Raw genomic sequence first — 70,759 nt, forward strand, 5'->3', positions numbered from 1 at the left:
GTTTCTTGGAAAAATGATTTCTTGGTAGCCAAAAGGCTAAGAAATTCTTAATTAGTTGTTGCGGAAGTATTATACTCCGAAACTAATTTATTCTCCTTTATTTTTGAATGTTGAATGTAAACCTGCAAAAACTTGACTTCACTAAACCAAATTTGAATGACATTGGTTTTCACCGATGGGTGAATAATGTTGAGAATCACCTCACTTCTAATGAGATTCTGTGGAGTAGAGCTCATAGAACATGAATTAATTGAGAAAACCATTTCAACCTTCCATGTCCCAACATTAATGATTACAAAGCAATATAGGCTTGAGTGTAATGCTAGACAGATCACAAGGTTTCATCAGGTTACCACTGGTATGTCAGTTGCGGAGAAACATGACAATATACTTGTGAAAAACTATAATTCAAGGCCCATTGGAACTAAGAGCATTCACGAGGCGAATTATAATGGCGCATCTAAAGAAGGGCGCAATGAGTGGAACCCTAAAGCTAAGGGACAACAAAATGGACGTGTGGGTCCATACAACCTCCCTACAAAGGAAGGAAACCGCTAAAATGAAGCATGGATACGTGGCAACGTTGGCCAGCGTGGGAGAGGCAAAGCCAGTGCCGCCAACCATGGTGGTCCTCCACCAACGTCCCTAGGGGATGTCTCTATGCACAAGGTGCATCTCAATTAAAGGGTGAGGTATGCTATAGATGTGGATCTTTAGAGCAACGGTTTAAGCATTGTAATGCAAGTGAAAAACTAGCTTCACAACACAAGGCGCCGCCACCATGGATGGTGGCATGGTGACGCCACAAGGTGGCATAATGGCGTCTCAGGTCGTGGGTTATGCTAGAAAGCATAGGAAACCAATAGGTTCGATGGATTCTCCCCTTAGGAAAAGAGCGAGTTTGGCACAACCTAATCCATTGATCATTGATACTCAAAATCCGTCTCATGAGAATATTCTGAATTGTGGTTATGTCAAAGAAACATCGTTGTGGGACGCCTCAATGTTCTAACCAATTCCTGATAATATAAAATCTCTACAAACTACATTAGTATACATCAGGACGTGGGATTATTGAGACCAATGACATCGAACCTTGATCTATTGAAGAATGCCAATGTAGAGAAAATTGGCCTAAATGAAAAAATGCGATCCAGGTTGAATTGAATTCACTAACGAAGAGGAAGGATTTCGAGCCTGAGATGCCGAGACCTCCTAACATAAAACCTGTTGACATAAATAGGTCTTCGTTAGAAAGCATGATGCGAAAAAAAGAGATTATAGACTCGCTTTATGGCGCAAATAAAGCTTCTCACAATGCCCTGGAATCGACTAAGATGAGACATATCCTTTTGTAACAGATGTCATTGCACTCCACTACCTTTTCAGTTTGGTAGTTTCCAAATAACTGAACATGCAGCTTACAAATGTGGTCATTACGTATCTTTATGTGGATCTAGATACGAAAATATATTTGAAGGTCCCTGATGGACTTCATTTACCTAAATTAAGTGGCTCTAGATCGCGGAGTGCGTTTGTAATGAGGATGCAACTTTCACTAAGTGACTACTTGATTAGAAAGAGATATGATGAACTATGTCAGTGCATTTCCATGACAAGTTTCGGATTTGCAATTGTCGCAGTTTATGTTGATAACATAATTGGAACCCTTGATGAGTTAAGAGAAACCGCTGAACATCTGAAATTCGAGTTTGAGATGAAGGACTTTGGGAGAACACGGTTTTGTCTACATTTAGAACTTGTATATCGTGTCAATGAAGACTTAGACATTTTTGATAAAGTCAAGCTTGTAAACACTCCCATAGTCATCCGTATTCTTGACCCTAAGAGGGATCCCTTTCGTCCCAGGGATGATGATGAAGACATGTTTGTAGCAAAAGTGCTTACCTAAGTGCAATATGCGCATTATTGTACTTAGCACAATGTAAGACTGGACACTTCATTCAACTTGTTGGCTAGATGTAGCCCTGCGCTAACGTGATACCATTGGACTGGAATAAAGACAAATTTTTGATACTTAAAAGGTATGATAGATATGAGCTTGTTCTATCCCTACACAGAGAAAATAATGGACGTCAAGATGGAATTAGAATCCGTAGACCCAAGAGCCATTGTCACCGTCGTTGTACATGGCAACGCCATCTGTGCTGCAGAGGCCACCAAGGGTGGCCAGCGTCCTCCCTCCCTTCGTCACATTGACGTTTTGATGGGATTTGCTGATGTAGGATATCTCTCTAATCCTCACAAAGGTTGTTCCCAAACTGATTATGTCTTTACCATGGGAAGCACCGCAATATCTTGGAGTTCTACAAAGCAGACCCTTGTTGCTACTTATTCGAATCATGCAGATATTATTGCTCTACATAAAGCAATGCGTGAGTGCATATGGTTAAGGTTCATAGTTGCACACATTCGAAGAAGTTGTGGTTCGAAGTCTACCACAGATGAACATACGTGCATTTATGAGGATAATGCAGCTTGCATTGAACAAATGAAGCAAGGTTTCATCAAGGGAAACAACACCAAGCATATATCGCCTAAGTTATTTTATAATCAGCAACAACAAACACTTCTAAAGATTAAAGTAAATCAAATTTGATTAGAGGATGACATAGCAGACTTATTTACTAAGTTCTTACCTAAATCCACTTTCGAGAAACATGTGAAGAGTATCAGAATGAGGAAATTATCCGAACTCTCATGATTATAGCAATCAGGGGGGAGATCTTGACACCAGAGGGAGGTATGATATCTACATGTTTATCTCGGAGTGTGAAAGATGTGTTGTACTCTTTTTCTCCTCCTCGAGGTTGTTTTTGTCCCACATGATTTTTATTACTCGAGCAAGGTTTTTAACGAGGCAACATTTGAAGCGCCATGGTGTCATGATGATATTATGTTTGGAGAGTGTTAAAGGATATCAGGAAACTAGGATTATTTTCTATAATTGTAATAAGAGAGAATATTCTAGATTCCTAGTAATTAAATGATTTATTGTACTCCAATTGTACTGCCTATATATATATAGACTCCTATTATTAATGAAAGACACATCTATTCTCCTAATTCTCTGTACAATAATTAGAACTATAAGAAAAGAAAATACGGGCAGTCTATCCTCCCCCACACCAGCTTCTTCAACCCCTTGCGCTTCTTTGGTGAAGTTTTAGCCTTTACCAGACTCGATGAACTACCAGCAGCAGCATTCTTTGTAGAAGTCTTATTCGTACTTTCTAGGATAGTCTCTCTTTTTCTCCGACTTCAGCACATGCACCAAAGCAAGTGATTAACTTTGACTGGTAATTAAGATTGTGTGGCTTAGGTTTTCCACACACTAACTGAATCAATTAATTTTGTCCTTCTCAGATCATACCTTGCTGTCCGGTTCCCAAACTGGTCAGTTTTGAATTTTGATGGGTCGTGTGTGATGTGTGCTTCTCTCAAATGGAACATGATCGATAATTTGTCACCGGCATGGACCTTATATTTCATTAGGACGCCTTATGGCTTCTTTTAGTATTAACTATTTAGTTGTATGTGTTGACTCAACACGTTTTCCTTAGCTATGTATATGTTGACATGAGTTTACTCGGTAGCACGCTGTTGGTCGTATAGGTTTATTGATTCATGCACTCACCGACCTCAACTGAGGAGCCATTATGATTGTATGGCCTATAGGGGGTTTTCACACACACACCGACTCATACTTATTCAAACTGTCCTTATAGAAATACATTGTCCTGGTCCCGAACTGGTCAATTAATTTGATGGGTCATGTGTGCTTCTGTCATACTTGCGTTGCGTTTCAAACGGGAGGTGGTGATCGATGATTAGCTTGTTTATGTGGATTACGGACCTTTGTATTTCTTTGCTATATTAATTATCTGCCTTATTTTGGGGTTCCACTGTTCAACCAAGGCAACGCAACACGGTTTTCTTTTCTTTTCAATTTTCATCCAGCGAAGCCTATCTTAATTAGCTTAAACTGGGTCAACTATCACTAAGACGTAATTGGTGAGCATATGGTAGATCAGTGGCTGTTGGTTACTTGGTAGTCCGTTCGTAGTTACAATATCAAAATAATTAACAAAAAGCTTTGTATCATACATCGAACACTTTGATACTTATTGTGTCCCATAATACTTTGATCATGAGACAACTGGGATTTCAAATATGTTAGAATCATATTTTTTGTGTTTTTTTTTGTTTTTTAAGGGGATGGCGATAGTACATATGACATTAATGATAAAAATTAAATACAATGGTCAATTTATAGAAAAAACAGAAAAAGAAAAAAGACTCTCTTCTGAGAGAGAGTGTGTTGGGATTGGGATCGCAAACACGGACGACGACATTTTTAAGGTTTAGGCTGCTTTGGTTCTCCCTCGGATATTTGTTGGTCTTGTAATGCTTTAGTTTGTAGCTCCCTCCCTCTTGTTCTTGATGATATCTGATTATCTGATGCGGTCTTCGTATGATCGAATCCAAGTTAAGGGCTTCTTGCCCAGTTGCCCCTTTAACGTCACATTCTTGACCTATTTGTGCAAAATTCATGATGAACAGGAAGCTAAGATCAAGCAATTACGATATACATTAAATCTGAATCTGGACATAGTTAACTTGGAGAGGATTAATTAATTAAGTGGTTTAACAGGTAATTATTAAGTAAACATTTAATCTTCTCAATGACTGTACTTATGTACACAAGCCCCCCCCCCCCCTAATGAAGGAATTTTTTTTTTTTTCATTTTAAAGGATCGCTTATTAGACCCATTTTTCGATTACACATCCACATCTCAACCATTCTATTTTTAGGTTTATATGAGTAGATCACATCTGTAATTTTTCAGCCAAATTAATTATCATTAAAGCATTCATAACTACTATTTACAATTACAACATGAAAGGTTCAGGTTGGACATATTCAGTTCGTCTATTGATTTAATCTAGTTCGATATATTAACGATCATCAATTTAGCTGAAAATTTGCGCAAGTGTTAAAACTTAAAAACTAAACAATCGAGATGCCGAAGTGCCATCGAAAAGTGGGTCCAATAAAAAATCCCTTAAAATGACCAATTTATGCAAAGGTGATTGCTACATAAACATTTAATATTCTAAAAGACTGTACTTATGTGTGTGTGTCTTGTACATTGTATATATATATGAAATTTGTGAAACTTTAGAAGAACTATGATATCGACTGTCATAGCCAGAAGAATATAACATGTTGCCTAATGAGTCATGCACCATACTTGTAAAAGGAAACTCAAAAAGTGAGAGACAATGATCGATCCCTTCAATCATTATTTGCTTAAAACACAGCAATTCTAATTTCGGAAATCAACATAAAGCTAGCAAACATGTACGCTCTTTTTTGTTTTTTGGTCTGAAGTAGGTACGTCCTTGATCTCAATCTTCAAACACAGGAGAAAAAAAAATTAAGAAAAGAAAACAAAAGCCAGCAATCCGTACTTAATCAGCTAGGCTTGCAACTAAAAATATACTTTTACGTACCAAATATATACATGAGATCCCATCTCTGATCAGCCTCACTGATTGGGTAACCTCCTGTTTGTCACTACTTTGTCTAATATCTACATGTAAAGTTGTGAACACCGTTCATCGCCAATCATTTGTAGGTTCCGTCGACGATATCTGATCATGACATGCTGTACTGGAAAAGTGTGACGGGAACCAAAGGTTCCGATTTGGACCCCTAATGAAAGGAGATGTGATATTGGAGCTCCTGTTCCCTATGCTCATCATCTTTGGATGGATGGTCCTCATTGCCAATGGATCCATTCAGTTAACCCTTTGATAAGAACAAGAGAATGCAACATGACAAGAAGGTACTACCATTTCTAAATTTGGTATCCATTTTTTTACCATTTCTTAATTTTTGTACCCTCTTAGGCTCTGATCGATTTTAAAAGGTACTACTATGTAAAGTTTCTTAAACCTTTAAATATTTGATGACAAAATCTATTAATAGAAACGACATAAATAAATGCGTTTTTCTAGAAATTGAGCTCTATAGAATATTTATCTTTAATTCATTATCATAAATTCAGAACGGAAGAAGTGACCTATAAAAAAGTTTTTCAAATTTACCAAATATTATTATTGTTTTATTAAATTGAAAATTGACCTTTTCTCGTTCACTGGTCCAGTGGATGAGTGCATGTCCCCAACAATGCCAAGAAATTCAGAAGGTGTCATAGGAGGCTTCAAGGATTCAACTCACTCAAGCAGAAGTTATCAATCAACTGATATATAAATATACATTTTTTTTTATTACATTGGAGGGAAAACAAACTCCTAATCTAGCGTAATCCTAATTCCTAACCCAATTCCCAACCCCCTCCTCACCACTTGGGCTAATCCCAAGGGCTTAAACTGATTTATAATTTATCCAAGAGATGACAAAGCTAGGAACTTAAAGATGAAAAGCCAGAACCAACTTGTACAAGAAACTTTGATGTGAATGTTTAAACCTTTCCATTATGTTCAGTTTCAATGTTTCTAACAGGTCCTTTGAACCACTTCCTTGCATCCAACACCCACCAAAGCATTATCAGACCTAAACCCACACTCAAAGCAACAGGTGCATAATTGAATGTACTCCAGCTAATTGGGTAGTAAGTAGGGAGGAGGAAGACAGAACAAGTGTAACAAATCCAAAGGAAGGCGACCAAGCAAATCGGTCTGCTTAAATTGCCCAAATAAAATGGCCCGGGGTTGAACTTCTTCTCAGGCATTACCATTCTTGCAAAGATCGGAACTGCATAACCTCCTACCCATCCGATTGTACATATGGAAGTTATGGCCGTGAATACTACATTGACTTTCAAGATTGGAAGTCCCAGGAGAATGCAGATGGCTGCACAGAGCCACACTGCGTTGGAAGGAACTTTGTGTTTCGGGTGAATTTTTCGCCATACAGACGAGAATGGAATCCCTTGGTCTCTTGATAGAGCATACACCTGATAAAAAGCCAGTGTAATCAATGCCAGTATGACAACAAAAGTTTAAGTTAAGAGATTACTAGTATATTTGAGTAACAATAATGGAATATATACAAAAACATATATAACAGTCATTCAAAATCTATCTAGGAAACTTACTGTTGGCATTATGAAAGAAAAGTAAAACAGTTTTAAGCAATGCGACCAATCATGGAATCAAACTGGAAATACGTATGAAAGGAAACTTACTGTTGGAAACCGATAAGGTGAAAGTTGCCACAAAATATTTTATAAATTATACAAGGAAAATGGTACATATATGTGACCAATCATGGCATTAAAACTGGCATGCTCTCCAAAAGCTGAAGTAGCATTGTTTACAGGTCTCCTCTGATATGATTCATGAATTAGTAGCATACACTCACAGAAATTACAGTATACTAATAGCTAGTTATACATTGAATTAGACATTGTTGAGTATTGTGAAATAATGACTGATAACGATAACTAATGAGGTCGTCCTTTCATTTATATTGATATGAAGATTTAATCACGACATAATTTTTTTTTTTTGTGGTATTGATATGCAATTAAAATTGGAGACTGTTTAGTTTAAGAAATGTAAAAGCTAGATGTTGATTATTACTACAAGGAGTCAAATGGTACAAGAAACTACACTCATCGCAATCAATTAACCTTTGGATGGATGTTTAGAAGCACAAGTTCAATTTTCGTAGCTAACACTCGAGCGGTTGGATATTTTGAAAAGTCAATGTCTTTTTCATACTGATTAGACCAGAATCAAAAGTTTTATTCAATACCTCAATAATTCCAACTCAATCTGAAGAGACCACACAGAACTTTTGCAAGCAAATGATCAGCTGACCTAGTAAAATTTGTAATGCAATGTATTCCGATGCATGTCTAATATCAGATAAAACATATAATAATAAAAGGATAGCCCAAGACCCCAAGTAGTGATCATAGGCAGCAGATAACGTAATTATTTTTCAGCAACACAATAGTTTTGAAAATCTCACATCAAGTTATTGACATGACGGGCTTAGCATGCCAAACAATTAATTCTGTTTTCGGAGGAAAAAGGAAAAAGCACTTACTACTCTGGCAGCACTGGTGGTAATTGAAAGTCCACCAAAGAAGAATGAACCCCAAATGATAAATAGTAAAATGATTGCTCCAGTGGAACTATGATACCTCCCATGAAATGCATCATAGAGAATTTGAGCAGGCACAAATGCTCCTCTAGTCTCATTGGTGGGATCATATAGGTAGCTAAAATCCTGAGAGGAAATACAAGTTATGAAAGTGTCAGGTTAATAATCTCCAACACATAATTGAGAAAGGATAGTTTCGTGGATGGAAGAATGTTTTAACACACGATTATTATGGAATCCATCATTTAACAGTGATTTCCCAAAAGAATTACTTTCATAAGAGTACCAAAAAGGGTACTTTGGCGGCAATCACTATATATTTCAAATTTTTGCTTCAAATGTTATGTAATATCAATCAGTATACTTTGGCATGCCTTTGCATCCATACCTGAATGCTGAAAGTCAGGGCCAAGATGTATGCCCATCCAAATACTGAAATGATACCGATGCTTGTTAGAATAGCAATAGGACCATTCTTGTCTGCTCCTCTGGTTTCTTCTGTTAGATGTGCTGCAGCATCATATCCATATAATGAATACTGACTAACAAGAAAGGATAGAATCACTGCATAAGGCTTGCTTGATATTCCCGTCACCTCAGGGGCCACATCGAAGTTTGTGAACACGTATGATGCAGACTGTGTAGTAAGTGCTACAAGGGGAAGCATTATAACAATAACCGTCCCTCCAACGACCTGACAACGAAACATTGCATATTTGAAATCAATATTTTATATCAGATAATACTATAATTCAGTTGCACTATTCTATTTTCCTTTTGTTTTCCCTTTATGTATATTGGTAATTTGAAAGCACTGCATTTTGCTTGGAAGACAGAATCTAATCATGTATCCTTTGGCTAAATTTTTCTACTTGTCTAAAACCACTCCAAGTCTGAACTTTCTTGCCAAATTTAAAACATCACATAATAGGGATAAGCTATTAAACCACCTCCTTTGTAGTCTTTAGTTCCTAACTTGCCAAAATTTAGCAATAGAGGCTCGTCAAGGTAGAGTTAGCACTTTGGATATCAGTATATATAGTATAAATCACAGTATTACTAATCACTCATCACAGTATACAGAACTATCAAAACCACTTCCCTACAAAAATTGAAACAAAAAAATTGCAAGACACCAGAATATTTGATTGTACCTGCCACCATATGGATATTATATCAATAAAGGCAATCACTTCTAACGCAAATGTGTTGAGAAACGCCCATATAAGAGTGAGGCCGATGTACATGCATAAGAACAACCACTTTGGTGCAAAATACCCTCCACCTTTATTTGTCCCAGTGCATAGTAAAATGATACTTTGCAGTGTTTGAGATCCTGCATATGCCTTCAAAATCAAGTAACAAGTGTTCGGCTCAATCACATTATATATTTCATACTTTTTCTGAAAAGAATAAACACTAAAGCAATTCATACCTGAGTACCTATGCCAGCAATGAGCCCTATGGTCTCAAGCCAAGCACAACACCATGATGCAAGGGGACCCCATTTGGGGCCAGCTAAGTGAGCAGCCCAAAAGTAAAGAGAACCTGTGGTCTGTTTGACAAACGGAATGTAATATAATTTAGTAATGAAAGGCATCACCGATTATGTTTCTAGCAGAGCAGACTTGAACACCTAAATCACTGCCTTTAAATTACAAGCAGATATTTGTTGCAGTTCAACTCTATGCTATTCATCTTGTGGCATGGTATATATCCCACTTTTCCTGCAACTGATCATACCATGCACAATCCTACTTCCACACAACAGATACTTTCAAGTGAGAAGAAAAAGTCTCTCTCTTTTCAAGTCCCAACTAAAGTTATTTCAGTTTTCTAACTTATGTGAACCGCTTGTCAAGTTGAATTAACATGTGAAACTTTCACTCTCCTTTTCCCCATTTCAGTTTTCTTAATCAACGTGTGAATAAAGAAAGATATGATCAACATGCCAGAATTAGAGAAAAGGAAAACAAAATTGATTTTGACACTGAAATTGTAGACAGGTGAAGATGTGCGAAGTGTGAAATAACCTTATATATACTTACAGTAAAGCTGAGGTTTTCAGTTTCTTCAAAGCCAGCTAACACATGTTCTTAATTATACTGATTAGTCATTTTCCAGTAATAAGCTTTATTGGATAAAAAATTCAGCAAACATTAGAACCTCAATAACATAATTAGATGAAAGACGACGACTCCATGGCAGTAGTAAGAGTAAAAACAAGGTATGCAACCAACAATATATTGAAAAATAAACATGAAAGGAATTAAAAGTGAGAAGAGAAGGGATTAACCGGGAAAGAAGAGCAGATCTCTGCCATGGCAAGTCCAACAAACCAGGTGAAAAATGATACTACCACCCAACCCCACACAAGGCTTGCAGGACCTGCATATACAAGGCTAGAACCATACAAAGGAGTGATTCCGGTGAAGAGTGTCATCGTCGAAAATGATATTGCAAGAGTTTTGAACAAAGTCTGAAACAAATCAAACATCCAATTGATGAAGCTCAATTGCAAGCCAGTAATATACATAACAATCTCATAAATCTCTTAGTGATAAGCAAGAAGTAGTAGTAGAGAAGATACAGTTCATACTTCACAGCATGAAAAACATGTAGTACGTGTGAATCAAATTAGGTGCCAATTACCATCTCTCTTCTGAGTTCTTGCTTGTAACCAAGCTCATTAAGTCGCTTTTCCCCTGAATCCATCTCTCGGATTTGTGATGCATCTACTTGGTTCTGTCCCATTGAATTAATCAAGCTTTCAACTTGCTGGAGTTAGCTCAAGATGAAAGTAGCAGCTTATATGCAACTGGCCGGGTTTTTTCTGCTACTGGGGTTGAGAGAGAGACAGAGAGAGAGAGACTCAAGCAAGCTGCATACTCATCCTTGTATTAAAGATGTAAAGGTTTACAAGACTTGGGGAGATGTTGCATGTAAAACTGAAATAGCTGGCTAGTTGCCATGTTTGAATTCTAATTTATACATCTCTGCAGGTCAACGCGTACAAAGACAACAACCGCCAATTTTATATGTTTCTCATCTTACTTTAACTTTCCCATTTCTATGCTCTCTCATCAGCCTTTGAATTTAGGATCTCTATCCACACTGTACTACTAATCTTTATGGACCATTTTTCTCTGTCTTTTCGTCAAACAAGTGAACAAGTCAATCATTGATTTTTCTCGTTTTTGCCTTTTGGGTTGTTTTGTCTCAGACCATGCTGATAACGGGATCTGCTACTTTCAAAAACTTCTTGACTACAAGATCCCAGCACCCGCCTACTTTCATATCCTTGACCTTTTCCTTTCCCATTAAAAAAAAAAGAAAAAAAAGAAAGAAAGACGTAAATGTTACCGAACCAAGTAGACAGGTTCAACGAGGAATCTGAGATACTTTCCATGGAAGATTCGGATCACATGAGATGCAGAGTCAAATGGGGATCCAGGTAGTAGTTTACAATATCTTCTTTGGAATTTTCTATAGAGACAGTTCCACATGCAAAGACTAGGATTGCGGGTTGAGTGCACTGCATGGTTTGCTTCCTTGCCGCCGAATTCAGAGCCTTGATATCTGCTTCTACGCTTATTTATTTCATTCTTTCACTAAATCCAACGCTTGATAAACAAACTGTAATTTCAAACTATTTGAGAACAATCTACAAGAACATCATCATTGTCATCCCTGTCCTGTTCGGGATCGAGGTAACCACTTCTACCTTAAATTGTTGCATTACAAATTAAAGGGCCTCACTGTGTTCTAAACATGTTTATTAACTATAGATGACATTAAGGGTTCTTAGTAGGCTTTAATGCAATCGGTTAGCAGCACTATGTATAACACAATTGGTTTTTCCCTACCTCATGAATAATATCAAAGTGACTAGATTACCTTTAATTTGGTTTGAAACACTCTGAATCTTTCATCGAAGTTGAAGACATGTTATTGCTTGGGCGGATCCTTGAGGGGCACAAGCAGATTCAGAAACAGTAAAGTTGTTTTGATGGAAGAATGTGCAGTAATATTATGTTTAAGTTGTTGCATCAAAAGAATGAAGAGCTTGTTCCAACATCAGTCTTGTATGTGGGTTAAGAGGGCTCTCTGGTTTGTCTGAGTGAGTAATATTTAAGAGGTAGAGCTTCTTTGAGGCGACAAATGCGGCAGAAAAGATTCTCTTCATCCCTCCCCTAGTGCTATCAATCTTATACTCAAATTCGTACACTTGTAGGCCATCCTTACCTGATCGCTCTGCAACTCCAATAACTTCAGCATCTTTTGTACTTTCCTGTATGATCAGAATAAACATGAGGAAACAGTTCTACTGGTTTGAAAAATCTGAAAGGCAATGCCTAACAAAGTACGGAAAACAAAATGCCACTGTAAGCTCAATCCAATAATATTCACCCAACATTGTGATGTTCCACTAGCATAACTGATATTGGTCCTTCAACTGAAAGATCCATCAAATATTCCAAGACCTCAAGTCTTAAAAAGATAGCAGCAGCAACCAATAATCAGACCATATGAACCGCACTCATCTAAGTCACAACAAACAGACAATGTGTCTAATATGCTCAACAGAACTAATGAGAGAGATAATCTGGTCATGCAGTTCAGATTAGAAAAGTTGGAGTCTTTAAGCTTTTATACTCTGATCCAAGTCAAAACGATAAATGCACTGTTCTCAGGCTAACAACAACACATTGAACACAAAAGAAAAAAAAGAAAGGAACAAAGTCTAAGAAAGACACAAAGTACTTGCTGAAAGCCTAACTTCTGGGTCATGATGGACACAGGTCCATGCCAAATGTACATTTCCAAAAATTTGACCTTAATCCTAATAACAAGAAAGGCATTCTCCAAATGAAACAAAGCTAAAATGAAAATTGTCAAAATACGGATAATCTTTATCCTTAAACAAAATTCCAGAGAACTTTTTTTATGCTGAGAAAAGGAATTCTTGTTCTGCAGCCTGGAAAGGAGTACTGGATTCAAGACAGTGAATTGTCAAGGAATTCAGATGGATAGTGGGCAGTGGTAAGAGTCAAACCGAATAATACTAGAAACCGAAAGCTGGTATGCTCTTAAGTTATCCTTCCACCTTCCATAATAGTGTCATATACTCAAGCTGGCAATTTCATTAGTTCATATGAGTTTACTATTAGCAGTTTATTAAGACCTTATTTCAATGCAGACTGCAGAGATAGTCCAAGAGCTGAAATATACACAATTGGTATGTCAAACAATGCAATTGATGCCTTCTATTGGGTAAACTTAGTATTTTCCTTTATTCCCATATAAGTAATGCATTACATTGTTATATTTTATAAAGATTAGACATATACCATTAACGTTAACTTGGAGTCCGTATTACGCTCGAACCCAATGCCCAACTTTTAGGTAAAAAAAAAAAAAAAAACAGCTATCCAAAGAAATGCCAAGAGAATTATGCAATCAAATTGACCAAAAGTAGGCTTACAAAGATCCAAAGGTCTTACTGAAGAGCCTTACTTTATTGGTCATGCTGAACACAGTTCCATGAGAAATGTGCACCCAATCCTTTCCTCTAATCAAAGAGTTTCTTATCCCAAGGTTATTTTACTAAGATCTTGTGAACGGAAAGTAGGGAGCATGAATATAAAAAAAGTGGGCAGTAAAACAAAAGAGACATTCTCCACGCTAAGCAAGCAAGTCATCCAAACGGTCAGGATATGCACAATCTCTATAAACAAACAAAATGCAGGTTCGAACAAACATGAAACATCAAGCTGGTTTATGATGCAAGCAAGGAATAATAATCGATTCCGGTACTTTTTCCATACTCAAGCACTGTGATTTCCATCTGTTTGGTAAGAGCTGAGGTAATCTTTGCTGCATCTGGTGCTTTTTAGATTAAATGGTGATTTGGCCTTATATTCTCAATCCATGGTTTGTCTATCTAGATGCTTGCGATTATTTAATTACTCTTTTTTTTTATATATATAAAGCCATGGAGTGAGAGTAGTATAGTGTTCAACCACTATTTAAAGGATAGTCCCAAACAATATAATCAACCAGATCTGTTTCAAATAGCTGAGTTAGAGAATTTCTTTCTGGCTTTCTGCATTGAAATCCTCACAGAAAAATGTTGGAATTTGGTAATGGAGATATCATTTGAGTTGTTCAACCTATTTCCCAGAAGAAAGGAAGCCCTTGACAGACTCATAATGGCTGTTCAATAGCCAAATGGGTGTGTAACTAACGAAAGCCAGGGTATGTGTGATAATTCTGGTTTTATACTATTTGGAATGGCTCTCTCATAATCAGCTATCTATATTTCAATTTTGAAGAGTGCCCCCTTATAGATTAAACGTCGACTTATCTTATTGCGATTCAATCTAAGACAGCGCGGATAGCTTGTTGTGAAGATCCCCCTTTCATAGTATCTAACTGTATACACCTTATATACACCTGAGGGTAGTCTTCTTCTCCAATTAAACATTATTCTAATGATTAATGAAATGCCAGACCAAAAAGAGGTTAGGAAAGACACACAGGCTTATTATAAAACCTTAATTCACCGGCCACATTTCCATATGTAAAGCAAATGAATACTTCACCCCTTCAAAAAAAAAAAAAAAAGCAAATGAATACTTCTCCTGAGGCTATCTTACAACAACAAAATCATTCTCCACAACACCATCATAATCCATCAGCAACACGGAAACAAAGATACACATTCGAAAGAAGCAAATTACCTTGCGCTTTTCGGCTTGGATAAGCTTATCAGCTACAAATTGAGGACTGCCAAACTCTCCAAGTGTTTTAAGCCGAACCGGGTTGACGACAACGCCAGCATTGTTGCTGCCATTACTTGCCTCTTCAAACAGAGCAGTGGCCCCTGCTTTATCAACCTACCCATCCACCATAATCAACCATAATCATCATTCACATACAATTCACTTGAAACAGACTTAAAGCAAGTATTACTGGAAAAAAGAAGAAGATACCTTTATCCAGGAGGAGGGCCGGAGGAGAGTGAAGCCCTCCTTGGAATCCGTGTAGCGCTCGAGCTCCAATTCTTGAGCGAAAATGGGTGAGTTTGGGAGGACCCCATTTAAGAAAACTGCTGCAAAGAGTGAGAGGCTGAGGCTTCTCTTGGTCAAATGAGGTGGTGTTTGAAGTGAAGAAGAAGCTTTGGGCTTTGAGTTTGAGTTTGAGAAGCAGGGTTGCTGAGTGTGGGTTTGTTTGTGGTTTGAGAGAGCAAAGCAGTTGCAAATATGCAAAGCCATCGTTACTTAAGAGAGTAGATGAGGGGACTCTGGACTTGTGGACGGTCGCAATGTCTTTGTATATGATGCGCTAAAGTCAAGCGCGCAATTTAACTCTGAAATATCGTTAGTAGTATAAGCAAATAGGGATCGTTCTATTCCGGGGATTGAGGGTACACCTGTCATTGTCAAACAATTAAACAAAAGTATTATTTACAAAAATAAAATAAAGAATATAAATATATACAATTGTATAAACAAATAAAGAATTAAAATAATAAAGTATTATTTACAAAAATAAAATAAAGAATAAATATATACAAGTAAACACAAATAAGGGGGGATTAGGATTCTTAAAATTAAAATTAAAATAAATAAAATAAAGAAAACGTAAAAACATATATACAAGGGTGGAACGCAAGGAACAAAGATCAAAATCAATTCCATGTAATCAAATTCGATTCAAACCCTATAATTGTTCTTCCAAGTCATGAGAGAGGAGTTGATCATGTGAAACATTCGAAAGCAAATGATTTCCCATATTTTACTTTTCAATGCTAATTAACCTAAGCGAAAGCACCTAGATTAATCCTATCAAACATGCAATCAAGCCCTAGAAAGCTAGTCAATCATGACATGTTCAACGCATTAGACATAGAGAAAGGCTATCAACTCAAGTGTACAACTTAGTTATGGAAAAGTCCACCTAATTGCAATCCTCTTCAATTAAATTCGATTCTTGTCCAGAACCTTTACTACTTTTGATTCAAGTTACACAAAACGAAAAGTCGATTTCATGTTCTTAAACCTAGCACCAATTACATGCAAATCCTATAAGTGTCGACCCAAATAAGATAAACATATAAAAGTTTTCTGTAAAGCAAATTTAATCGAACAAACTCACATAAGCAACTTAAAATCACAATTATAGAATTCGAAAACTTTATTTAAACATAGAAATTGGGCTTAAACTTTGCCCTAAACGTTAGGTTAACAAGAAACAAGTTCATACGAAATCAAACAAGGAAACCAAAAAGGTTACAAGGAAAAGGAATGAATTACACCGTGAGTGGAGATGGAGATGGAGAGCTAGATGGTTGGATCTTGAATCTTGGAAGCAAGCCTTCAAGGTGGATGATGGAGGATATGATCTTCACGGCTCCTTCTTCTTCTTCCTCTCCTTGCTTGAAAATGCAGAACTTTGCAACTAGAGAATGGAGAAGGAAAATGGAAAGGAAACGGAGAGACAAAGAAGATGCGATGGATGAAGGAATTGGTGACTAAGGAAAATGGAAAGGAAATGGTGAGACAAGAAGATGAAATGGATGAAGGAATGTGTAGGAAAATGGAAAGGAAATGGAGAGACAAAGAAGATGGAATGGGTGAAGGAATGTGTTTAGGAAAATGGAAAGGAAATGGTGAGACAAGGAGATGAAATGGATGAAGGAATTGGTGACTAAGGAAAATGGAGAGGAAATGGTGAGACAAGAAGATGAAATGGATGAAGGAATTGGTGACTAAGGAAAATGGAGAGGAAATGGTGAGACAAGAAGATGAAATGGATGAAGGAATTGGTGTTATGAGAGTGAGAGGAGAAGTGTATTTATAGCCCAAAAAATGATGAATGGAGGGTGGAGATGAACATAAATGAAGGGCTAGATATGTTAGACAAATTTGTAAAAAATATCTTCCCACTTGTTTATCACTTGTTCAACTTGAATTGATTTTCCTCCTCAAGATTTTCCACTTGCTTGCAACTTTGATTTTCCTCCTCAAGATTTTCCACTTGGTTGCAACTTTGATTTTCCTCCTCAAGATTTTCCACTTAGTTGCAACTTTGATTTTCCTCCTCAAGATTTTCCACTTGGTTGCAACTTTGATTTTCCTCCTCAAGATTTTCCACTTGCTTGGAGGTCCTAAAAATAGAAACTAATAAGAAAATAGAAACTTTCCTAAAATGAAAAATGGCAACTTACTAAAAATGATAAATAGAAACTACAAAAATATAAACTTTCTACAAATAGGAACTTTCCCAATCAAAGAATGGAAACTTTCCTAAACAGGATTTTAATAAGGAAATAACGTAAGAAATGTAGGGAAATGCAGTTAAAACGTCGCATTAAAATGCTCCTATCAGTATACGGAGAAAAGATCTGATGTTTCCGTTTTCAGATGTGTGTGTTTTTTCTTTAGTAACTTCATTTTCCTCAATGTCGTAAATCGAAAGTAAAAGAATTTGAATAAATAAGTGGTGTTAGCTCAGTGTTTAGAGCACCCACTACTTATGTACAAAGTCATGGGTTCGAGTCACCATTGGGGCAGGAGTGAAATCATTTGATCATCTTTTTAATAAAAGAAGAAAGGAAAAAAAAAAGTGATAGAAAAAAAACCCTATGCGGCTCTGGCCACACTCCCCATCCCCCTACTGGTGGTGTTTCCCATCAATCTACTGTGGACATCCTCCACAGCTCCACAGTTTATTCGACACTTGACGGCAATTAGGACGCTTGCTCTCTTGATACTTCTAATCTCCTTTTCTTCGGTGTTCGATGTGTGGAAGGCATGGCTTCACAATCGGGATTGGCTGACCTTCGACGGCGGCTTTGTTTATATGATCAATGGTGATGCGAGGTTTGGCGGCAGATCGGTTGGCCATCTCCTATCGGTGACTGCGTTGTGCCCTGGCAGGTTCTGACCTTGATGTTTACCATGGTCGGGGTTGCAACAGACGTCGGTGATGGTAGCGGCCAAGTGCTAAGGCCAAATCTAAGCCCAATTGATGGGCTTGAAGTGGTGTAATCCCGAGACCTGTGGAAGAGCTGGGTTTGGGACCCAGGTATTAGTGATATGCATCTCTGCTATGCCGGATTTTGGTGCTAAGGCTAAGTCATGCTACTTATGATGTATGTGTCTTCTGGCTATGGATAAGTAATGAAGTTATTTATTTCTCAAAAAAAAAAAAAGTAAAAGAATTTGAGAGAGATAGAGAATTTAGATGCAGAAAATGGAATACACTTCCATTAATCTCACAATAAGGTTTATATAGAATTACATCAAGTATATAAAATGTAAATACTTAATAGCTACACAAATCACTCATACCACTACAAATCAATCAATAACTAATTACAAGTCAGTCAATCACTAATTGACACAGATCACGCAACACCTATTTACATGAATAGCCATAATCATTTACAACACTCACAAATCACTTGTGCCTCTAAACTTTCGATTTTATGATGTATGACTTATACTCTTCAATTGAAGACCAAATACTTTTCTTTTTTTTGGAAGAAGGAACTTCATTAAAAGGGCAAGCCCAAATAACCCCAGAAAACAGGGCCCAAAGTACAAACTAGTTAAACATCAGATTGAACTCTCCTCCTAGAACTAAACTGAACCAGGAAATAGAAAGAACAAACAAAATAAAAGCTGAATAAGAAACCCAGCAACCTAAGAAGAATTTGACGGCGGACAAGGGAGGCCATCATTCTTCATAACACGAAGCAAGGATGGTGGTGGCATGTTCGCCCATCTAAGAAGACCCACCTTCCCTTTGGCAATCGAAGCCGCTGAATGAGCCACAAAGTTCGCTTCTCGAGAAATCCACTCCCAACGAATCTCAGCAAAAAGGAGACTCTTTCTTCTAATCTCTTCGATCAGAGGGTATAGCTTCCAGTCTCTACACTTGTTTCCTGACTTGATAGCTTTGATCACCTCTAAAGCATCAGATTCCACAATTGCTTTCTGGAAATTTGCAGCCAAAGCGGTATTGATCCCATCTAACACTGCTTTAGTTTCAGCAATAGGCACAGAGCTGCATACAGTTGATTGAATTGATCCCCCGACCATTGCACCCGAGTGATCCCGAATCATTGTGCCCAGGCCACACGCATCAGATGCTTTTGTCCATGCAGCATCGCAATTAATTTTTACAAAGCTAGCCGGGGGAGGATTCCATTTGATTTGAATCACTGACCTTGGGTTCTGAGTGGTATTACACAAGCTTCTAGCTCCCCAGAACTCATTTGCCAGTTTAACACCATCACATATTACCTTCTATAGTGACAAAGCCTCCCAACGGTAAATGAAGTCACATCTAGCAGTCCATATCTTCCAACAAAGAAAGCTAATCAAAGTAAGTAGCCTCTTTTTTCTGTTCCCGTAGTGGTGCAATTGTTGATGCTTGATAACCATGAATCTAGAGTAGTTACACTCTGTTTATCAATTCTGAGTCCCAAGGGCGATCCAAACCAAACCAAATCTACCCATGAACATAGTAGAAGGGAGTGTTCAATAGATTCTTCAAATTCACCACAGATAGGACATATAGGGGTTGGGCACACTTTCCTTCGATGAAGGTTAAGTAAAGTAGGAATAGCCCCAGAGATTGCTCTCCAAAGGAAGTTTTTAACCTTTGGCAAAGTGTCAATCTTCCAAACCAATTTCCACACGAACTTCTCTACTATATGTGATGTATGCTTGGAGCAAGTGATTGCCTTATGCCTGTTAGAATGTATCTAGTGATACCCAGATTTGACTGAGTAATACCCATTCCTACTCCATGGCCAGATTAATCGATCAGAACCCTGACCATCCCCTATCTGAATAGAAGTTATCAGCCTCAACTGGCTAGGCAGTAGCAAGTGAGCTATCTGATCAAGTGACCAAGTATGCAGATCCCAATCAATTAAAGAGTTGACTAGCTGAGCGTATAACGTAGTGTCCTCATCATTAGCTGTGACCGGTCCAGCATGAGGAGGAGGGATCCAGTTGTCCCTCCATATGTTTATAGATAATCCGTTAATGACCTGCCAAGTAGCCCCATTTAGGATTACATCTTTAGCTTCAACCAGACTGGACCAGCCCCATGAGGCTCTGTATCCCTTGATTGCACCTTTAAACTCACAATTTGGAAAGTAACGAGCCTTAAGAACTCTTACCCACAATGACTGAGGTTCCTGTATAAGTCTCCAACATTGCTTGGCTAGAAGTCCCATGTTAAAGTCCTGTAAATCTCTAAAACCCATGCCTCCATCCTCCTTAGCAAGGCCCATAGATTGCCAGTTTTTCCAATGGATCTTGTTGATATCATAACTATTAGAACCCCACCAGAAATTGTTGAGTTATGAATTGAACTCATTGCAAATCGCCACCGGAAATTTAAAACACGTCATCGGGTAAGAAGGAATCATAGTAGCAACTAACTTTATAAGAATTTCTCTTCCGTCCATAAATAAGAAACTTTGTTTCCAGCCATCAATCTTCCTGGTGATTCTCTCCTTTATGTAACCAAGTGCCTCCTTTTTAGATCTCCCCCATATCGTTGGAAGACCTAGATAATTGCCAGGATTGTCAACAACTTTGACATTTAAAAGTTCACATATCAACCTGCTCATTTGGCTTGGTGTGTTAGGAGAAAAGAATAAACTTGATTTGTCAAGATTAATCATTTGTCCAGATGCCAAGCAATACTCATTGAAAAGATTAACAAGATGGAGGTAGTTACTAAGCGTTGCTTTCAAGAAAAATAGAGAGTCATCTGCAAAGAAGAGGTGGGATATAACCGGACACCCTCTGCTCAACTTAACCCCCTGTATCGTTCCCCGTGCCACTGCCCTTGTTAAACTTAGAGAAAGGACCTCACTAACAATCAAGAAAAGGTATGGTGAGAGAGGGTCTCCTTGCCGTAGACCCCAGCTGGGCTTGAAGAAAGGGCCTGGATTGCCATGTAAAACCACTGAGAAGGATACAGTAGACACACAGCTCATGATCAGGTTTACCCAGCCTCTAGAGAACCCAAATTTTAGTAAAGCCGCCTCCAAGAAGTCCCACTCTACTTTGTCATAAGCTTTACCAAACTCATGATTTCCACCCTCTCTCTTCAAACGAAGATAGTGGTAAGTCTCGTGTGCTATCATAAGATTGTCTTGTATTTTCCTATCAGGAACAAAAGCATTTTGATTTGTGGAGATGATATGGGGGAGAATTGCCTTTAGTCTATTTGCTAGCAGCTTTGAGAGGATCTTGTAAGAATTATTGCACGGACTAATAGGCCTAAACTGTGTAGTCTTCTCAGGATTTGGAACCTTTGGAATTAGGGCAATATGAGTCCTATTTAGAGAATGAAGCCTTGCTGTGCTTGCACCAAATTCCTTCGAGGCTGCAACAACCACCTCATTCACCGTACTCCAATACGTGTGGTAAAAAAGTCCTGGAAAACCATCCGGTCTAGGTGCTTTCAAGGCACCCAATTGAAACACAGCCTCCTTCACTTCCTCGATGGTAAAAGGGGCAGATAAGCTACTGTTCATTTCAGCAGATACCAAGCAATTAACTCCAGATAAAGCATTTCCCCAACTCCGAGGTCCTTGGCTCTTGAAAATAGCCTTGAATTGTGTTTCAAACTCCCTTCTTATATTTTTTTCCCCAGCAACCCACACTTCCGCATCATTTTGGATTTTCAAAATTCGGTTTCTTTGTCTACGATGGATCGTAGTCAGATGAAAGAACCGTGAGTTTGAATCTCCCACCTTGAGCCAATTGATTATGGACCTTTGACGCCAGTATTGTTCCTCAATCCTCCAGAGAGAACTTATTTTCTCCGTAATTTCCAGCTGCTGTTCCGTGCTTGTAAAAGGAGCAGAAGCTTGGAGTTCGTCTAGCTTTAAGAGGCATTTTTTTATCTCCGTTTTATTGCACTTAGGAAACCTAGACTTGCTCCACTTTTTCAATTTGTGCTTGCAACTGTACAAGTTTGAAACCCATGTGGATACCTTAGGGACCGTATCTGATATCTTCCAATTCTCCTCAATAATAGCCTGGCATCCAGGATCCTCTACCCAAAAAGCTTCAAACTTGAAAGAAGGTTTGGCCTTTAAGAAAATCGGATTCGTTTCCAGAAGGATAGGATTATGATCTGATCCAATTCTTGTCAGATGCGATAAGGTTGTATCAGGCCACAAAAACAGCCAATTCTCATCTACCAGGCACCTATCTAGTCTCTCTTGTAATACAATTACTCCATTCTCTTTCCTTGCCCAAGTGAAACTCTGTCCCTTGTACCCAATGTCGATAAGATGAATAGAATTCTAGAAATTTCGAAGATACTGCCTTCTATTGGAGCCCCATGGTGCACCTCCTTCCTTCTCATGTTGACTAGCAAGCTCATTCATATCTCCAATTACCAACCAAAGTTTCCCATCATCCCAATTCCTGTTATTCCATGAATTCCAGAAACTATCCTTTCCAGCACCGTATGGTGGACCATAGAACCAAGTGATCCTAAAGCTCTCAAAGACAGACTTTTTAACCACGGTATCAATAAAATGTGGGGAATGATCCAGGACATCTACAGTGAATTCTGGTTTCCACCATAAAGAAAGGCCACCGGCTGAGTTTATAGGGTCCACATTGAAACCCTTGCTATAACCAAATTGTTTCCGTACCTTATTCACAAAATCACTACTCTGATGTGTCTCCGACAAAAAAATAAAAGCAGGCCTGTGGGAGCGGGTAACCTCCCTTAAATTTTGTACTGTCAAAGGCTTCCCCAAGCCTTGACAGTTCCATGAGATGTAATTCATGGGGCCCTTGCAGCTGCATTAGGCCAGCCACCACAGCCCTGGAGGTGGGTAAAATCCTCCATACCTTCAGTTGAGAAAACTCCATCAGTTGCCCTTTTTTCCAAAACCGAAAGATGAGTGTCAGTTTCTGGGGTTGTTGAGCAAGATTCATCTAATAAACCAGAAATAAAGTTGTCTGACATGGGTAATAGTCTCCCCCTGCCCCTTCCTCTTCTACCACCTCTGCCCCCTTTTCCACCTCTCCTTCCTTTCTCCATAGCACACTCCTGTACTTCTATGTCCCCAACATGAGCACTAATCTCACTTCCACTAACACTATTGCTTTTTCCACTGCCACTTTTGCCACCAATAGTAGGCTTTCGCCCCATTTGGGAATTCTTTGCCTTTTTATTCATAGCAGTGACCTCCCCACCGACTCCGGCTGCTGACTCCCTTTTTCTTTTTGGTGCCGTAGGCAAAACAGTGGATTCAGCAGAATGCTGCACTTCAACTATCTGCAAGGCATTAGTGTTAGAAGGAGTAACTTGGGGCTCCATCTCAATTTCGATATAGCCCGGGACAGGAAACATTGGATTGGCCTTGTAATACTCCTCCTTTCTTTTAAAAGCCCAAGGTGGGATGCACTCAGGATCAACCCAAGTATTTGGCATGATGCTAAGCCCATTCATAGCAACGGTAACACTCCCATTCCTATATAATGATCCATGGGTGTCAGGATTCCACATGTCTACCCATTCTTTATTCCACATGTCTACCAAATACTTCAATGGGTTAGTCTGTCAATGAATGGATTGCTGACCTGTTTATTGTGGGTCTTGTTAGTGATGGTGTGTGTGCCCAAACCAAATTCACTTTTGATATGAAGCGTCCGTCATAGGTCATACTGCACGATATAGTCAATTTGTTCAATTGTTTGTGTGATTATTGTAAATCCCGTCAGTTGCCGACATATATAGTATGGAATTGACAAGATATGATGGACAATATCACATCAACAACACATCTAATTGTGCATGTCATGCCATCGCAATCTCATCAAAGTTGAAGATGGACCAAAGTGATGGCCAACATAATGGCTAGCTGGTACAAAGGTACATGTCGGAAATCAAATTAATCGGGATAAATTTGAGATTTACCTTTTGAGTGAACCCTCAAAATAATGGTGTGATTTAATGTATAAGTTGAGATATGAATCACTTGGATCCTGTATCGTACGTGTACCAACGGTCCGCACATGAGACAACCTCGTAGACAAATGGTGTTCAAGTATGCTACGTGGAAAATGTATGTGAAAGAGAACACGCTGACCGAAACTCCCTCTGCTTCTTCGTCCTTCAGTTCTTCTTCTTCTTCTCTCCTTGAAACTTGGATACAAATATGGCAGCCATGCTCATTCGCCTACCATTCTTTTCAGTGAGTCCATTTCCCATTACTTTTTTTTCTATCTTTTTCATTTTACGTTTGCATTCCTTCCCATCTTCTTTGTGCTTATATGCATTTAATTTCTGGGTTTCTCCAATTCGTTCTCATGTTTCAATTCAAATTAGGATTCGGAATAGTCATCTGAAACAAAAAGGGAACTGATAATCATGTTGGGTATTCAAGGAAACTTGAGAAGCATATAGAAATGAAGTTGAGGGTCAATCATTTGTTCAATGTTATCAGCACAATTAATAGAAAAGTTATCTGTACAATTTAGTGTCAAAAATCAAAATATTTTACATTAACATTCTCAGTTTGAAGAAGCTACTAGCACAATGAATTAATCTCGAAACGTTGTTTTCTTTACCAATTATGTGGTGGAATGGATTCTCTTTAGTAGCTCTTAAAAGTTCAAGTCTGGCTTGCTATAAGGATTGTTGAACCGGATTATTTACTTTAACTTACAGGGTCCCAGAACTGCTAGAGAAATGAGGAATATAATGACAGGCAAGTCTGCTCTTGTTACACCCAAGTTTATAGTATCAGTAACCCTGTCTTTGCTACTTTGCCACTATGTTCCATCTGAGACTTTGAGTGATGCTATGTTCTTGAAATCGCTTATGCTATACAGATGTTATTCAATCAAGTAGCACAAATTGGCGATTACCAAGCAGTCAAAGAAGAGTCATTTCTTTTCGTAGCTCAGTGAAGTCTGTCCAAACCTCAACCCAAGTATCTGTCCCAGGCACTTCGTCGACAAGAGAAGGAAAAGTGCCTTCGAGCTTCTTGAGGGACAAGAAGTTGGCTCCTGATTCAGATCCGCCTAGCATGCAAGATGTCAACCTTTTGTATCAGTTTTTCGATCAAAGGTAAATAAATAATCTGATATCCCCGTTATTTGTCATGTGAATTCTATATTCGCTGCTGCATCTGAGGTTTCCTTTGGTGCTGGAAGGTTTCTAAATTCTTCACTATAATTTTTGGTACTTCTTTACTAGATTTCTTATTGTTTATTATTCTCTATTGCAGTACTAAGCTAGTGGTATTGACTGGAGCTGGAATTAGCACAGAATGTGGTATTCCCGACTACAGAAGGTTCTTCTCTTCTTTGATATAGTTGATTATGCTTTATAAGGTGCATGGAACCTTGTGTTTGCAGCCTCTGATATTGAGCCACTATCCATGCAGAAAAGATTAAGTATAAATAATTTCAGAAATTTAAGTTTATAGTATTTTTTTCATGATGCTAATTTTCCATAGCTAATAGAAAGAACGTTCTAACTTCACTTTATGATACAGGACAGAGGCTAGAAGTTTCTGACTTACTAGTTAGGGTAAAAAGATACTAGAGAGAGGACATCCCAACAATAACACATGAGAACACAGAGACAATCGCAGTAGGAATAAAGTTGGAACAAAGCTATTTGAGTTCTAGGGAAAAAGAATCCCAATAAAACTATATTTTCTGATGATATGATCAAAGGTAGATACAAAGAAACAAACATAGCTATTTATACTAGGTTATGGCACCCCTAAGAAAAACAGAAATTAATGCCGACAGCAAGAATATAGAAAGACAAACGGAACAATAAAAGATAATAAAACCCCTAATTTCGTTTAGGGAAGTATTTTTGGATGCTCCTGCATCACTTTTCCATCAATCTTTTTTAGCCCTATTATTACTTGTTGAATTGACTCTTCTCATCTGATCATATTATTTTCCTTTTTGTTCCAAAGTCAAGCCCCCGCTATGCCATTAAGTAAAATTTTCATAATGTTTGACAAAGGGTTTTAGGTTCCCAATCGCATTAGTAACTTTTGATTCAACAATCTCATGGGTTTTAGGTTCCCAATCCATGGATTTCTTATGGATTTAACTTTTTACTAACCCTCAGTTTTTTAGAACCCCTACAGTGCCAGAAGCCTCACGCACTAGCGCTCACTTCTTATCCAGATACATTTATAGCTACAACGCAAGTTTTGACTGTTTTGTCCACATATGTTGGCACTTCAGAGGAAATCAGAAAAGTTAAGCAGCCAAGTCTGGGTTGCTACTATTTTGCTGTTAGTTGGTTGTATATAACATACTTAATAGTGATATATGTATGTGTGTGTATTAAGTTGCGCTATTTTTGCCTCTAAGAAGCACAAGAACTCTATCATTTTGCTAAGCTGGTATCTTTGTCAAAATGTGTATATCCCAATGGGTTTCTTGCTATAATTAAAGCATCCTTCTTCAGCTGAAATTTACCAGGAATACTTAAAATTTCGGAGATCATGATAACTGTATTAAATGATTTATCACTATATTTTCTTTGTGATCATAGAGTATCTGCTATGCGTAATTTATTCTCATCTATTATTACCATCTTTCTTGTGTTGCAGTCCAAATGGAGCTTACAGTTCTGGTTTCAAACCAATTACCCATCAGGTGATCTGAAGGCATGTGCTATCATACTGACTCCTATTTCTTCTCAAAATAGGAGATGCTATATAATTGTTTTCGTAGGAAGGGTTCATGCATTTCTTTTTATGGTTCTGACTTCTGAAATGTTCTGAGCTAAATTTAGTCTAAAAAATTATCACACTTAAGACAAAAAAAAAAGGAAAAGTTACAGTAGACATATCACTCCAGTGGTATAGAAGTGAAAAAAAATGAAAGAGAGCAGCTTTACCTGTGCCAACCAAAGACAGATGCTGATTCTAGCGCCATGAAGTAAAATTACTAAAGTGAAGAATGGAGATTTTATTAAGAAGTTTTCAATATTTTATTATTCTTTGAAACAAGAAATTTGATCTTTTTCAGCTGCTAAATCACGTTTACATCTCCATGCTAACTGTTAATAACTTTTAGCAGCATCTGAACCTTTTGAAAATGTGTACTTCAATAAAGAATAACTTGATGCCTCGCTCTGCCATCGGCCTTGACTGCAGTATTGCTTATACATGTCTTCAGGAGATTAAGTTTTAAAGAACTGCATAGAATTACAAAAGAAAAATGCATTGGTTGTACATCTTTGTTTTATAATAATGTTGCATCATGTTTTTATTTATTCTTTTTTTTTAATTTAACTTCGCCTAAATGTGACTTATTAATCACAGAGGCTCGAAGCTCTACCTTCAACTAATGTTTTTATTTTTCATTTTTATTTTTTTATGAACAGGAGTTTCTCCGCTCTAGTCGGGCTCGTAGGCGTTATTGGGCAAGGAGTTATGCTGGGTGGAGAAGATTTAATGCTGCGCAGCCCAGTGCAGCTCATATTGCTTTATCATCACTAGAAAAAGCTGGTCGGGTTAACTTGATGATTACGCAAAATGTTGATAGGTAACTAACTTCCTGTCTCTTACTCTGTCTTTGTTGCATGGAACAAAATTTCAATAGGGAAGATATTAAGATTGAAACAAACATAGCCTTGGTGCTCTTCGTAACATCTAGCAAACTTTAGTGAGAACAACTCATTTTTGTAACAGGTTGCATCACCGTGCTGGTAGCAATCCAGTTGAATTGCATGGAACTGTTTATTCCGTGATTTGTATAGATTGTGGTTTTTCCTTTTGCCGGCATATATTTCAGGATCAACTTAAGGCCCTTAATCCAAAGGTTAGTTTTGAGGAATATAATTTCCATGGCTAATTTTCTGCATATTTTCATGACTTTAGCAGTTAAGTTTCAAATTTTTTATCTATTTATTTATATATTTCTAGTTAATCCCGATGGTGGCCTAATGAACAAGTAAAATATGTTTTTACTTCAGTGGGCAGAGGCAATCGAAAGTTTGGACTATGGCAACCCTGGATCAGACAAGAGCTTTGGCATGAAGCAAAGGCCTGATGGTGACATTGAGATTGATGAAAAATTTTGGGAGGAGAATTTTCACATCCCTACATGCCAAAAGTGCAATGGAGTGCTGAAGCCTGATGTAAGACATTTACCAAGTGAATTTTAAATTTTGGCATCTAAAAGGCTTAAGTTTCTATTTCTTCATGTCAGGAATGTTTAGCCAAATCAGTTGGTTCTTCCATGCATATACTATCAGTGAATCATCGATGTATACTAGGCTTTAAAATCATCAATCCACTCTTACATTCATATCATTCTAAGAGGCTGGTAAATGTGTTATGACCCAACTATATGAGAACTTTGATGGTAAATTTCTGATAGTGGTAGGACATGCCTTAGAGGCACTTCGAAGATTTAGAATCAGCTCGAGGAAAACGACCGGAGTTACAGGAAAAAAAAATATGAATTCATAATCCCACGCAAGCATTATGTCCCATATCTCTCTAACTACCTGCCTACACATCTCATCACCTTACTATTTTATTTTAATTCAAAATACATCTTGATTCAAATAAGAAAGTATGTTGGTTTGAAATTTAATGACATACATTGCCATTAGATTGGTTTTTGAGGCATTCTGTTCCATCAAGGTTGTGAGCCACACCGCAGGGCAGTAGTAGTGATGGATTCAGAAAAGTTGGGTAGGGAGGTTAACAGGAGTGGTGAACCTCCAAGGGAGTAGAGAGAGGAGGGGAGTCGGGGGGTGGAATTAGTTTTCAGCCCAAACGGGAGCACACAAGTAAGTTTGCTACTTAATGAATAATATTCATGTGGAACTCAGGGAAGTGACATTTCATTCCACCCTTAACTTTAAGGAATGAAGTTCATTAAGAAGTAGAATTTTACAATCAATGTCATGGAACAGAGAACACCTAACACCAGAAACACCTAAAATGTATCAAGAAATACGAAAGAACAGTTGCAGGGATGCATTCAGCAATTATGAGCAGTTCCAATGTTTTGTTCTAGTACACTGGGAAAAAAGAAGAATATTTAAGGAGCTCCTTTTGTCGTGATGATTTTGAAGGTTGTCTTCTTTGGTGACAATGTCCCCAAGGACAGAGCTGATAAGGCAATCCAAGCTGCAAAAGAATGTGATGCTTTTCTTGTACTAGGATCATCTGTAATGACCATGTCTGCTTTTCGACTTGTCAGGTACAGATTGTTTTCATTCCAATTTACTTCAGTTTTAGGCAATAAGCATAAAGGGAAAGAAGTCTTTTATCTGTTGTTGAGGCCCAGAATTTTTCTTGTTAAACTTGTAATCAGTATTTGAAGTTTTATTTTTACAGAGCTGCACATGAGGCAGGTGCTGCCACTGCAATTGTAAATGTTGGAGTGACTCGAGCTGATAATTTTGTACCTTTGAAAATCAATGCTCGACTAGGAGAGGTATAGACTTCTTTTTAGCCGATACCTCTGAACTTGGTGTTGGCTTTGTGGACAGTCTATAACATGCTTTGTAGTGTTACAGATTTTGCCAAGAGTGCTTCACATGGGATCCCTCAGCGTTCCTGCGTCCAGGTGATGCTATTCGGAGATCACTTGCTCCAAGCGTTTATAAGAAGCTTTGGCACCACAATAGATTCAGATGATTGTAATGTAAAATTGTTTCTTCTCTAAATGCTTATAAAGCTTTGCTCCAACTGTATTATTGTATCAATGAATTCTCATTCGTGGAGAGGTCCAATCTTGTAGACAATGCAATTAGTTCTTTTGGACGAGAAAGAGACAGTTGGATCGACCATAAGAAGCCATGATGTTTGTGGCTCATACGCTCATGCATAAAGGAATGGTTATAAAGGTCTTTCCATCTCTAATTAAAATTATGAACACAAATTTATCCAAAATAAAAAATGAACACTGATTTGTCCAAAAAAAAAAAATGAACACTAAAGTGTGTGCTTCTGATTGATTAAATGAAAGGGGAAATCTTCCCATTTTAGTTCATTAATTTTATGTCGTATCAAGTTCAGGTTCAATACCACTGATTCCAGTTAGAGTTTTCAAAAGAAAACCAAACTATTTAACTTCTATTTATTTATTTAAATTACCCCCAGAAAGATTTCACCGTGAATAAATCTTCACCATGTCTTCACCATGAATAAATCTTGCATGGTGAAATCTTGCATTATTTATTAACCAAACTTTTATTTAAAGAAAACCCAGGAATTCATGGTGAAATTTTTTGGATCAAAAATGGAAGTCGGAGGGAGTGGTGGTGGAGGAGAGTTGGCTGTGAGACACGAGGTAAAATTGACCCAAAAAAATGCACACGAGGAGAGAAAAGTGTGTTGACTGATTTATTCCTTTATCAAATGAAAAAGTGACACATGACTGAGTATGGCTAACACACACTCAGCTGCATGTGTATATAGCATTCCCCTTACACTTTTGATTATGTATGAAAATGTTATTGTATCCATATAGTTTTGCAATTAATTACTGATGAACGAAAAAGCTACTGCTGAGTAAAGACATGGGCATTGATGTTTAATAATATCAATCTGCGATAGTTCATAACAAGAAAAAAAAAACTTGAGCTCTAAGCATTTTAGAGACTTGAACAACCCAAATTAAAATAACTTAAAGACTCAAATATAATTGATATTAACCTACTTATTCCATTTGCTTATATTTTGTATTGAACAACTAAAATTGAAAATCTAAAGTTGTAGTGTTAAAGTTCAATCCAAGATGGAGAATCAGTACTCCAATTTAAAAATCTGTTATGTTTTTGTCAATTTACTCTCAAATGATAAATGTCCGTGATTAATGATGTCAATCATTTCTAGAGCACTAAGTTTGCAAGCTTAGAGCAACTCCAACAGGTTCCTCATATTTTGATTTTTTTCTATATTAGGCAAAAATGAGCATATTTTGCTCCAACAAATTCTCTATAACTATCCCCATTTTAGGGATAGTGAGGAAAGAGAAAACCAAATTCCCTAAATTTATAGCAATCTCTAAAATTAAGGAAGAATTATGGAGATTTTAGAGATTACTATAAAACATGGAATCTGTTGGAGTTGGAAATGAAAAAAAAACTAAAGTTTTGACTATAATACAGAAATTATAGGGAAGCTATTAGAGTTGCTCTTCGAGAATAAGAAAATGCCAATGCAGAAGGGTATCCAATCTCAGTTGTATTCTTTATTTTTAATATAAATGTACCTTTTGGTCATTTTGTCTATCCTTTTTTTTTTTTTGAAACAAGCTGACAAATCTTTGTTAATGAGGAGAAAACTCCTTATCAATTACATCCCAAATAAAATAGGGCGGAGCAGACCCCCAAACAGCATTCTGAGAATAAGAAAGTGCATGACTAGCTGATTATGGGCCACAAAATTGACTTGACGATAAGTCTGAGTAAAGTAAGAACCTGAGATACGTTATAGACCATAGGTAATATCATCATACATATATAGAACCCAACTAGGAAGTATGGGGAATGACACTCGATCTGCTTTGTTCCTTGAACAAGTAACATAGAATTTGTCTGAAAAATAATTGGAGAGAGCCCATGTGATGCCTCGGAAATTCATAATTATTTTCCAAGGAATTTCCGGAATCTAATTTATGGTTGTTGGACGGTTTCGTGGCTCGTGGAGGGAGCGGAAGTGTTTTGGACTAATTAATTATTTGAAAAGTATGACTTTAGAGGGGAGGGGTTCAAGGTTGATTTTTGATACATTGGGATTCTCCAAAAACTTCCTTCACGAAAGTTGTAGAGAGAGTCGATACGAGTTCGTCGACATGTGGAATGCCAGAATCGGAGTTCGTATGACGAAGTTATGGCCATTGGAAGAAGTTTCCATTTTGGTATAAATAGGGAATTTCCGAAAATAATTTCATATTTCCTTTTTCGGAAACCTCTCTGTTCTCTCTCCTCCGCGCAACCCAGACTCGACGGAAACCCGCTGACTCGACCCGGACCCATCACTGTTTTCCGGCAAAGCACGACGGCTAACCCGGCCCAGATCGATTCGCCCAGCCCTTCTCCATCGACCCTTGGTGTCAGTTTCACCGGTGGAGCAACCCGGAAGGAGATCAAAGACGTGAACAGTGACGACGGACCTACCTGATCGGAAATCCATTTTTCAGGCGACGTCTCGACTGATCTTTCTCGGTTTTGGAATCTCCTCCTTCTCTTGATCATCCTCATACCAGCCTTGAAGGACGATTTTGAGTGTGGAGTGAAAGATCAAGGTTTGAAAATCTGTGGTGCACAACGAATCTAGGGCTCGATTAGACAGCTGTGATTGGCCGATTTTGCAAGCTTGATCTAGGACGATCTAGGCCAAACCAGACTTAGCTCCAGGTATGAAAGTTGCTCTATTCTCCGTGATGAACATTTCTGGATGGCTTGATTGTTGTGGTTTTGAGTTTTGGCCCGTGGTGGTTGTGGTGGTTGCACTGTCGACTGTGGGGCGTTATGGTGGCCTTCTGGCCTTGGAATGGCTAGTTTCTGGTATTGTATATCATCTCCTTGTCGATACGAGTGTTTTGATATATAATACGCAATTTTTGGAGATCGTATGAATATATTATGATTTTTACGATTTAGGACTGTTTGATGCTTCGATCTATGAGGATCCGAGCGTCCGATCGACTTGTGGTTTGGACATATCGATTGTGGAAGTATTCTAGAGACTTTGGGAGGTCTCGGATGTGGTTTCGCCTCTATAGGCTCCACTTTGGGGATTTTAGTTCAAAACAGGGGTTTCGAACTTAAATCGTTTGTGGATTGTTGCTAAGTTGAAACCGTATGTGATTAGGTACTTAACGAGGTATCCTTGGATGGTTGTTTTGTGGTGTGGTTGTCTTGTTCTGTATTGAAGACGCAGCGGGAGTTTCAAGGTGAGTAATCTCACGAAGTTCATTCACAAAAGGGTTGACCTTATTGTTTTGAGAGTTATTTAGTTAACTGCAAACTATAGTTGGTATTAGTGGCCTTCCTGAGTGAATGCCACGTATATATATATGTGTGTGTATATATATATATATATTTATGTGGAATATGTATATTCTTGTGGGTTGATGAGTGAATTGAAGCAATAGGTATTGATGAGTTTCATTCTATTGTTTTGGGGCTTGACTTTTCGGGAAACATTGTGTAGGAATTGAGAATTTCTATTGTTTGAAAAGTGTCAAGATTTGGTGTGAGTTGCTTTGATGTGATTTGAATGTTTTGATCTAACGACCGGGGGTCGGAAGATCTGAGAGTCACAAGTGTTGATTTCTCTTTTTAATTTGATTTAATGTTTCGAACTGACGACCGGGGAGGTCTGATGATTGGAGATCATGGTGTGACATCTCCTTTTGTGTGAGTTACGTAACTTTTGGGTCCTGAGTGACCGTTTTGAAAGGTTTTGATCTGACAACCGGGGAGGTCCGAGGATTCGGGGTTGCTGGGAGTGACCTCAGGCAAATATATCGGGACTTCACGCCTTTGGCCGGCTTTGTGGATACGATCAGTTAGAGCTTTAGTCCGTTGCCATATTACATCATGGGGGGTAGCGGGGAGCTATCTGATGCTCATGAGTACGTGTTTTTTTAAAAGGGAGTTTCGGGGATTCTTTCTTTTAAATGTCCTGGGAGGACTTGTGTATCATATTTAATTGTCAGAGTTTCAATTATTATGATTTTGTCACGGGTGACTTGTGTTGATTTGAGAATGTGTTTTTAAAATGGAGTTTCAGGGATTCTTTCTTTTAAATGTCCTGGGAGAACTTGTGTATCATATTTAATTGTCAGAGTTTCAATTATTATGATTTTATCACGGGGTGACTTGTGTTGATTTGAGAATGTGTTTTTAAAGGGTGTTTCAGAGATTCTTTCTTTTAAGTGTCCTGGGAGGACTTATGTATCATATTTAATTTTCAGAGTTTCAATTAATATGATTTTGTCACGGGGTGACTTGTGTTGATTTGGGAATGTGTTTTAAAAGGGAGTTTCAGGGATTCTTTCTTTTAAATGTCTTGGGGGGACTTGTGTATCATATTTAATTGTTATAGAGTTTCAATTTATATGATTTGGTCACGGTGTGACCTTTATTGTGATTTTTGGGAATTGCATATTGAATTGTCAGAGTGCCAATTAATATGACTTTGTCACTGGGTGACTTGTATTTGTTTCTTTTGGGAAAAGAATGTGCTGTTTTGGGAAAACAGGGTGTGTGTCCCTTTTTACGAGTTGATGGGTTTCCCTGTTGGACGAGTTGTGCATGTGTGGTTTTGAGTTACTCATACGGGCTTGCAAAAGCTTACCGGGTTTGTTGTGTGGCAACCCGGTACACCATTCAAACAGTGTAGGGGTTAATCTTGCAGGTCAGGGTAATCGTGGCTAAAACTGAGGTAGCGTGCTTGCAGCTTTACGATAGGAAGCCAATTTTGTGACTTTACCGTTATTAAGACTTCCGTTGTAGTGAGCTCTGAGGAGCATTTACGTTTTGTTTTGTTGTTAACAATTTAATTTGTAAGCTTGTGTAATATATAACTCTGTGGAGAGCGCATGTATATTAATTTTGAGGGTTCAGGGCATCAGTATGTACTTGGTTTAAATGGAAAAATTTTCCAGGTATTTTGTATTGATGGCTGAACTATCACGCATGTATAATTATAGGATTATATATCGATTTTTATTTATGTTAAAAATCAGGGACCTGATAGCCCATGCTCTAAAGCATGAGAAACAGCTGCCCTTCCCGCCAATACTTCCACCTGCTCTGCTGAAGTAACATTGGTGACCTTTTTGTAAAAGTCACCAATACAACTCTCAGTAGCATCCCTGATAATCACAGCGATTCCTCGCTGGGTAGTGCAATTGAAAGAACCATTCATTTTCATTTTAAGCCATCCTATTGCAGGGGTCTTCCACACCCCCTTCCTGACCACTGATATAGTCTTCTGAGAAGGTAGTGAATAGAAACGATAATCACTCATACGTGCATTTAACCTAAAAATCAGGTCCCCTACCCCAACAAACTTCTCATTCCACACATGTTGGTTGCACTCTTTCCATACTTCCCCATATGCAAGACAACAATAGAGTCCAAGAGACTTCCATGATCAAACATGGGATCAGCTGCAAGATATAGACAAGTCTAGCCACTACACGAAGTTGGTTGTTAGTTCTATTAGAGCAAATTCACCCATTGGGTCACTGGGTCGAGATCTCTAGATTAGAACACTGTTCACTACTTCTTCTTTTATTTTTTATTTTTTATGTTTGTTTCCACCTGTTGGGTCAGGTCTCTAGGACAAGAAAATATTTTTTTTAAATATTTTATTAATTATTAACTGTAAATGAGAAATATATGATATAAATAAATAGTTTGCAAGATTTGCAGTATCTGCAACATATAGCTCTGTTTCATTGATGTATTTCATCAATTTATGTTTTGGATGATGTAGATTGGTGTAAATGACCGCAAGCAATGCTAGGCCTACTTTTCTTATGACCAGCTTTGAACTCATAAATAGTCTTATCGATTATGGAACAGAATCAATGTAGTTTTTGAATGCATAGGGTTTTTTAATTTTTTATTCTAATCTTTGCTATTATACTTCCACTTGAAATGAGCCTTCTTTATTGTTCTAAATGCTGGTTAGGTTTAATTATTAAAAGGATTTCTTAATTATGTAGATGAAATAAGTAAATTGATGTAGTTGAAATCAGACTACCCTACGCGACAAAGCGCTGAAGAAACACGCTTGCCTTTATGTAGGCGCTAAACCCTTGGCCCACGCTAGAGCCCAGGCAATTTGAGGAATAAACCCTTGGGTCACCTTTTTTCCCTTGCAACAGACCCAGATTATAATTCTTGGGTCAAGATTTCATTAGTGGAAGCATGCAGGTGAGTTCTTTTTGCTTTCTGAGACAATTTCTTGTTGGAGCCCTGGTAAAAATATTGCTGGTGGACTTGCTCTTAGGAAACTCATTATTATTAATTAAGCGAATTTTATAGAGGAATGATTAAATTTTTGAACTACCCAGAATGCCTACTCTTAATCAAAAATTAATTAAGTAAACTGTTTATATGTGAGAAAACGGTGGTAATTCAATAATATTAGATTAAATGATAACTGTTGTAGAGAAACTGAATTTGAGAGGAATTTGCTGTGTATTCTCATTGATAATAGGGGTCTCTTTATATAGAGGATTACAATGCATAGAATCTCAATCATACAAGGAAAGTAATTCTACATTGATTAGGATTCTAGATCCTTCAAATTAAATCCTATTACCATTAGGTCAAGTAACCTAGAGTTTGGGCTAAACACAAATTAGGTTTTCCTTCAACACTCCCCCTTGTGTTGCCCAAACGCGGTGCTTCTCTCGTTGCCTCATTAAAAACCTTGCCGAGTAACAAAAACCCAGTGGGACAAAAATAACCTCGGTCGAAGGGGAAAAAGAGCACAACACACCCTTCACGATTCGAGATGAACATGTAGACATCTCCCCCTGATGTCTGCACCTCCCCCTGATGACTACTATCATGGGAGTTCAGATAATTTCCGCAAGTCAATTCTTGCCACATGTTTCTCGGACGTGGTATTGGGCAATGACTTAGTAAACAAGTCTGCCTCACTGTCCTCAGATCGAACCTAGTTCACTTTGATCTCGAGGAGTGTCTGTTGTTGCTGATTATGCTTGGTGTTGTCGCTTTTGATGTAGCCTTGCCTCATTTGTTCAAAACAAGTAGCATTATCCTAAATGCTCGTAGGCTCATCTGTGGTAGACTTCAAACCACAATTGTTCGAACATGCGTAATTATGGATCCAATCCATATACATTCACGAACCACTTCGTGAAGAGCAATGATCTCTGCATTGTTCGAAGATATAGCGACTACGGTCTGTTCTGTAGACCTCCAAGATATCACGATCTTTTCCCATGGTGAACACATAACCAGTTTGGGAGCGACCTTTGTGTGGGTCAGAGAGATACCCAACATCAGCAAAACCTTCCAAAACACATGTCGTTTTGGGATGGGGATAGAGAACGCAGGCCAGCGTTGGCGGCGTACCTGGTGTGTGATGGGTCCGAATCCATCATCTCTTTGTATAGGGATAGAACAAGCCCATATCATTCATACATCTCAAGTATCAAAAGATATCTGTTACACCAATCTAATGGCGTCGCGTTGGCGCAGAGCTATATCTAGCTAACAAGTTCACAACATATGAGATGTCCGATCTTGTGAATTGAGATAAGTACAATAATGCGCCTATTGTACTAAGTAAGGCACTTTTGCCTCTAACACATCTTCATCATCATCCTTTCGACGAAGATGATCCTTTTCAGGATCAAGACTACGGACGATCATGGGGGTGCTTGAAGGCTTGACATTGTCAAAATGCCTAAGCATCTATCGACACGATGCTCAAGTTCCAAACCGAGACATAATCGTGTTCTCCCAAAATCCTTCATCTCAAACTCGGATTTCAAGTGTTCAGCGGTTTCCCTTAACTCTTTAAGGGCTTCTAATGAAGATCATGTCCAACATGAACCGCGATAGAATCAGAAACTTGTCATAGAAACGCGTAGGCATATCCCTTCCCAATCAAGTAGTCACTTTAGTGAGCGTTTCAACCTTATTGTAAACGCGCTCCATGGTCTAGAACCTCTTGACTTGGGTAAATGAAGTTCGCCATGAACATTCATGTATGTTCCGTATCTAGATCCCTATAGAGATACGTAGTGACCATATTTGTAAGCTGCATGTTCAGTTATTCGGAAACTACCAAACTGACAGGGTAGTGGAGTGCAATGACATCCATTACGAGAGAATATGTCTCATCGTAGTCGATTCCAGGGCGTTTTGTGAGAAGCCTTGCGCCATAAGGCGAGATTACCATCTCTTTTTCTCATCACGCTTTCTAACGAAGACCCATTAGTCAACAGGTTTTATGTTAGGAGGTGTTGGCATCTTTAGCTCGAAAACCTTCCTCTTCGTTAGAGAATCCATCTTAACCTGGATCGCATCTTTCCATTTAGGCCAAAAAACTCTCTACGTTGGCATTCATTCATCAACGGAGCGTGGTTCGATATCATCTAACTCAAAAACTCATGCGCAACAAAATACGCAACTACATCATCAATTCTGATGGAGTTTCTATCCCACGTCTCACGTACACTAGTGTAAGTTTCATAGAGCTCTATATTCTCAGGAATAGGGTTTGACGTTGAGGCGTCCCCCAACGATAACCATAACCTGGAAGATACTCATGAGACGAATTTTGAGTCATGATGATTAAAGGATTGGAATGTGCCAAAGTATCCTTCGAACCCACGGGCCTTCCACGCATCCTAGCTGGGGCCATGGCCTGTAACGCCAGAGTGCCACTCTCTTTGGAATTGGCGCCATGCCTACCTCCGTGTAGGGTGGCGCGTACGTCCTCTCGTAGGGACGTCCTTCCTTGCAGGCATGTTTGCAGCATAATTGTGTAATCTCGTCACTTTAATAGGGATCAAGATGAGACATAGTGGGGACAGACTACGACAATTCCTGTCGTTCCTGTTGAACATACGTGTTCTTATCTCCCCCTAACGACTGGAAGACTGTCTCATCAAAGTGACATCCGCAAATCTAGCGGTAAGGAGATCGCCTAGCAAGGGCATTTAAGTGGCGGACGATTGTTGGAAGCTCAAATCCAACGTAGTTGCCCATTCGCCTTGTAAGGACCCATCATAGAGCGCTGTGGCTGCGCAATTGGCACATAAATGGCTCACTCAAATGTGCGGAAGTACAAAATACGTGTACCCAGTCACTAGCTGTAACGCATAGGTACATTGAGTGGCGATAGGTCGTAGACGAATTAGCATGGCTGCATGCGATATCGCATCACCCCAAGCGGATGTAAGAAGATTGGTGCGCATTACCAATGTTCGGACTACCATCGTAGTCGTTTCCGCGAGACCAATTGGGTGTGTACATGGGAATGTGATGTCCAACATCAAACCCATTGCAATATCCATCGAAAGTCTTTCGATGTAAACTCTCTAGCATAGTCAAATCCAATTGACTGAATAGGATGATTCGGGGAGTAAGCCCATTGTCACATGATATGTGCTAGGAGTGTAGCATAAGTAGCATTTATAGGTGGACAATGGCGCAACACGTGACCAGCGTGTTTGCGTGTCAACCAACATCATGAAATATTTAAGCGTCCGCAAGTTGGTTGAATCAATCCACAAAATCCCTACGGATTCTTTGTAAGAACAGAATGAGTATTGTCATATCCTTTGCATAGGATGGTCTCAGTCCTAATTTCCATAAGGAATGGGCTTTGTAAAACGAGCGAGAGGCCTTAGAAGCAACCAATGAGGATTTTGGTTAGGCCTAAGCGTCTGTAGCGCTATTAGAAGCAAAATGTGTGACTACATCTCCCATCATGGCGTGGGAGCCATGGAAATTAGCATGTATGGCGTCATGGCCACAAGGAGGAACAACCATGGCGTTATGCCCATGGTTGGCGCCTTTTATGGCGGCATCTTGCTTCATTTTGCTCAAAAGAAATGATGTCCATGTGAAGTCTTTTGTAGACGGATCATCATATCATGACTAGGATGATCTATCCTGTCGTGACAAAGCCAATATGTGTCTAAATCCAAGAGATCTTCTCTCATAACTTTATTGGATTTAATAGCTCGAATAGTGACATAAAGTCCACTAGAGAGACACATAAACGTCTCTAAGATGCGTCTTTGTTCGCAATCATTAGAGGTAATGCAAAGGAACTCATTTCCGTTCTCTACATGCATTTTCGCATGGAATTCGTTGGCTATTCATAGGGTACTATTTGCCCTAAGAGCGTAGAGAGTTTCTGTGACAACTGTAATCAAGGTGCCATTTGGCAAATGGAACTTGGGCTATTCCATGTCCTTGAATTAATACTGATGGTCTAGCCATCGTAGTCACAAAGTCATATGCTCAGAATCAAAATTGAGTCATAATGAAAAGAACTCGAAATTGTATTCATAAGCCAACGAAATACATCATTGTTTCTATGATCAAAGAAAATCTAATCCAATAAAAAGGAATATGGCAATCGCCTACATCTCTTGAAAATAAAGACTTAAACAGAATTGGCGATCTATTGATCCCAACCAGATTTGTAGTCTTCAACCCTTCACTCTAGATCATCTTCTTGATCTTCTTGTTCCACATAGTGAGCTTCTCTTGCTTCACAATATGCTTTGTAGGCGGTGACCAGTTCTTCACGAGCTCTACAAATGTGTGCCCAATACTCAGACACTCCACATCGAGAACATACATCTCTTTGCTCGAACTCCATTAATTGAGGCGCTTTGAAAGCGTCATTTAGATGGCTCTTAGTGTTGGTGGCGCCACCAACATGGCCAGAGGCATTGCCTCCCTCTCTCTTTCCACGTTTACCCCTTCGGTTCCGTGTTCGCCTATTTTGACGGTTACCTTCCCAAGTAGAGCAATTATATGGATCAGAATGTCCAGAAGTATACCTAAGATTAGGGTTTTGCTCTTGGCGCCCTCTCTTAGAGGTGCGACTATAATTGGATTCCGGAATATGCTCTGTTTCCACGGATCTCGAATTATAGTTCTTCACAAGGATATTGTCATGCTTTTCAGCGACATTTATAGCTCCAATGAACTCATGAAACCTTGTGATCCGTCTTGCATTTACATCGATTCGATAGTTCTTAGCAACCATCAATGCAGAGACGGGGAAGGTAGAGAGAGTCTTCTCAATCAACATCGCATCTGTGATCTCTTTACCACAGAATTCCATTAAGGATTTAATGCGAAGTGCTTCCGAGTTATAGTCAAGAACTCACTTGAAATCACAAAAGCGGAGGCTATGCCATCTCACTTCTAGGTCAGGAAGCAAGGAGTCACGGACGTTGCCAAATCTTTCTTCGAGTGAGACCCACAGCCTTCTGGGGTCTTCTTCATTCATATACTCGTACTGGAGCGAATCATCCATATGACGAGTCATTAGGATGATGGCTTTCGCCTTATTTGCCTCTAAGGCTGCTCTATTTGCTTCCAAAGCTTGAGCTTGCTCAACAGTTAGCACGTCCTGGCTAGGCTCGAGAATCATATCCAGGATTCTATCAACCTTGAGATGCTGGCGGATATCACGAACCCACCTGTGATATCCAGAGCCAGTTGTTCCCAATGGAGCAAAGTCCAATTTGTTCAGGTTACTCATCCTGAAAGAGAACAAGAAATTAGGGTTAGTTTCGGAGCGAAATAGGCTACCACGAAAACATATGAAATTTCTGAGCGTAATCGCTTCCAAGAAATTAGGAATTTCCTAGCGTAATCGCTTCCAAGAAATTAGATTCCAAGAGATATTGGATTAGATCGAAACAATGATGTGTTTGTGGTCGATCATAACTTCTCAACAAACTCTAAGTTTGGAGGACTCTACAAGCTCCAAGCTTGGAGTGAGCGCGAACCCCCACAGTTCGGCTTTTGGTCTCCCCTATGTAGAGAAAAGGGGGGTAGAAGAAGGGATTTTGGAAGTCCCCGAGAAAAGAAGAAGAAAATAAAGGAAAAACTTCAAAAACGGGAACTTTTAGAAAAGTTTACCTTAAAAGATGACCGGGGAAAAATGTCACCGAAAAGCACTGTAGCAAGCACTGTAGCAGTGGTACTGTAGCTCCGGAAGTTACTGTAGCTGACCGAAAAGTTGTCCCGAAAAGTCGCCGGAAGTCGGCCGAAAAGTTGTCAAGAAAAGTCGATGGAGTACTGTAGCAGCGGACTGTAGCACGTTACTGTAGCTGCGGAGGTTTCTGGGATTTGAAGGCTACGATTATAGGGTTTTAGGGTTAGGGCTCGTGCTGATAACGTGTTGTAGAGAAACTGAATTTGAGAGGAATTTGCTGTGTATTCTCATTGATAATAGGGGCCTCTTTATATAGAAGATTACAATGCATAGAATCTCAATCATACAAGGAAAGTAATTCTACATTGATTAGGATTCTAGATCCTTCAAATTAAATCCTATTACCACTAGGTCAAGTAACCTAGAGTTTGGGCTAAACACAAATTAGGTTTTCCTTCAACAATAACAAAATAAATGCATTATCTCCACAAAAACAATGACAAGTTTTCCTCACAAATAGGAAAGTGAAAAGTCCTAAAAAATTGTCTAAAACTACTGTTTTTCTTTTCTCAAATAAAAAAAAAACAATTGACATGTACGAAGAAAAATAATTTTGGTTATTTTCATATATTATTCAAATATCAAAAATAATAATTTTGGTTAGTTTCTTTTAGTTAAACCATACACAAGCGAGTGACTTCCTTTTTGCCTAATGAAAACTACCAGCACGTGATCTATACATGACTGTGAAACCCTTTGGTCATCTCTTCAATACAAACTCTCTCATCATCACTCGCACATCAATGAGTAACAAAAAACTCAAAATTATCCCCTACTTCTCAATTTCATCAAAATCTTTGCGCTCTATCATCTGAATTCATAATGGGTAATCATCATAGTTGTTTGCATTTTGTTTTTTCCATTTTCTGTTTTCGTTTTGTATTACTGATTGTCCTTAAAGAAAGAGAATATTTGTTGTGTGTAAGTGCCCCCAGTAATAGTAAATGTACATATTGGTTTAATATATATTCATTGTATGTGACATATGCTCTTAGCCCATAAATATGTGTGACATATTGATTACCTAGATGAATATGTGTGTGTCACAAATCCAATAACCCTTCCTAAATACACATGTGATCACATACCCATCCTAAATACATGTGTGGCAATTTTTCATAAGAGTTCATCCAATATCTAGAATGTCTCCTCTTGATCACATATTCAAAATATATGCAGATGAATGTGATCATAAATTCTTGTGAGCACGCGTATCTAGATGTTGTACAGTAGTATGAACACCAAACTTAAACATTTAGCAACGATATGATGGTTTAGCTAGGGCTGGGCACGGGCCGGGTCCAATAAGATTTTTACTGGGCCCGGACCCGGCCCGTTTTTTACGGTTCGGGCCTAAAACCCGTTTTACACCCAACAGGGACCGGCCCGGGACCGGCCCGTTTCATTTCGGGCCGGGCTTTCGGGCTTGCGGGCCCAAAATACATGTTTTTATGTCCATTTCTATATTTGCAGCCCGTTCTACAAAATTTCTGAAAATGGTAAAAAAAAAGAAGAAAAAAATCAGAACGAGATGCTTTACATGGCTCCATCCTCTATAATGAGATTTTTCTCTTTGATACCAACAGCTAAGAAACAGAACAAATCCTCACTGAACTTAATTAGAGAAATGTCTCTTTCTAGGTTAGGACCCCTCATTTATTTTTCCATATAAAAAACAATACAAATAATACATCTTCATATCAGTATACAATGATTCCAGATCTAGGCATGTTAACTAAAATCTAGAAATTCCAAGCCGTCTTCTACTCAGAAGCTAGGTAATCCTTATAGCTCAAAACCCCGCCGCTGGCCCTTTATTAATTCAAGATTCCAAGCCGCGTCTCACCTTAGTCGATCTCCCCTCTCTATCCTCGATTGCGACAAAATCATGACCCCATCTCAGAGCATCATGAGAAAACTTCAGAAGAAGAAGAAAGAGAAAACTCTTGTGCGGCAGAGTGAGGCGTGAAGAGAGAAGAAGAAAGAGAAAACTCTTGTGCGGCAGAGTGAGGAGTGAGGAGTGAGGAGTGAGGAGTGAAGAGAGAAGAGAGGAAAGAGAGAGAACTTTAGAAGAAGAACAAAGAGAGTTCTCTCTTTGAGCTTTGTGCGGCAGAGTGAAGGAAAAAATAGATTAGGGTTAGGAATTATATAGTAGAAGAGAGTAATATGGTGTGGGGAGGTACACCTAAGTTTTTTTTTTTTTAAGTGAACGGTTCAATCACATAGAGACACATGTCTCTTATTAACTAATCCGGGCCTTACGGGCCTTTTTCTTTTCAAATCTCTAAGCCCGGGCCCGAACCGTTTTTTGAAAACCTAGGCCCGAACCCGGACCGTTTCACTAAAAAAAAAAAGGGCCCGGACCGTACGGGCCAATTCTTGACGGGCCGGTTCGGATTTTCGGGCTTACGGGCTAAAATGCCCAGCCCTAGGTTTAGCTATCAATCGAGTATTTTGGTCTGGTTAATTGTTAGTGTGTATAAACCTATGATGCACGGATATGGCAAAATGGCTTCGTATCCCGTATCGATCCGAAATACGGGTACGATACGCTCGGATACGAGCGGATACGCGGATCCGGATTTGGGTACGGCCTGGATACCTGCGTATCCTATGCAGATACGTATATATGTAAATAAACTGGATACACGGGGGTAATCTAGACTTTTTACCATTAAAAAAAAAACAAAAACACAAAACACTACAGATCGAGACCTACTCTCAGCGCTGCTTCAATTAGTTGGTCGTTCACTCGCTCTTCTCTTCTCCTCTTCTTCGCAAGTTGTAGCTAAGATCAATCAGGCTTCTCCTCTTCTTCGATCCTCTTAGAGTTTGGAGCTTCAGTTAGACTTGCTTCCGGTACGTTCTTTGTTATCTTCTTAGTTCTTAGTTGCTTCTTACCCATATGAACTTGATTGCTTCTCTGAATGGTAGAAGTTCTTCGATTCGTTTGGGTGTGATGCTTTCAATCGTTGTACTGATAGTAAGGGTCAGATGGTTTCTGATGCTTTCAATTGTTGTATTGATCAGTAATGGTCTTATGGATTTATGGGTTAATCTTTTTGTTTTTTTTTTTTTTTTTTTACTAGAAAGGTCTGATGGTTTTATGGGTTTGATGATAAAAGGATAAGGATATGGGTTTTATGGTTTGATTGTTTTATAGCTTGATTGTTCAGTTTAATTGTAGATAATGTTGTCGGCAGCTTTAAATGATATGCCTTAAAGAAGTGTTTTGTGGATTGTGAAATATATATGAGAAACATTCATTAGTTGTTGAGTTGTTGCCACTTGCCACTCATTCCGTAACATCACTAACATGTTAGGAAGAGGATAAGTACAAAATGATAGTTGCAATGGTCAGTAAAACCTCACCCAAAAAAACATGTTACTTGCTGCCTCTAAATGCCATAACATTTAAGTAAACAAGATTGCAACATTTACGATTCATTGCATTATGCTAATTTGTGAATTGTGATAAATTGTGTATTTTTTAGGAACCATTAGTGATGGAGGAACACCTCCGGTTGATGATGGAGATGAAGACCTTGAGGATGTTGTCCAAGTTGAATTAAGTTGTGTTAACCTTTTGTTTGAAGCTTTGGATTGATAATGTTTGATTGTGATAAACTAGTACTTTGTTTATATTTCATAATTTTTTTTTTCTAATTATATAAATATATATATAAATATATATATATATATATATATATAAAATTCACGTATCCTTCGCTTACTCGGATCCAATTACATTTAAGATTTGATGTATCCACGGATCCGACCGTAGCGTATCCAGATACTTGTACCCGTATCGGTGCTTCTTAGGTATAAACTATCATGAGCAATTAAACTAAAACAACTGAGTAAATCCAATTAATACATGTGAAAACTTTTATTAATCTAAAACTGGTTAATGCTCTTCTCCTCAAATTAACCGTGTAAACTGGGATCAAGGGTGAATCCGGTTAATTAGACTAGTTTAACCAATAAAATTGGCGTATTGATCAAACTTGTATAGCTAAATGTTGTAATAAAAGTACATTTTCCAAAAGCAATGCCGACTTTTGAATGATTGATCATTCGATTATGGGCATACCAATGCCTATATATTGCATTAATGCTCATCTAATTAATGACAATACTGAGATATGGTTGTTTTTGTCAAGGTTCGCTAATCCTTCTATGTGATGCCTATGCTAAGGTAATGTTGCATTTTAAAGATTTGGTTCCAATTATATTCTATGTCCTCTTCCTCGTATCTATCCTCCTCATTAGGCGGGTTTTGATTCTAACGAAACGCGTAGTAAATACTATAATCACTCCTTATGATAATTCTCCTTACCAGCTCAACTAATAAAAATTACGTTTCTGCGTCTGTTTCACTTCATATTGATCCTCCACAACCGCCAAACCAGCTGGTTTTCATTAATTTATTATTGTACCAAGATAAGAGAACGAGCATTTCGCCAAGTGATTACAATATCTGTATAGTATAAGTGTATTAAATTGGTGTTCATTATCCATCTCTTAGCTAATAGTCTCATCACAATTTAGGTATTAAGTAGTCACTCCCATAATGTTCGGAGCAATTGTAAAGAGTAGTCTAGAAACGCATTTTAAGCTAATATCTAATGTGAAATCAAAACTCGTGAGTGTGAAATCACATTGGTTGGACTAACTATTGAGCTCACATTTGAGATGTGAGCACGTCTTTTGGATGAACTCTACATAATAGTCTCACATTTTTATTAAGATGAGGCATTCTGAGTAGTTTAAAAATTTAGAGTTCATCCCATAATTTAATTCAATGAAATTGTCACACGTGTATCGAGAATGGGTACGTGATTAAGAATGTCTTTTCTATCATTTATTTTAGCACTCTTGAATGAAATGTGAGAATACTGTGGGTATTTAGAACAACAAAGTTCATATTCTTATTCTAAATGGGTGTAAGAGTTCAAGTCTTAACTTGCATAATTATTTTTAGCGTCCGGTTTCATTGCTCAAGTATGGGAAACATTATGTTCAGAATTATCGTATCTCGAGGATTAAATGTTGAACCTAACTGAGGTAATTGACAATAAGACACTAAAAACATACAATGAAAATAATAAAGTAAAAAAATAGCACCAAGTTATATAAGTGTCTGGCTTGGAACAACCAAGCTAAAAGAGGTCGAGAGAATTACAAGTAAATGTAGAAGCTCACAACTAAGTAGTATAGACAATGAAAGTGGTTTGTGAAAATTGATTTTAATTTTGACAAATAAATTGACAATTGAAAATTAAAGTTGCAACTAAAAATTAAGATGCTAGAGAATAAATGCCATAAAATTCAAGAAATAGAAATTATGTCACTGAAGTATTCTCGTAACCAAATTTAATGCATGAAGATGTTTCTACAATGGTCATTCAATTCATAATAGCATCAAGAACCGTAGCCAAGACTTTTCAAGGTTCATGGGTCATTAAATTTCTTAAACGGTATTCCTACTCTGGATCAAGAGCCATACAAACTCAATTGAGACAATGTAGAGCCTCGTTAGGGCCTCTAGTTGCACCAAAAGACGAAGAGTTCTAGAATCAAGGTTTCCAAGTTAGCCAATACGACAATAGAAATTGATATCATATATAATACCCCGAATTTTTCTTATGAATTTCATGTGATTCCCAGAAAATTCTCTCTGATCAAATAACCCCAACCTGACCCACGAAATGGGTTGAACCGAATCGGTCGGAATTTCTCCGTCCAACATCCAATAGTGGCGCCACCGACCAGATCGATGCGCCATTGCCTCCTCTACCTATACTCCTAGCAGCCACTTCCTCTGAAATGCACCGTAAATGGTGGATCTAGGCCCACAATCAAGGTGGCAACAAACAAGGATTAATCTCACTCTTCCAGCCATGGTAGCGCTCTAAATTGGTTGGGTTTTGAAGCCCTCTTTCGTTTGATCCATACAAGCCTTCAAGCTCGATTTGAAGTGTGGAGCTTGGAATTTAGATTTGAAGTTTCGGCCACTTGAAAACTTTCGACTGTGATTTAGCTCGATCTAGGTCGAATTGGACTTTGGGGCAGGTATGAAAGTATATCCTCGTGTTGTTATCTACAAGTTGAATGGTTCTGATCTTGGTTGTTATGACTTCCACTAGCGGCACGTAGGGCTCACGCGCATTCGTTTGTGGAGACACGTCCGGCCACCTTCGGAGCACCTGATTGCTCCATTAACCTCCGTTCATGGATACGTGTAGGTGTGTTTAATTTTGTTATTGCTCAATCTTTTGGACGAGTTAGGTTAATTACAGTTTCAGTTAGTTTGGATTTTGATTCGTAAGGATCCGACTGTTGGATTGTTGTATTGTTTTGTAAAATTGATCTTAGAAGTGTTTTGAAGACCATGCGATGTCTCAAATGAAGTTTCGTCTCGATTGAAGCAGTCTTCAGTTCTTAATTCACGCGTTTCAAACTTTAAACACTTTTGTACTTTGTGTTGTCTTGAGTTGTGAACTTTATTTGAGTAGGTGATCGACAATATTGTTTTGAGCGAAGTTTGATGGTTACATGCTTATCTCATGTGGTGTGTCAAGTCGTAGAGGGATTTTGAGGAGAGTAAATCTCACGTTGTTATGGAAGATGAATTAGTTATGTTATGGTTTGATTAGAAATAAATGTTAGTTGTGAAATCATATTTATTGAAAATAAATATTTGTTTTGAAATATATGAACTTGATCGTCAACGATTCATGGGTTCGTGAAAATGAAGATTTGTTATAAAATGATTTTCGGGTTGTGTAATTTGTGAAGTATAGTTGGTATTAGTTGCATTCTTGAGTGGATGACTATGTGTGTGTGTGTGTATTTATATTTACGTGAAAAATATATCTTGGTGAGATTATGTGGTGAAGTGAAAAACAATATGTTTCGGTAGTTTGACCACTATTTTTTTGTGAAGTGATTTGGAGTAAAACAAATGAATTTGGAAAGAAAAGACGGTATTGTTGGCTTGAGTTTTGAAATAAGTATGTACGATTTTGGTGAATGTTTTGAGGTGTGAAATCAATATTTTTAAAACAATTTCGATATTGTGTTGAGATTAGTGGAGTTGAACCATGAAAATAGGTATGGTGAAGCGTACAATTTTTTTTATTGTCTTCTTGTGTTATTGAAATTGTAAAATTGTGTATTGAGTTCAGATGGTGAAATTGTATATGGAGTTATGATTCTAATTATATTTGTCCGGTGAAGATTAGAGCAAGGAAAATCAACCCCACAGCGAGACTCTTTCCATCACTTTAATTCTGATCATGTATAGTGTTTGGGGAAGGTGCGGTTGTGGTTTAGGCATCCCAGATGGTGGAGGTGTTGTACGTCGCTGCATGATGCTCTAGCTAAAGTCACTTACCTAAAGCGATAGCTAGAACTTGATGAGACACCATGAGAAGATCTGCAATGGTGTTCGGTAGAGACACAATCAGTTTGGGCGCCATAAAGACATCTATCGCAACACTCGACAAACCAAGCCACCGGAGGAAGGTACTAGGCCAACTTGGTTGCATGATGGGATGAGACTCATATCAAAAGGTTGGAGTCTGGGTTTGGAATTAGGCCTGGTCCTAAACTTTGGACTTTTTTTTTTTGGTTGAACAACCTTGCTAAACCTCTTTGCCATAGCTTGAAGAGCAAGGAGACAATGCATAGCCCTAGCTTGAAGTGCATGGAAAAAATGTAGGGTGTTGTGTGGTGCCATACCCAGGGGCGGACGCACATAGGGACGAGTGGGGGCTACTGCCCCCAGTGGATTCTTTTCATTTGCTCAGCAGCTTCATATATATATATATATATTATGTTCATCGGTTTTTTCCCCCAGAGGAAGAGGAATATGCTGCTGTTGCCTTACAAGTCACAACAATTAATGTAAGGAAACCTACACGTGTAAATGTATGCAAGCGTTTGGCTTTGTATGCATACATTCCCTTGGTGGGTCAAAAGTCTGCAGCTGCAGGACTACAATAAAAAAAAAAAGTAAAAAACTCATGCATTTGAGTTTTCTTTGTGGGACGTTATTGTGGGACTATGAGACATCAGGAGGCACAAGACTGATGTTTTATCTTCTATTGTTGGGGAGTAGAGCAGATGCCTCTTCTAATAATTCAAGTTGCTTGAAGCTTATTTTGAGATGTGAATTAGCCTTTATTCGAGTTATTTTTAACAGAGTTTTTAATTCTCTACATTGTATTTTATTTGTGAGAAAAATTTTGGCCTCGTGCCTCTTTCTCTATTGTTCTTTTTTCGTTTATTTTCAATAAAATTTTGAGTTAAGGGGTAATTTTTCCCTTAACTCACTTATCCAAAAAAAAAAAGGTCTGCAAGTCTTTCTCTCCTTAATTTTATATTTCTAATTTATAAGTGTTTGATTTTTTCTGTTAGAAAGTTGGAATATGTATTCATTGAAACTATTATCAATCAATATCGAAAGATTGAAAAATTATGTTTCATTCATTGCAGTATTTTATATTTGTTTGTTCAGCCTTTTTTTTTGCCCCCACTCACAAAAATTTCTGCGTCCGCCACTGGCTATACCTATATACTATGTCTTAGAATTTCCATAGTTATAGGCTTGCTTTAATAAGTGAGCGATTAATTTGAATATAAGTGGTCTATCCCTATGTATCATAGTAATTATTGTACTACAACTTGATCTGTCTAGTTAAAGGCAGCAGAAGAATATGTAATAATCATCTCAACATGTGTTTAATGAAATCCACATACACTAATACACACACACACACACACACACACACACACACACACACTCTATGTGTGGGTTTAATTATTTATTTATTTTAAAACAAAAATAAAATAATCATTAGAGAAAACGTGGGGAGTTCTTGAAGTTTTTTTCTTTTTTTTCTCTTTTGTTATGGGAGTTTTTCTATTGGAACCTCCAAATTTGCTCACTTGACCTCTATGCTTTTTGCACCTCCTATCAAATTTTCAAATACTAAATTTACTCACTACATCTCACTAAAGTTCCTTAAATAACCTCACTCATATAATTTGCAAACAAACTATTATCTTTAAAATAAATAAATAAACTTAGTCATTTCAATGATTAATTACTCTATAATCTGAATTACATGTATATTCCTTAATCAGACAACATAAATCTCTTATTCAATAAAAATAATTAAAAATAATTTCTAATCAACAAGAAAATAACATGAACTATTGTGTGATTTTTTTTAACTTTTTTTTTTCTTTTAGTTGTGCAAAAAAAAAGAGTAATAATTTTTTTCTTAATGTTTTTTTTTTCTCTATTTTCTGCACCTCATGATTAATTATTTAATTTTTATTTTTTAGTTTTTCTATAAATGCTAGCACTTTTTTTTTTTTACAAATATAATAGATAGACTTAGATTTAGGTTATACTATGATTTATTTTTCTCTCCCTCACAATATGTGTTCAACGTGTATATCATATATTTTTATGTCACATGATCTTAATCATAGTTTTAGTTCTCATTAAATATATATGAATGCTTTAATGAGTATGTAGTGAAATTGGAAAATGAAAATAGATAAGGAAAATAATAAAGTATGCAATCTGATTATTATTGAATTGGAAAGTCTAGAGAAATAAAAATAATATTTTTTTGATATAATTATTGTCCTTAATAGTCATTTTATAGTAGGTTATATATGTAATTTAATAATTCGATTATGAATGAGGTCAAGTGAGCAGATTTGGAGGTCTCAATAGAAACACTCTTGTTATGGAAGTGGGAAGTTATAGAGAGAGATTTTAGGGGAAATAAATTAAAATTTTATTAGGTTATTTTATTTATTACGATTATGTCCTCTATTTATTAAAGATACTTTTAGATAATCTATGGTCTAAGGATTTAGTCGTATTTTCACGTTCACTTTGGCTAACAAAACTTCTTTTCTTAGTATAGATATATATATATATATATATATATATATATAGATGCGCATGTGTGTATCACCTAATCTTCTATTTTTCTAATTTAAGTTAAAAAACAATTCTTAACCAATACGAATATTATTAAAAACTAGCAAATGCGGCGGCGCGATGCTGCAGGTTTAATTTTTTTTCTAAATTTTAAACGCAACTTATAAATTAGAACATATTCATATATCATAACTATATGCATAGAGTTAGACAGAGACCATTGAACAGCTGGTTGCTAGGGTAACTATTATATATCAATAGCTTTTTTTTAAAAAAAAAAAAAAAGAAGAAGAAGAAGAAGAAAAATTACGGTTCATTGGCCATCTCAACTTCAACTTTAACAAATCCACTACCACATTTCATAAGTATCATAGGTTAAAATTAGGACACAACACAATAGAGGGCAGTACAATTATCTCTTATTCTAGCCAAGAGCCAAATATAGAGAATAACCCTTACATAAAACTTAAAACTCATCACTTATTCAAGAGTTCCTTGGTAGGGCTGGAGGCAAAAAAATTTGTGGCTTAAACCACTTTAGCCAAGGTAGCAGGAAAAGGGGCCCCTAAAGGGCTAGAGATATATTTTTGGTTGCTGAATGTATAGAAATGAAAAAGCAGAATGAATGTTATAATTAGCATAAATTCATTAGCAAAATAGTCCTATCAGTATTCACCAAAAGTATCACCCTTCATTTTATTTTAGTGTGTTTATACACAAATTCAAGGCAAAATGGTCCTCTTACTATTCATTCAGTAGCATTAAACTCAAGGGAAAATTTTTTCACTACCAATGAAGCCCTGCCTATATTAATTAATCTACTAAAGGATTGTGTCAAATCTTACTTGACGTACTTTTTACATCATTATATTATATCAAATCTTATTCCGTAATCTCCGATTCAAATGATTGTTGACTATTGACATTATATATTTGACGAAAGAAATAGCTATGCGAGTGGTCTTGTCAAAATGGTGCAAGAACAACGTGGGGGGCTCATACAAGTAATGAATAAGCCATCAAAATCATCTTGCAAATCATAGTCCGACACGTTCATACAAAATGATTCATTGAACTTAAATTTCGGTCGGCAATTGATCGATGATACACGAAAAATTGTGAAACACAATCACTAAAAACACAAGTACAGATGTCCAAACGGTTTAGTTAAGCAAATGTGGTGGAGATAGGCCTTGAAGATATTTACATAGAAGAAGAAGAAGCAGATGGATGGGCCACGGGCATTGAATGCAGTTGTTTCCCATTATTTCACTTCACAGCTTTTTCCCTCTAGCATTGTACATGGGCGTGTGCGAGAAGTTGGGGGAGCGAGCACATGGGGCTATCATTGTCACTGTAAATACCACAGCCACAGAGACCCACTCTCGTCCTTGTTCATCTACTCGTTAATCCCTTGTCAAATTTTTTGACTTTTTGTTACAGAGAGCATTCGGGACTCTTCTGAATGTCTTAAAACTATCTGTCAGTCGGTCCCTCTCACGTTTTGACATCAAAGGTTTTGGTTGTTTCTGGGATTTTTGAGTTGCCTGAGGTCGTCATTAGTTGCAGAGTCGCAACAGCAACAACAGCAACAATGGCAGAGCAACAAGTTGCTTCTCCAATTCGTCGTGTCCTTCTCATCTCCGCTGGTGCAAGTCACTCTGTTGCTCTTCTCTGTAAGCTCTCTGTTTTCTTTGTCTGTATTTTCAGGTACCCTTTTGCTAATCAACAGTGTGTTTTTGAGTTTCTGGGTGGTGATGAGTTTGTTGGTTACTGGGTTTTGAAGCAACTAAGCAAAACAAGAACAGGGTTTTTATTGCTTTCTCATAACCCTTGTATGACTTGATTTGGATATATGGATTGAGGGTCTGCCTTGTTACAGTAAGCAGTAATGTGCATAATGCCGATGTCTCGTGCTTATGCTGTTTTACTTTGATTGTTGTTGATATGTGCACATTATAACGCATATCAGATGTTGTTATAATGATGCTTATAGGATTTTGTTATGATGTACAGCTGGTAATGTTGTCTGCTCTTGGGGACGAGGAGAGGATGGGCAGTTAGGCCATGCTGATGCCGAAGATCGATTTTCACCTACACATTTGAGCGCATTGGATGGCCATCAAATAGTATCTCTTACTTGTGGAGCTGATCATACAACTGCTTACTCTGACTCACGTTTGGAAGTCTATAGTTGGGGCTGGTCAGTTCTTTCTCTTCCAATTTTATTGATTTCGTATTCTTTCATTACATACTATATCTTGAGAACAACCTCCATTATGATTGCTCTTTCACTTTTCAAACACATCATATTCTAGGCACCAGCACTCATACTTCCATTTCTGTTTGCTTTTACTATTTATTTGTTCTTTTAATTTGAGTTTGAGTCATCATTTGAATGGTTTGGTTCATTACCATGGGAAATGCAACAGATTCCTTTTATTTATGTTTTTGATTTTTGAGGTTGATAAAATCTTATAGAGAGGTGTGAAGAGGAAAGTTATTGTGAGATATGTTGGCTAGATGTGTTTGGTATAATGACGTCATAGAGTTAAGCGAATTACAACTTTCCAGTTCTTTTGTGCTTTCTTATAAGTATGTCTTACTACTTTTTTAGGGGTGACTTTGGGAGATTAGGTCATGGCAATTCTAGCGACTTGTTTACACCTCAGCCAATAAAGGCATTACATGGTCTGAAGATAAGGCAGATTGCTTGTGGAGACAGCCATTGCTTAGCAGTGACGATGGAAGGTCAGGTACAAAGGTTAGTCATCTTTCCTTAAATCCCTGCCCCTCCTCTTCTTTCTATTTTAATTGTTTGAGCAGCAACTTGACTTTAAAGCTACAGTGTTGCTAAACTATTGAATCAATCCCAAAGTGCTTTTGCTCGATTTTCAATATCAAGGCAGCATCTCCTTGAGGCAGAGAAAAATCATCTAAGAGTTACAAACATATCTATTCTAAGGAAAGGAAAAAATCAGTAGAACAACTTTATCTAGAAACTAGCAAGACCAAGACCCCCCACATGAACACATTGTATTCAATCTTGAACCCCCAATTTCATAGGCGCTATGCTCAATTGGCCGACTAAAGTTCCATTGCCAAGTGCAGTACATTTTCCTGTTTTGCATTTATGTTGATATATGTATTATATAAAAGCCAAAGAAATACCTTGCGACACTTTCTAGCTTGGGAAAACAGAAGTAATTTATTGAAGATACAGTCTTCTGTATTATCTAGCTGCTGTGGGCCAATGGGTTGCCATGCTAGACCGGTAAATAGTAGTACATTCTTTTTGATAGCAAAATAGTTTTTATTTAGTATGCATTCTATTGGTTGTAGCTTGAAAGTTTGTGTACCAGATCAATACTGATTAAACTTTATCCTAAAATTATATACTGCAATGCCGTGCTGTGGAAGTTTAATCTTCTTCTAAAGTTTTTACATTTTTATAGATATTCTTCTATGAATATGATTTTCTCTGGTGAATAGTCTCTTTTTTTTCACATGTTCTGACAATATTAATTTGAAAACTAGGGTATGTTCTACTAATGAGTTTCTTTATCTGTTTGTGAAACTTTTTTGAAGTTGGGGGCGGAATCAAAATGGTCAACTTGGTCTTGGCACCACAGAAGATTCTCTTGTGCCACAGAAGATTCAAGCATTTCAGGTATTGTAGGTAAACTGGCTTTTAAAATAAATACTTTGAGGGGAGATTGAATGCATATACATTTTAAGGTAACAGAGTCAATTCAACCAAAAGAGGGTAGAGTTTGGTTAATCTTGCAATCCATCTTTAGTGGTTGGGGGCTATATCAAATGCTTAAGTTCCTTACAAAGGAAAATGCGAAGAACTTTACAACTTGTTCTGCTGTTTAAGCATACCTTATGTTATGTAAATGAAAGCGACTTTCTTGATCTTCTTGCAGGGAGAGTTTATCAAAATGGTTGCTGCTGGTGCTGAACATACAGCAGCTGTTACAGAAGATGGGACATTGTACGGATGGGGATGGGGCCGCTATGGTAATTTGGGCTTAGGTGATAGAAATGATCGCTTGGTTCCAGAAAAGGTTTCTCTTGGTAATGTATGTCTAGGATCTTGTATTATCCACTTCATTCTAATTTAAGTTAATATACAAGGTCTTAAGTGCTGAAAGTTTTGCTTTTGGTGAGAAATAAAATACAAGTAATGGAACTAAGTAAAACGTGAACTCGCTATTGTTTGAAAACTTATCAAGTAAAAACAGAATTTAAAGAAATATTGTTTGAAAACTCACAAGAAACTTAAAACAATGCAGAGTGAGAAGATGGTTATGGTTGCATGTGGGTGGCGGCATACAATATCGGTTTCCTCGTCAGGTCAATTATACACATATGGGTGGAGCAAATATGGTCAACTTGGACATGGTGATTTTGAGGATCACCTTGTACCTCACAAGCTAGAAGCCTTGAGTGACAACTTTATTTCTGAGGTGATCTCTTTGCTTTTACAGTATTATTTTCCTTTTCCTCAGCCGAAGTCATGCAACTTTTTGTTATTACAAAACCAATTTTGATTAGTTATAGGGTTGACTTGTGTCCACATTAAAAACTCAGGCTAGTGTTGCACAGCAACACTTGAATTATCTAAGTGTTTAAGATGTTGCTTTCAACTAATGCATTTCTAAAAACTCTTTAATATTCTAGTTTCACCAGAAGTAGATAATTAGTAAGAGGTGTCATGCATGTTGCTCTAAAAGTACATAAGTAGTAATGGCCTATGGGCTACAGAATGGGAGGTAATCATCTCCATTGAATAAATCTCTAAACTTGTTGACGGTGAGATTCAAGTTTTTGCCCTTGTAAGCTGCAACACAAAAAGATACTTTTTTATTTTTATTTTTTATTTAGCTCAAATAGAGTTTCCTGCTGGTTCGGCTGGATATGAAGATGGGTATTCCCGAGTTTATGGTTTGGATCACAAACGTAGCAGAATACACTGGTGATGCAGTATAATCACTGCCTAGGCACCAGGATCAACAAACTCTAAGGTATAGGGCTTTAACACACAGGTTTTCTAGGGTAGAAAGTGAAAACTAAGAACTAGGATTCCCTCCCAGGTTTCTCACTCACACACAAGGCTTCACACCTACACTCCAATCTCTGGAAAACTCAGAAACACTCTGAAATTTTAATTCGTCAAGACATGACTGGCCACTTGGCACTTACACTTATTTATATTTGAGCAGATAGCTCATATTAACTAGCATTAAAGACTGTTTCATAGCTAGGGCTGTTACACTTCACAAAACTGAAGCATAAAAGACCTAATAAAGGAATTTAAACTCCTAACTGAAACTGAAATAATAAAGAACCCTTAAAAATCCCAAACTGAAACTGAAAGACACCCGCCTAGAGACTTCTAGAATGAAAGCAATTAATCAAACCATATGGAAATGGAATGACTAGCTGCTCTCTTTTTCCATTTCTTTCGCTCATAAACCTTAAAAGGTTTGGCTATGATGTCCTCATCACCTGGTCTGTGCATGCATCAAGAGATAAGGTGGCTAAACTGCTATTCAACATTCTGGACCTTTTGGAAATAAGAAAATAAAACATTATGAAGTCATTTCTATTGTAGAAATAAGCTATTGGAGGCATTGGCAAAAACAAAAAGGCTCTGTTTTACTAATATTCACTTGCCAATCCCATTTATTTATTTTTGCTAAACAACCCTATTCATTTAAATAAGAGAAAAAATGTTTATAAACCCAAATGAATTCCCCTTACAGTAGTCCTGGGATGCTGAGCAACTACCTCTTCACTACAGTGCTAACACTGCATCTCCAACTCTATGCAAATGTAATATGTGAACCTATCATAGTTCCTTAACCATTACCCACCCGTCATTATACTTGTTACCTAAAGGAAATACTTAACACACAAGCGCTAGATCTTGTGATTACATATTAGACTGAGTGTATATGGATCAACTATCTGTGTGTGGGGATTTCCAACTGATATATGAAGCATCTATAAAAATAATTGATCCTGTATAGATTTGAGTTCGATAAAGCTTGTCGTTGTTATTTTTTTTTTTTCCCCTTTTATCATGTTAAAATTTTCTTGGCATGAATATTATCAGGTTGCCGGTGGTTGGAGGCATACTATGGCATTAACATCTGATGGAAAACTTTATGGCTGGGGATGGAATAAGGTTGTCATTTTCTGTTTTCTTAATTCCACCTTTAACAATTTTTTTCTGGTTATGATTATTTTTGTTTAGATGAACACGGGCCTTGCAATGCCATTGACAGATGAAAAATAGCTCATTTTGAATATTTCTGTTGCCAAACACTCAAATTCATGCAAGACTTGTGTTGGTCAATGGAGAGCTTTTGACTACCGTTATCTGCTTTTTATGGTTCTATTTTACTTTTTTTTTTTCATCTTATTAGAAAGTTTATTTTCTCAGTTCTTGTTGGTTAGATATTTACCTTTTCCTCTTTTATGAACAGTTTGGACAGGTTGGAGTTGGTGACAATTTGGATCACTGTTCCCCTTTGCAAGTTAAATTTCCCAATGAGCAGGTACTTTCTTATTACTGTAGTCCCAAAATTGGTTAAGATAGGCCATGACTTGATATTTGGTTATGTAGAGATTTTCTTCTTTTGGTTTATTTTCTGAGAAAATCTTTTTATTTTATTTTATTATTATTATTTTTTGTGCTAATGATAAGCACGTTGCACTTGACAGAAAGTAGTTAAAATATCTTGTGGATGGAGACACACACTTGCTGTTACTGAAAGGCAAAATGTATTTTCATGGGGGAGAGGTACAAATGGACAGCTTGGGCATGGGGAATCTGTTGACCGGTAATTTACATTTATATGTTTAATTTTATGTCACATGTATGTTAGATAATTGTTATCACATCTTAGTAGTTAATGCTTTAACCTTCTGGGAAAATGGGTATAGCAACAAATGTTACCAATATGGTTATCACTTTGCTCTTTTTCTTTCATGCATGCTTAAGATGCTGCATTTGTGTGAATTTTGTAGAGGTTTGAATAACATATACATTCCTGAATCACCTCTGTAGCAGCCAAAAAGCTGTTTGAGAAGTCTGCTCCGGTATGCCAAAGTTGTCAAGGACAATAAGCATTTAAAACATTAGGATTCGTGAAATATATATTTATATATATAGATGAGAGAAACTGATAAAACCTTATCCCTATTAGGCCTCGAGAGGTAAATGAAATCTAGAATGTCCTTGGCAGAGTTTTCGTGCTAGGATAGAGGCCGAAATAAAAATGGTGGTACTCTTAATATTCTTAATATAGATTGATTACTGTAGTCTTAGCTTAATTTCAGGGTGTTACTTCATGGAAAGGTTGATTCTAATATATCATGAAATTCTATATAAGCTAGTGTACTCTTTTTTATCTTTGTCATAATACAACAATTCTATTGTTCTGAATTCTATGTATGATTATGGGGAGTCGTTGAATTTTCTTGAATCAAGTTGTTCACAGACCTAAGATGAAACACCTTTTCTTTTGATGGACAATGGACCTTTAGATGTCAGACATTTTAAAAGTACAATTTCTCATAGAACTGTAGGTTTGACTTTTCTTTTTGGTAGAAAAAATAGTTCTCACTCTAAGCTAAATAATCAAAGACCACTAAAGAAACCAAACTATGAAAACGAAACTAAGAGACACGTATGGACTAGATGTTTCAACCCCTAAGACTCTTCACGAGACCCACTTGAAGCTGGCAACAATGGATGCCGGTATTATGCATGCTTTATTTATGTCTCTTCATAGGTAGCCAAGAAACATGAATAAGAGTCATAAGACATGTATACTATAAGGTAATGGTTGGTGACTATAAAACCGTAGCCATATATAATTCATTTGGTTTATAGTTAAGCCCTCTGTTTGTGCCTCACTAGTTGATTCCAGGAAAAATCTATGGTCAATCTTTTCTTTAGTAAGAGTCTTGGTTGTGGCTATGCCTATTCTGGTCATGATGATACATTTCTGTATGGCTGTATTATGATAGCAACATAATACTCAGATAGATAAAAATAAACATGGTTGTTAATGTCTATATTATGATAGCAGCATGCTTTACTGGTATAGTAATTAAGGTTGATTGGGCAGTTCGGGGTTCTTGCTTTTCCATTAAGATTGCTCTTTTCAGTAGTCATATCTTACTACAATGAATCTAAACATGAAAGGGTAAAACGTGGTAGTTGCTGACTTGCATATTGTCATTTAGTCTACTGTTTGCGGAACTGAAACCACATATGTTTTATGATTGTTTTCATTCTGAAGTTAACTGATGATACATTTTCAACTGAAGGAATATTCCAAAGATTATAGACTCTTTGAGTGCTGATGGATGTAGTGGGCAACAGATAGAATCTTCAACAGTTGATCCATCAACAGGTGTTGATTCCTGCCATTTCCTTTTATTTTTTATGGCAACTTGAAAGTCTTTGTTGCTATTGTTGGGTCTTTCCATTTATTTTTCTGTTTACCTTCAACAGGGAAAACTTGGGTGTCGCCATCAGAGAGATATGCAGTTGTTCCTGATGAAACTGTAAGTTTGTGTCCCTAAATCTTCAGCTTCTAAGTGTGTAAGAGATACACAATTTTGGAATATGGATATTCAGATTTTATATTACTATTGAATTGGAAACTACCATTTAATTGTCTTTCCCAAACTACATTTACAAGCAGTTCTTGAGAATTCAGCCAATTCCCTAGAAGTGTGTGAGAGCCTTGTATTTACTATTTAGTACGACATACACTAACATAAAACTGCTTTCTTGAGATGTTTCTCTGCTTTTAGTCCTTGTATTTTGTCCTAAAGAATTGTTTGTTTTGTTTCCATGCTTTCTGGGTGGAATGGACTCTGATAACTGTTTTATACATTAAAATGTTGGATAACCAAATTTTACGAGGTATTGACTTGGGACTTGGTTGGTTCTACAGGTTCGAGGGCAAACATCTGTTCCAGTCAAAGGGAATGGGAATGATGCAAGTGTTCCTGAAACTGACGTGAAACGCGTACGGCTTTAAATATTTTTCAAGCGTACTTAAGCATATGCCAATCTCATGTTCTGAGAACATGGATGACCTAACAAAAATGCCCCTCGTCTCAACTTGGTTATAATTTCATTCGACTTGGAAACTCTACATGTAACTTTGTCCTTGTTTGAATGTAAACGAAATTTTAAATGCTTGTTGGTTTCAACAGTTTTTGTTCGAATGCATCCTATTTTTATGTTTTTCCTGGAAAATTTCTAGTTTTCAGCCACGCTATTGTTTCATTGCTGTTTATTTTTAATTAGATGTGGCTTGATGCTAGAAATAAGTCCCTATCACTAGGTAGGGCAACGTGGGCTCTGTCCCGGACTGCGCACCTTGTGTAACTTGTCTGCTCTGGTTAGGCGGCGAGTTCCTTACTTTTTCAAATTATCGCAACCTCCCAGTGGCAGGATGAAACTAAGTGTCACCGGACTTGTTTTCAGGTGGCAACATAGTGGGAAAGCTGATAGTAATAGTAAATTATGGCTTCGCGTGAGCGATATCTTTCCGGTATGTCACCACCTTTGTAAAGCGAATAGAGTAGTCAATGATGCACTCTTCGCAAATTGGTGCATGATCGAATACATATTCTTAGTTGAGACTCGTTATTATCTCTGGATGTTCTCTTTATGCGTATTGTAATTTGGGGTTTAGGTATCATGTCCTCCCCATGTATTATGAAGTTTCATTAATGATCAAGGCTTAAGGGCAGCCGTACTGGCCCTATTTCAATAAAAAAAAAAAAAAAAAAAAAAAAAGGGTACGGTATTGTACAAATTTTCAATTGTGAAATGTTTTAATTTAGATTTGCAGAAATTGACATCTTTGGATGTCAAAAGGTCTAGACTATCTTTAATGAGCAAAAATGTTTGCGTAGCAAAAACGTAGACTCTACAATCACTTCAAGTCAACTAAAACTACCGAATTAATGATCATAGACAAAGAATGATTGGTTTTTTTAGGAGAAGAAAGAATACAATTGAAGAATTAGACTTCTGGGTTAACGTATTCAATTTTTTTTTTTTTTATCAAGAATAATAGTTACAGGTCCGTCACAATAAATTACATCCATGTGCCAAATGGACCAAACCTCTAAGGTATTCAAATTCCTAATAAAGGGCTCAATGCATAAAATAAATAGATAAGGTGATAAAGAATCACCCTGTCTCAAACCCCTCGAGGGTTGAATGGGGCCGTACGCTTACTAATGATAAGAATTGAATAACTAACAGACTGAATACAGTGCATTATTAGATCAACCCAAGAGAGATGAAAACCAAATTTTAATAAGCTAGCTTTAAGACAACTCCAATTTATCCTATAGTAGGCTTTTTTTCCATATCTAACTCGATAGCCATTTTATATGTTTTTTAAAGCTTTCCTTGGAGAAGAAGAAGTATTTCATGACCTATCAAAATACTATCTTGTATAGCTCGTTCAGGAATAAAGACAACTTGGTTAGGATATTATGCAGCAAAGGACGTAGCCGATTAATTATGAGTTTGGAAATAATTTTATAGGTGACATGACATAGACGGTCGGTAAAATCTTAGGTATACAAGTAATGAAGGTATCAGTAAGATTAGCTATTGAGGACTCTTCTTGAAAAACTTTTACATAATTATAGACAATATTAAATTTCATAGATCCCAACAATATTCATGTACTCCCATGCATTAGTTCGGATGGCTTTATTCCTAAGCAAATTAGGATTCTAGTTTGAATTGGTTTAGATCTCGTTCCTGCCTGTACAATCACCAATCCACATGTTTTCATTGCGATAAGCTTTCTTGTGCTCGTTAACCCGAATCCTATATACCTGAACAAGAGCAGTGTCATTCATGGCCCGCATGAAGTCAACTGCAATAATACCTGAAGATATTATAGTAGAAATTGTGATGAGGTTGCCGATCAAACCCGTAGGTCGATGCAGGTGCGTTTGTAAACGGTGGCGCTCTCTATTCTCCGGCCTGAAGTTTGCCAAGTCGCACATACAAACAGCTTTTGAGCGGCAAACCCTCTGTCAAAGACTTTTTCTCCTCACCCATGAATACGAGTCGCTAGACTTGGAGTTGGGGGAGCTAAAAGAGCTAAAGAAATCTTCACTCAGAGTCGAACAGCTGAATGCCCCATTCAAGAAACCGGGCCATGCTCTCTGCTTTTTAGGTTCATGCAATGGGTTGGTAGCATGTTTTAGTGGTGATCTTATTCTGAAAAATGGTTGTTTCACTCCTAAAAGTCGTTTATTTCAAAAAGAAAGCTTGTTTATCTGGAACCCGTCAACCGGATTCTACAAAGAAATACCTGGGGAAGGCTTTTATCTTCCATGGGGAGTTTCCACGCGTGGTTTTGGCCATGTCTCCGGCACCGACGACTATAAAGTTGTGTTAAGAGGGAAGAGGCCGAGGGAGGTCAGCCTCTTCTCGTTGAGAGCTGGGACGTGGAAATCGATTAAATCTCCTGTGATCGGCACTATGCAAAGAAAGGGGCTGTTTTTGAGAGAGGCACTTCATTGGCTAGCTTATGAGCGCGACAACACTGCTCCTTTTAAGTATTCCGGACTACCAATAGTACTCTTTGCCTTTGATTTGGCCAAGGAGGAGTTCCGGAAAATGCAGGTGCCTAGTAGTAGAATTCTGGACTTGACTTATGAAAGCCGTTTGGGAGTTTCTTGTGAAGGATGCCTGTACATAATGCATTATAGTCGGCTGTTTGAGCCTAAATGCATATATTATGTTGTTGATTTTTGGGTCATGAGAGAATACGGCAACAGTGATTCCTGGACTAGATCCTTCAGCCTAAGGTTTTCCGATGAGCCCAATAAGCCGATTTATATGCTTGAACCGATCTTGCTTAAGGAAACTAGTGCATTTGTGATGAACAGACCGAAGAAGTTTGATCAAGACAAAGAAGAGATGCCTGATCATCACATGTATATGATTCATGATCAAAATAAACAAGAGAACGCCAGCATGTATATTCTTCACAGTAATCCACCAGACATGATTGTATATGAAGAGAGTCTCAGTGACTATCATAAGGCTTGATAACGCTTAAACGAGGAACACTAGCCTAGTGATACCAGTTGGTTTTCTTATTTATGCTCTAGTCTTTCTAGCAGAGTCAAGTATGTTTTTGTGAATGCAGATTCTAAGACCTATAGTTTAAAGGTGCGGAAGAAATGACTTGCAAATTTTCCATTATTGGTTAGTTCTATTTAACTTGCATGTGTCTGTGGTTATGTATCAGTGTTCAAGCAGGAGTAGCTAGATTTCCACATATATCCTGACACCAGATTGAACCCTAACTGCTATGCATGCTTTGGTTTGGATGGCTTTATGCCAAGCAGTAAGCACATTAGGGTTCATAGTTAAGAGTTGTTTTCATTACGTATTTACGTTACGATTTGTCATTCATGGCTCGAGTGAGGGCAACACCAATACCTGAAGACATTATAATTAACTTGTGACAGTTCTTTTACTCCTTAATATTTTTCATCCATTTTTACTATAATTAAGGAAACATTATTATTATTATTTGAATAGGAGCACGCTTGGAAAGGAAGAAAAGCATTTCTTGGTGGAGCTTGAAAGAAAAAGCAGAGTTGTCAATAAGCAATAGGCTTGTAATTTTCCTTGGCTGAGAAAAACCAAGAAATCTATATCAATATTTGTCGAACGGTTGAACTTAAAAATCCTTAGTAAGTCTTTATTATAAGATATCCATTGAAGAGAGGCCGGGAATGTTAATGTGTAATCGGATACTTAATATACAGTTACACGCAAATGAGTATGATATACACTTCTTTCTTTTTTTCTTTTTTAATTTTCAAATAAAGGGTACGAAGAGAGGCTATGGTAACAACATCATGGCTTATTTGGTCATGACCTATACATAGTTAAAAAGTATCTAGTCATCCAGATAAACGTGAAGTAATAAGCTTGATGGTAACCAAATGACAAGAGATTTACAGATCCACAATGTCAAGGAATTAAAAAGGTAATTATAGTTCATTACTAGAAAATTAACGAATTTCATACATGATCTTTGCTTTCAACCTGAAAAGAAATAGAAAACTAAACAAGAAAAGGAAAAACTGCTCCTTCCATATATGAATTCATCAGTCTCATACGTTTTCGCATCAAAAGACTTACCTCTTATTCCTGCTATGGTGCTCATCATATTCTATCAGTTCCTCAAATATTTAAGCTTTGATTTGACCTTCAAGGCTTGATGACTTGTTAATTCAAACCATGAACTAACGCTGCTTCTTGCCTGAAGTAGTTGATGAAGGGTCTGATTGATCTCTCTCCATAGATGACCGCTTCCCACAAACAGGACCAGGAACAGTTGATGAGGGGAATGCAGCATCAAGAAATTCCTTATCTTCCACAGACAACTCTAAATTTTCTCCCATTAGTAAGACATCCACTTCATTCTCACTAAAACCAGACAAAAACCCAATTTGGATGATCTTGCTCAATGTTGCTCTTGCTTTTGCTTGCACCAACAGTCCTTGAGCAAGTTCGTCAGCGAAAGCTGCAACAAATTTTAGATCAGATTTTCCATTGTTGTACCCTGAACTATCAATGAACAACCGCTCAGACCGCTTCTTCCAGGAAACTAGCTTCACTTTTTTCACATCCGCTTTTGTACTCTCAGATTGCATTAGTCTGTAAATGTATTCATATGGATTGTCCAACTTATACACCTTAAGTCTAGCAAGTGAGGATGCAGCATCTTTTCTATCTTCCAATGGCATAGTAACCTGCGAACCAGCGAGAAAACCCAGAATAATTTTGATTAAACCCCTGTTAATCAATCCATTTAATACATCTTTCTCTGGATCCAACAGTATTTTGGTAAATGGTATGTACTGAACTGATTCAGAAACCTTTTTTACTCCAAGGGACTCATAAATCTCATAAAGTCTTCTTGTACACAAACAGTTGTTCCTGGGAAACCACACAAATAATGGAGCCTCATCATATCTCAAGAAAACATTTTTCAGTTGCAAGTCATCAGCAAGGAATACTTCTTTCCTGTTGATCTGATATACTTTCTCAGATATCGACTTTGTGGCAGGTAGTTTTGTCAAACCTTTTAAAGCCTCTTCAACTTCTGGATTCCAGTTGTCTACAACATACTTCCAGAAGGAGCAGCAGTACTCTTCCAGAGTCAGTTGGCCCTTCCCATTCCATTTGTTCCAGAGATCTACATAATGATCGAGAGAAGGATTCTCTGCAACTCCAAAGGCTGAAGAAAACACGGGGAGGAGCTCTTCATTGTAATGTTCATCAAGCACACATAAGAAGGACAGAAACAGATTTTCTTTGTCATGAAGTACACAGTGCTGAGGGGCAAACCATCCCTGATCAGGTACCCACACAGGTGTGGTTCCATCTGGCACTTCTGGACGCCACTGGAACTTGTTCAGGAATGTGTAAATCATTTCTATGAAAGTTTCTTCAAAATAAACGTCTGGCTTTGCCAGCTTAGAAAGAATCCCAGAAAGAAGAGAACAAACATTCAAAGGATCTACCTTCACACCGATATCTCTTAACTGATTCTTGTATACAAGAATATCAGTTCCATAAAAGTTCTCATCAATGGTTGGTATCTTTGTCCGATCCAGAATACTTTCCCAGGCTGGATCAAACAGAATAGATTCTTCTGGTGTTTTGTATGAATCTGTCCAATCCGAGGTCTTCAAACACTTTCTTCTTGCAATGCTGTTGGTTAAGTCCCTCAGTAAGGGATCATCAGGAGAGCTTGACGTCAGATTCTTGATGCACTTTAGCAATGAAATAATGCCAGCTCCAGTAACCTTTTCATCAATTGAGCTGCAAAGCCTTTGGATGCATTCTGTATACCAATGGTCGTTAGCAAATTCCACACCTAGAAACTCCAGAACTGCATTGTATTTTTCAAGGTCCACAGACGGATGCAAGACACTCCTCAGTAAATATTTTGATGAACTGCTCAAAACATAACCTTCTATTTTAAATCCACCCACTAGGTCCCTGAAGTTCGGAAGGACGCGAACTGCCTCTTGAGGCCTCACAGAGGAAGACATACCCTCAATAATTTCACAAGGCACTATCACTAGACCCTGCAATTCAGCTCTAATGGACTCTCTTAAGTCTTTAAACTTGGGAATTGATGGAGCTTGAGCAGGTAAAAATTCAAATCTCTTATCCACTGGATAACGCAAGGAGTGAGACTGAAAGGCATTCACAAATGCTGATGGGATACATTCGAGAATCCCCAAGTTCCATACATTATCCAACAGTATAGAATCTCGTGACGAATTAAGAATGAAGTCAGCCTGAATTAGGAACGGGAAGTCTGTGACCATTGTCGTGGGGAGGAAAGCAAATATACCAACAGCAGAAGTTGCCGTTCTCATCCTTTCTCCAGATGGGAAAGCAATGGTAATCACCCAGCTCTGCACATCCATCCTGACACCAAATCTATTCTCAGGTTTCACAGGAAATGTCTTTTCCCACAAGTAATAATCGCACGATTCCTCAATACCATCCAAGTTTTTCTTTGAAAGTTGAACCACACGTGAAGAAACCTCCTTGTGTTTAGTCACACTAGATATAAGAAAGCTTGAGACTCTATCAGCTACTTCAGGATCATAGTCATGTACATGTAGTCGCTTTAACTTCAATAAGAACAGGATAATCTCCGGGCACAACTGTGACAATTGCTCTCTCACGACTTCAACCATCTCAGGCTTTAGAGGAAGGATAATTGTGGTTGCAGGGTATGCATTACTGAGCCCATATACATCATATATGCTAGAAAGAGAAGGATGTCCACTCACCCACTGGGGAACTATATACCCAATACCACAATCTTGATCTGGTTCTTCCTGGAATCTGACACGATATCCATTGCTGAAAATGTAAGGCTGTGAACTCACAAGAAATACACTTTTGAATCCACTTCCTGCAAGCAACTTGGGTATTAAGAGTTCAACTTGATAATATATAATTGAGAGAGATAACTCAAGTCATATGCAGAATGTATCCGGTGGAAAACAAGAGCAAGTTAAAGACATTGGATAATTGGGAACTACCATGATGCATTCAATACTAGGGAGCACTCAAAGGCAACATAGTAGAGACCTACACTTCAAAAAATAATAAATTCACTGATGCCTGTAAGACATTGGATAATTGAAAACTACCATTAACAACAAAAAGTTTAGAGAGTCATCTTCTACTGAGGTGATTTTCACACAGAACTTATTTTGTCAAGAAATGAAGGATGCATAAAGGAACATCAAAAACGTCTAAACCAGAAACTATAAAAGAGCCAGCAGGAAACATTAGTCAACCACACGAAATACAGATTAATCAAATGACAAAGCTCAAACCCATAGATTCATAGAGTTATTAACATCTAACAAGAAATTACCATTCTCTTCAATAAGCCTTTGCTGTCTCTTCCCTTTCTTTGTAGAATGGAATATGCCGCAAATAGACTCCATGTTCTCCCTGGAAAAGCCGACTTCATTATTGAAAACCAACAGAGTAGCTGGTGCTCCAGTCTCAGTTATGTCTTTCTTGGTCAACACAAATTTCAGCTCTGGCACTGCATCTTCTTCATACTCATTTTCTTCTGCATTCTACTCAAAAAAATAAAAGAAAATAATAATAATAATAATCCAGAAACAATTTAAGATTAGAGCAAAATTTTTCAATGTCATTCTCATCTGATTTTACATATAAAAACCCGGAAACCAGAATTTCAAGATTACAACAAAAGTTACATCTTTTTCATAGTTATTCTCATCTGCATTCAACATATAACAACCCAGGAACAAAATTCAACAAAACTAAAAATAAAAGCTACAATCTTTCAAGTTCATAAGAACATTAAAGAGAACAGGGGAAAATACCAGGATGAGTTCCCTCAAAAAGTTCGCATCTTTTGAGATGTTGGTCAGGGCTCCATGAAGATCTTTGCCTAAGGGATTAGCTTCGTCTTTACCAATAGAATATTTCTGGGTCCGAATATCTTCTATGTGAAGCTTAGCAGCTTCTTCCATCTATGTGAACTTGGGAAGAATTCTTGGATTTTGAGAAATGGGTAAATGGGTTTTATGGGTTTAGGGTTTTAGGAGAGTGTGCTTCTCTGAGAAAGTGGTTGCAGTCTTGCAGAGAATGGTGATGATGACGGGTATAGCATTTTCTTGCATGGAAATTGTTGGACCATGTTTTGACGAGACTAACCGAAAACCATCATTATTTATTAAAACCCCAAAGCGAAGATTTGGGCTTTTTAGACCCAACTTTTTAGGAAATTTTTACCATTCCTTTTCCTATTTTCTTGTATTTTTTTTTTTGAATTAAAATAAATTTTATAGAAGAGCTGCTCAATTGAGCTTGTTACAGTCATAGTTGAGAACAACAAGTATACAATCAAGTGCATGATGCAGCCATACAAAAGCATGAGTTGCTTCAAAACCTATTGCAACAAGTCGGTGCGCAACTTGATTGCAATTTCTAGGTGTATGAACTAATTGAATCCCCCTGAGTTTCTGCCAAATCTGTTTGATATCATCAATGAGACCACCATTAGCTAGCAAATTGTGATCTTCCACTTGAATTTCTGCAATAGCTTCTGATAAGTCACTTTGAACAACCACATTCTGTTCTTGAAGGGAATGTAATAGGTCAAGCCCTTTACGGATTGCCAACATTTCACACTGTTTTGGAGATGCAGTATAGGGGATGGAACATGCAAAGGCTGCTTTGAATCGTCCTTGGTAGTCCCTAAGCACTCCACCAATGCCCCCTTGATGATGATCCAGAAGGAAAGCAGCATCCACATTCAATGTGAGGCTTCCTTGTGCAACAGGTTTCCACGTTTTCTGCTGCAATTTGTTTGATTTGTTACTAACAACATGGATACTAGTAAACTCCTCCAGCCATATAAAGCTGCTCAACACCAAATCTTGAGTTGATTGAGTTTTGTTATGCCATATTGTACTATTCCTGTTCCTCCAAACCCCATGAATGATCATTAACAGTTTTGCAAACAACTCAGGTTGTAACTGCATCGCCCTCTCCAGCATCCACTCTTTAAAATTAATCGATGGGAGACGAGTATGCTGTAGATTAAAGGGAGGAGCAGATAAGATAGATTCAGTCATTGGACACTTACAGAATAAATGTGCTTCCACTCTGTGATTACATAACACACATCTCACTTCACCTTGATATCCCTTGAGAAGCAATCTTTCTCTAGTTGGCAGTAGGTTATGGCAGGCTCTCCAAATGCATGCTTGGACCATTCCGGGGACTTTTGCTCGCCAAAGTTTCCTCCAAAGTTCCTGAAATGGATCACCATTTGAGGTAGATGTCAATACATTTTGAAGAACTTGTTCACGAGCTATCCAATATGCAGATTTCTTCAAGCTCCAAATAAGTCTATCAGGACATGTTCTTCTACTAAATGATAGGAGCATTTTAATACGACGTTTTAACGGTTATTTCCTCATATTTGCTGAGTTATTTCCTTAAATGAATCCTTTTAGTTTTAGAAAGTTTCTTTTTCAGGTTTTTAGAAAGTTCCCAATTTTCATTTCTAGAAAGTTTCTATTTTTCATTTCTGGAAAGTTTCAATTTCTCACTTTTAGAAAGTTTCTATTTTTTTCGTTTTAGGAAAGTTTCTATTTTTAGTAATAGTTTCTATTTTCAGGTCCTCGGAGCTCAAAAGTGGAAATGAACTCACTAAAGGAAAGAGGAGCTAGCAAACGTTAAGAG

General features: G+C 37.6%; 7 protein-coding genes across 10 annotated transcripts; 3 read left to right on the forward strand and 4 right to left on the reverse strand.

Annotated features, from left to right (window-relative positions):
- Positions 1–6,268: 6,268 nt before the first annotated feature.
- On the reverse strand, positions 6,269–11,865 carry LOC112188390 (amino-acid permease BAT1 homolog). Its single transcript, XM_024327495.2, has 7 exons — positions 10,817–11,865; positions 10,461–10,643; positions 9,600–9,719; positions 9,319–9,510; positions 8,553–8,858; positions 8,108–8,290; positions 6,269–7,007 (listed from the first exon to the last, which is right to left on the reverse strand). The coding sequence occupies exons 1-7, from the start codon at positions 10,916–10,918 to the stop codon at positions 6,513–6,515; spliced, it is 1,581 nt and encodes a 526-aa protein (XP_024183263.1). The 5' UTR covers positions 10,919–11,865; the 3' UTR covers positions 6,269–6,512.
- A 282-nt stretch (positions 11,866–12,147) lies between these two features.
- Positions 12,148–16,515, reverse strand: LOC112188392 (psbP domain-containing protein 2, chloroplastic). Of its 2 annotated transcripts, none has more exons than XM_024327496.2 (4): positions 16,483–16,506; positions 15,160–15,599; positions 14,908–15,063; positions 12,148–12,455 (listed from the first exon to the last, which is right to left on the reverse strand). In XM_024327496.2, exons 2-4 carry the CDS (start codon positions 15,439–15,441, stop codon positions 12,201–12,203), a joined length of 693 nt encoding a protein of 230 aa, XP_024183264.1. In that variant the 5' UTR covers positions 15,442–15,599; positions 16,483–16,506; the 3' UTR covers positions 12,148–12,200. The 2 variants fall into 2 exon arrangements, with proteins under 2 accessions (XP_024183264.1, XP_024183265.1); XM_024327497.2 differs by lacking the exon at positions 12,148–12,455 and adding an exon at positions 13,594–14,771 and having other exon boundaries at positions 16,483–16,515.
- A 7,763-nt stretch (positions 16,516–24,278) lies between these two features.
- Positions 24,279–30,079, forward strand: LOC112190561 (NAD-dependent protein deacylase SRT2). 3 transcript variants are annotated; one of them, XM_024329999.2, is made up of 11 exons: positions 24,279–24,422; positions 24,899–24,938; positions 25,063–25,300; positions 25,461–25,526; positions 26,817–26,862; positions 27,596–27,756; positions 27,903–28,032; positions 28,187–28,351; positions 29,300–29,427; positions 29,565–29,664; positions 29,739–30,019. In XM_024329999.2, exons 1-11 carry the CDS (start codon positions 24,387–24,389, stop codon positions 29,865–29,867), a joined length of 1,239 nt encoding a protein of 412 aa, XP_024185767.1. In that variant the 5' UTR covers positions 24,279–24,386; the 3' UTR covers positions 29,868–30,019. The 3 variants fall into 3 exon arrangements, with proteins under 3 accessions (XP_024185767.1, XP_024185768.1, XP_024185770.1); XM_024330000.2 differs by having other exon boundaries at positions 24,281–24,422; positions 29,747–30,079; XM_024330002.2 differs by lacking the exons at positions 24,279–24,422; positions 24,899–24,938 and having other exon boundaries at positions 25,159–25,300; positions 26,817–26,873; positions 29,747–30,079.
- A 23,203-nt stretch (positions 30,080–53,282) lies between these two features.
- Positions 53,283–61,189, forward strand: LOC112188448 (ultraviolet-B receptor UVR8). The gene is made up of 12 exons (XM_024327565.2): positions 53,283–53,573; positions 53,914–54,100; positions 54,515–54,661; positions 55,486–55,567; positions 55,827–55,982; positions 56,196–56,369; positions 58,022–58,093; positions 58,395–58,466; positions 58,633–58,751; positions 60,247–60,332; positions 60,434–60,486; positions 60,882–61,189. Exons 1-12 carry the CDS (start codon positions 53,492–53,494, stop codon positions 60,966–60,968), a joined length of 1,317 nt encoding a protein of 438 aa, XP_024183333.1. The 5' UTR covers positions 53,283–53,491; the 3' UTR covers positions 60,969–61,189.
- A 1,629-nt stretch (positions 61,190–62,818) lies between these two features.
- Positions 62,819–64,024, forward strand: LOC112184213 (F-box protein CPR1). The gene has a single exon (XM_024322481.1). The coding sequence runs from the start codon at positions 62,819–62,821 to the stop codon at positions 64,022–64,024; it is 1,206 nt and encodes a 401-aa protein (XP_024178249.1).
- A 1,005-nt stretch (positions 64,025–65,029) lies between these two features.
- Positions 65,030–69,124, reverse strand: LOC121051932. Its single transcript, XM_040515570.1, has 3 exons — positions 68,890–69,124; positions 68,406–68,616; positions 65,030–67,934 (listed from the first exon to the last, which is right to left on the reverse strand). Exons 1-3 carry the CDS (start codon positions 69,037–69,039, stop codon positions 65,236–65,238), a joined length of 3,060 nt encoding a protein of 1,019 aa, XP_040371504.1. The 5' UTR covers positions 69,040–69,124; the 3' UTR covers positions 65,030–65,235.
- A 242-nt stretch (positions 69,125–69,366) lies between these two features.
- LOC112184214 lies at positions 69,367–70,146 on the reverse strand. The gene has a single exon (XM_024322482.1). The coding sequence runs from the start codon at positions 70,144–70,146 to the stop codon at positions 69,367–69,369; it is 780 nt and encodes a 259-aa protein (XP_024178250.1).
- Positions 70,147–70,759: the final 613 nt, after the last annotated feature.

Source organism: Rosa chinensis, chromosome 2 (genome assembly GCF_002994745.2).
Source record: "Rosa chinensis cultivar Old Blush chromosome 2, RchiOBHm-V2, whole genome shotgun sequence".
Taxonomy (NCBI): Eukaryota; Viridiplantae; Streptophyta; class Magnoliopsida; order Rosales; family Rosaceae; genus Rosa; species Rosa chinensis.

Coding starts and splice junctions, on each gene's coding strand:
- LOC112188390 (XM_024327495.2), bottom strand. CDS start 10,918: ATGGGACAGAACCAAGTAGATGCATCACAAATCCGAGAGATGGATTCA. Junction 9,511..9,599: donor TTGCTGGCATAGGTACTCAG/GTATGAATTGCT, acceptor TTGATTTTGAAG/GCATATGCAGGATCTCAAAC. Junction 8,291..8,552: donor CCCTGACTTTCAGCATTCAG/GTATGGATGCAA, acceptor ATTTCCTCTCAG/GATTTTAGCTACCTATATGA.
- LOC112188392 (XM_024327496.2), bottom strand. CDS start 15,441: ATGGCTTTGCATATTTGCAACTGCTTTGCTCTCTCAAACCACAAACAA. Junction 15,064..15,159: donor GGCCCTCCTCCTGGATAAAG/GTATCTTCTTCT, acceptor GTGGATGGGTAG/GTTGATAAAGCAGGGGCCAC. Junction 12,456..14,907: donor TCCAAGCCGAAAAGCGCAAG/GTAATTTGCTTC, acceptor CTGATCATACAG/GAAAGTACAAAAGATGCTGA.
- LOC112190561 (XM_024329999.2), top strand. CDS start 24,387: ATGGCAGCCATGCTCATTCGCCTACCATTCTTTTCA. Junction 24,423..24,898: donor TTCGCCTACCATTCTTTTCA/GTGAGTCCATTT, acceptor TTTAACTTACAG/GGTCCCAGAACTGCTAGAGA. Junction 27,757..27,902: donor ATTACGCAAAATGTTGATAG/GTAACTAACTTC, acceptor TTTTTGTAACAG/GTTGCATCACCGTGCTGGTA.
- LOC112188448 (XM_024327565.2), top strand. CDS start 53,492: ATGGCAGAGCAACAAGTTGCTTCTCCAATTCGTCGTGTCCTTCTCATC. Junction 53,574..53,913: donor TCACTCTGTTGCTCTTCTCT/GTAAGCTCTCTG, acceptor TATGATGTACAG/CTGGTAATGTTGTCTGCTCT. Junction 58,752..60,246: donor CATGGGGAATCTGTTGACCG/GTAATTTACATT, acceptor TTTCAACTGAAG/GAATATTCCAAAGATTATAG.
- LOC112184213 (XM_024322481.1), top strand. CDS start 62,819: ATGGCCCGCATGAAGTCAACTGCAATAATACCTGAAGATATTATAGTA.
- LOC121051932 (XM_040515570.1), bottom strand. CDS start 69,039: ATGGAAGAAGCTGCTAAGCTTCACATAGAAGATATTCGGACCCAGAAA. Junction 68,617..68,889: donor TTTTGAGGGAACTCATCCTG/GTATTTTCCCCT, acceptor TTTTTTGAGTAG/AATGCAGAAGAAAATGAGTA. Junction 67,935..68,405: donor AAGGCTTATTGAAGAGAATG/GTAATTTCTTGT, acceptor AGTTGCTTGCAG/GAAGTGGATTCAAAAGTGTA.
- LOC112184214 (XM_024322482.1), bottom strand. CDS start 70,146: ATGACTGAATCTATCTTATCTGCTCCTCCCTTTAATCTACAGCATACT.